Source organism: Lactuca saligna, chromosome 3 (assembly GCF_052625555.1).
Source record: "Lactuca saligna cultivar CGN05327 chromosome 3, ASM5262555v1, whole genome shotgun sequence".
NCBI classification, from domain to species: Eukaryota; Viridiplantae; Streptophyta; class Magnoliopsida; order Asterales; family Asteraceae; genus Lactuca; species Lactuca saligna.
The window spans coordinates 145,554,967-145,627,055 of record NC_136419.1 but is presented as its reverse complement, the minus strand read 5'-3'; the positions used below and the strand labels follow the sequence as shown (position 1 = coordinate 145,627,055).

The 72,089-nt window shown below is 39.2% G+C and overlaps 2 non-coding genes across 2 annotated transcripts; both read left to right on the top strand.

The window, feature by feature from the left end:
- The first annotated feature begins 13,900 nt into the window (after positions 1–13,900).
- On the top strand, positions 13,901–14,007 carry LOC145038211 (small nucleolar RNA R71). The gene has a single exon (XR_013679275.1). It is a non-coding gene; the product is annotated as a small nucleolar RNA R71 (small nucleolar RNA).
- Positions 14,008–36,807: 22,800 nt separating this feature from the next.
- On the top strand, positions 36,808–36,926 carry LOC145038064 (5S ribosomal RNA). The gene has a single exon (XR_013679152.1). It is a non-coding gene; the product is annotated as a 5S ribosomal RNA (ribosomal RNA).
- The last annotated feature ends 35,163 nt before the right edge of the window (positions 36,927–72,089 follow it).

Genomic DNA, 72,089 nt, shown 5'->3' with positions numbered 1-72,089 from the left:
GCAGCTTCTCTTCCAATGTCCTATCTTGTGGTAGTGGTGGCACTCTGCCTCCTTCGGGTTAGAGCAGGGCTTAGAGGGATCAACTTTTGTCCCACTAGAAGAGAAACCATCTCGGGCTTTCACCTTTCGATAGTTATTTGAAGAAGCTTTCCTCTTCTTTCCCTTCCCTTGACCAATTGCCAAGATAGGAGCAGCAGACGGATTGGGAGTTGGTGCAACAGACTTGTCCTTGAAATTGCTCTCAGCAACCCTCAAGAGACCTTGGAGCTTACTTAGAGTGACCTCCTCTTTGTTCATGTGGTAGGTCATCCTAAATTGATTATACATCGGAGGCAAAGAGTGAAGCACCATGTCGATCGCCAAGTCTTCGCCGAAGTCAACGTTTAACTTGCGAAGGCGGTCGACATACCTTTGCATCTTTTGCAAGTGCACGGTAAGAGATTCTCCATGACCCATCTTAGCGGAAATCATGTTGGTGAAGATCTCATAATGCTCTTGTCTCGCGTTTTGGTGGTACCTCTCCAACAAGTCTTGATGCATCTCGTATGGATACATGTCCTCGTAGGACTTTTGGAACTCGGAGTTCATGGTGGCGATCATGATGCAATGTACTTTCGTCGCATCTCGCTCATGGGTTTCAAAGGCGGTGATTTCAGCGGGAGTAGCAATTTCGGGGTTGATTTTCTGGAGCTTCTCGTCGAGGACATACTCTTTATCCTCATAGCGAGCAATGGTGCGAATGTATCTTATCCATTCGCCAAAGTTCGTTCCATCGAAGGTGACCTTTTGGCAAAGGCTCATCAACGTGAAAGAACTAGCAGCAGCGTTGTTTGCGTTTGACATCTATAGAAAGGACAAAGATAGATTAGAACAAGAATCCCTAATTATCACCCAATAAGAAAAATTAGGGCTAGGATCCAACAATAACATTTACATACTAGAAAAGGGATGCCGTAATCCAACATGCAAATAAATTGAAGGTAAGTGAATGACGATTCACTAATTCTCCATCACAAAACTTAAACTTTTGGTCCTAAGTGTTTTTGAGAATTCCTAGGTTCGGATGAGATTCATTGAACTATTCAATGGCATGTTTAAATCTCGATATGCCCCTCTTGTTTGTGACTGGGATGCCGAGGATCACAAAGCGGGTGTGAATTACCATGCAAATTTACATGGTGCCTTCATTGTTACGATCACCTATTCGATGTGCCGGTAAACCACACACGCTCCATCGAACTATGATAAACAATGAATCACCCTTCGCCACCTTCGCTTAGAACCAATTAGTGTGCCGGTAAACCACACACGCTCCACTAACATCTTAGCAAGGTGCAAAGTGTAATTTCATGGAATTGCATCAATTCACTTTTCCTAAAGTAACTAAGATTGGGAAATCTGGAAAAAGATTTAGTTACTTCGTATTTCTTATTATACTTTTAATGAGAGGATGAGGTTGCCCTATCCTACCCGTTCGGCTAACGACCCTCCACCAATCAAGCAAGCGGTGGGTGTGAGTGTACACCCATTAAGCGCCATTTTATAGGCCGCAACCTTATACCCACCTTGTAGATCGGCTTCGTGAATGAGGCCTACTAGCGGTAAGACTAGCATTTAGTTATACATATATATATTATTCTAATAATATCATATAAGTGTAGGGTTGTATTTTAAACTTTTCAAAATCTAGGGTTTGAAATTTAAGTTGTCTAAATTAAAGCTTTTAATCACAAATATAAATTTCAAAACTATAGGGTAGGTTTTAAACATTTAAAAAACATGGAGGATCAAATAACAAATAATTCCAATTAACAATTTAATATTCTAATTATCTTTATTTGATTTAACTTGATTTCTTTGAAGATAATTACCAAAAATAATTAATTATTATCATATAAGTAAATTAAATATTTTAATTAGTTGATAATTACCTTTAACTAGATCAAGATAACACTTATATTTATCAAGAAATCAGATTCATATTGATCTAATTAGTTTATGGAAAGTTTGGATAAGATAAACACAAAGAAATCCCGAATCTGGCCCTTCCTGACGCTTGGACTCGCCGAGTGCACAAGGGGACTCGACGAGTCAGGCCTACTCGACGAGTCCACCATGGAACTCGACGAGTCAGTGACTCAAAACCAAAAAAAATCGAATTTTGCAGGTTTGTTTCAGTTATTCAAGCAACAATTTGTAGAAAACCAATCTAGGCTCTGATACCACTGTTGGGTTTTAGCCATAAGAACTTTCCTATGTGTGCATGCAAAACCCTATTGCTTGGATCTAGGCTTTCTAATAAACATGCTTTTGAAACCAAGACTTCTAATGGCTAATTAGGTTAAACAACAACATTAATACAGATCTAGAATCATACCTTTGAGTTCCTTGTTGATCTTCTTGTCTTGGAGCTTCTAGAGTCACAATTGTCACTCCTCTAATGGCTTACAAACACCAATAGCAAGCAAGATGATTTAGGAGAGAGGAGAGGGGATGGAATTCGGCCAGAGGTTCCTTGCTTTAGGTTCTGAAAGGTTGTACACGAATTCCACACCCCAAGGGCCTATTTATACCTTTAGAATCCTTAAGGGTTTCACCCTAAACCCTAATTGGATAATCTTCACTTAAGGCTATCCAAATCCATTCCATAGATATCCTTATGGACTATTTTGAGCTATCCTAAAGCTCTTAGAAACCGTCCAAAGTCCATCCTAATGGATTTATAGTCCAAAGTCTAACTATCAAACAATTGACAGTTTATACCCTCTTATTTAATTAATCTCTTTAAGTCACCAAATTAATACCAATTAATTTATGACTTATATTAATCAAATAGCTAAATATTATTCCTTATAATATTTACTCTCTCTTAACAAATCATCCTTCAAGTTTCTATGGTGAAGGCAACCCAAAAGGACCATGCACCACCGAATATAGTTATAGCCTTAGACACTATTCCAACACTTATTGGGTTCATGCTTCAGTTAGGGTCACTTTTATGGAAGTAGAATGCCATTTTTGGAGTTTGGGTTTGTTTGGGGCATGCCAAGTCACCAAGTCAGTGACTTTATGGGTTTAGACGTGAAGTATAGCTCAGATTTATGATTTAGACTTGTTGGATCAAGTATTAAGCACTTAATGGATGTTGTTCATGAGCTATTTGTATGCTGGGCGTACAATCCATTTGCTCAGTACGCTAAGCGTACAGAATAGGTACGTTGGGCGTACTCTCTTAGGAGGACTTGGGACTTAGTGAACGTCGGACCTTTGGGTCCTATTGGTCTTGGGCTTGGACTTGCAGTTTGTTGGATCTGAATGTATCTTTGGACAATATTGGAATAGTTGGGCCTATTGGGCCTTGTGTCCCAATATAGAAATGGATTTCATAAATATGGGCCTCAGTTTGGGCCAATTCTTTGAATAGATTGTTGTGGGCCTTCGTGGGCCAATTGGGCCATGATTATTGACTAAGGAGAATATTGAGCATTATTATAAGGTCCATTAGAAAGGTTCGGGCCCAATTTGGACAATTAGGCCATTGATGGTTTTATGGACCTTATAATGTTGAGCTTTTGTTTTGGGTTTGGGCCTTAGTTTTGGATCATATTGGGGAAAGGGTAAAATGGTCATTTTATCCCATGCATGGATTAAGGATTATGGTATGGGACCCAATTTCTAATTGGTTATATTGCTTGGTAGTGACAGCTCGGGTAGCTGACATGGCAGTAGCTAAGGAATTCATGTAGGAAGCTTCTGTACTGCGAGGTGAGTCTTCTCACCATAACCATGGGTCTAAGGCACTAAGGTCGGCCCATTATGTGATTACGGTATATGTGTTAGTCATTCTGTGATTTGATATGCTATGTGATTGTGTGTTATTGCATGGAAGATCCTGGGGGGAGCCCATGGCATTGGATGTAAGACCATGTGGGGTAGCCCATGGCATTCATAGGTAAAGACCATGTGGGGTATCCCATCTCACAATGGTGTAAGACCCTGGAAGGAGCCCACAACATCCTTACAGGTATATTTGTGTTATGTGTAGATATTTCTGTGATATATGATATGTTTATGTGATATGTGTTATGCTAGTTGTCTTTGTGATACTTGCATGGAAGACCCAAGGGGGAGCCCGTGGCAATTAGATATAATACCATGTGGGGTAGCCCATGACATTCTCAGGTTAAGACCATGTGGGATAGTCCATGGCATAATGGTGTAAGACCCATGGGGGGAACCCATGGCATCCTTACAGGTTTTGGCATACATGGCTTAAGTGTTATATGTAGCTTCTATATCTAGCAGGAAGTGTGATACAGGTATATTTTATAGCAACAGGATATGTGATGTGTGGTTTGTGTGTATGGTATGCTCTGGGAAATTCACTAAGCTTCGTGCTTACAGGTTTTGTTTATGGTTTCAGGTATCATCGTTTTGGAAAGGAAGGGCTCGGATTGATCGCAGTGCACACACCTATTACTTCTGTAATGAATGATTTTGGGATGAACTCTAACAAATATTTTATTTAATGATGATTTGTATTGTTTAGAATAAATGGTATCAATGTTTTAGCTATATTAAAAATGAAATTTTACCGTTGATTTTTGGGTCGTTACAAAGTTGCCTGTCACTAAGATTGGAGTTTATACTTTATTGCTTAGTAGTGGGTTAAATTTAGATCTGGACAATTGTTGCTACTTGTCTGATATGGCGAGAAATAGTATTTCCTTTTATAGTTTGTATAAACAAGTTTTTACCTTTTGTTTTAATAATGAAATTGGTAGTGTTAATGCTTATTATAATGGTACATTTTAATTATAAACATTACCTTGTAATGGTATATATGAAACTGTGATGGTTGTAGATAACTTAGGAAATAATGTGTTGATTCGTCCAATGTTTTAGATAAAGCAAGATTATGGCATTGTTTTCTTGTACATGTTAACAAGAAGTGCATAGCCCAAATCCAAAAGGATGGAGTGATGTAGTCATTTGACTTAAAGTCGGATGGCACTTGTGAATCTTGTTTGCTTGGAAATATGACCAAGTCACCCTTCACTGGTACTTGTGAAAGGGGTGAGGGTTTGTTGGATCTTATACACACTGATGTGTGTGGACCCTTCAGATCCGCCACAAGGGATGCTAACGGCTTCTATGTAACTTTTACTGATGATTACAGCAGATATGTCTATATCTACTTAATCAAGCATAAGTCAAAAACCTTTGAAAAATTCAAAAAGTTTAAGCAAGAAGTGGAGAATTAGTTTGGCAGGAAGATAAAGATGCTTCGATCTGATCGACGAGGAGAGTATCTTAGTATCGAGTTCCAAGACTATCATAAGGAGTGTGGAATCGTTTCACAATTGGTGCTACCTAGGACACCACAGTTTAATGGTGTGGCTGAGAGGCAAAATCGAAGCTTGTTAGACATGGTTCGTTCCATGATGAGTCTCTCTTCGTTACCTATCTCATTCTGAGGGTATGACTTAGACACTGCCACCCATATCTTTAATCTAGTCCCAACTAAAAAGGTTCCAAAACACCTTACGAGATGTGGATTGGGAAGCTTCCCTCATTAACACACATAAAGGTTTGGATTTGCGAGGCTTTTGTGAGATAAGAAACTCACGACAAGCTTTGGATATCTCTTCTATAGACCGAGTGACAATTTTGTCTTCGTTGCGAGGAGAAGAGTCTTTCAAGAGAGATAACTCATATGCCAAGAGGACAGTGGGAGGCAAATTGACCTTGAAGATCTTCAAGAGTTAAGTGATGAAGGAATCTCAAACATTAGCGCTCAACCCGATTATAGCCTAGTCCATTCGGGTTGTAACATTTTGGAACAATTTGATAGGATGGATACTTTGAGGAAGAGGTTATTGTGATTTATTAATATATTATAAGTATAATATATTAATTGAGAAATCACATTATTTAATTAGTATTGATCAAAAATTAATTTGATATTAATTTAGTGATCAAAAGAAACTAATTAAAGATACAGGGACGGATTAGGTAAATTAGTAATACTTCTTGTTGGACTCATGATTCATGTTGATGAGAGTTGGACTAAACCTCTATGAAAGTCCAAGAAGGTTTAGCCCAATAGACTATGAAATATGAAGAGTCATTAAGGTTTGCATGGTTGTAATCCTAAGTTATAAAACAAGTCCCTAACCCTAAAATCGGCACCCATGCACACTATAGTGGTAGCTAGTAGATTTTAATCTCCCAAACCTCTCTCTCAAATCCATTCTCTTGTTCTTGGTTTGTTATAGGACATTTGATGCATCACACTTGAGGTTCTAGGCTCATAATCATCCAAGATAAGCAAGCTACTACACAAGGTAATCTTCTAACTGTTTTTATGATTTAAATGTTACCTTGCATGCTAGTTTAGGTTTTATGATTTAGAAAACAATGTTGCATGTATAATTAGAGAAAAATTAGATCCAAAGCATTTAGGGTTGTATGTGCACCATAGGAATGTTAAAGTACATAAAACCCATCATACAAAGGCAGTGTACCTATCAATTGTGGAATAGTTCAAGCAAGTAGGGTATCGAACAAAGGGAACGGCAATTAAAAATAAAAACTAATTCTATCTAAATTAATTAATAAGTAGAGGGTTTTCTCTAGTTTTACAAGACTAGAAACTTACTAACTATTACTTAATCTAAAAACTAGAAAAACAAAGAATTAACTAGATTCAATAATACGAAGGAACTTCTGTTTAGTTCAACTCAATTGATCCTATGGTTGATTTCAAGGTAATAGTGCAATGGATTAATTCTTTTGTTGGTTACCGATTCAAGTGACTAGGTTCGCGTTCACTACACTAGTCCTTAGTAAATAAACTAACTTAAACAGTGATCAGTTGTCTAATTCAATTTAGTTCACTAGATTAATTATTCGGATTACTTTAGACTCACAATAGTTAATCAATTTGGTTTTTAATTAACATCTTGTTGATGGTCATCACACAAGCTTGCACATGAATTTACTTAATTTTCTTATTAACTCTAGTTTCATGTTCATTAATCCTAGACATATAAAAAATTATTCACCAAGTATATGAGGTTGATAATCAAACGATGTTCATGCTATTTAATTACCTTCCTATTAACAGAAAATTAATTATCATTCACACACAAGGTTCTTTAGCAAGCTAAAATAACAAATAAATCACCAACATTGAATTAATCCTACCAATAATCAAACCATAGTCTCAATTTTGTATCCCCAAACAGAAGTTAAGAGTTTTAGCTCATGATTGAAGTAAATAACAACATAAAAACGAATTCTAATTGTCTAACCATAGTGGAAAACAAAAGATTAAGTATAATGATGAAATTTGCCTCAAATCTCCTTTGGGATTGAATTGTAGCTTCTATCTTCGTCTTCTAGGGTTTCTCTGGCCTTTGAATCGTAGCTAATTACTCCAGAATTGTCCCAGAAGTTTTTTTCCTTGATTTGAGAAGTTATCTATATATTTGCGTATCGACTCGTCAAGTCAGGTAGCGACTCGTCGAGTCCGTCTCACAATCTCCGTATGCGATAAGCATCTGGGTTCCCGAGTCATTATCCTCACTTGGACTCGCTGAGTAGTCGACCCTACTCGCCGAGTAGGTGCTATTTTTGGTGTTTTTCTTCTTTATCCAATTCCCGAGCTCCTAACCGCTTCTCATGCTTCCTTTTGCTTCTGTGCTTCATTTTTGGACTGAAAATACAATTCAAACACTTTTAAGTACCTTTTGTCCATGAAATGCAATAATTTAGCTAATAAATGAATAAAAATCTATACTTAATACAAACTAAATATATATGCACATATCAAAATACCCCACACTTGACTTTTGCTTGCCCCCAAGCAAAACTGAATTTTAAGACATTAGAATTATGTATGACAACTCCAATCTAACCCAGCCATTATGCTAAGACCGCAACACATGCATTTGTGTCTAAATTTTTTCCTAAGGACCCCCATACTCCAAATACTCACAATCCTCATAAACATTCGCCCACTCACCCCGAACTATGCTCATTTTATGCAACCCTCCGAATCCATCCTCAGAAAACCTCTTACCCTCAAGGTATTTTTAATTGAGCAACCCAAGCATACATAATCTAGAATTACAACTTTTCGATACCACTATGGAGCTCTTTTGAATTCTTCACTTCTTTGATAATTTAATCTTTGATCTCTTTGAATTCACCACCTTGTATTGATTGATTCTTGGTATCTTCAACTTTTTGGATTTCTTGGAATTTTGATCTTTAGATCTTCACTTTATTTGCTCCAAAATTCTTACAACTTTTCTTGTAATTCTCTCTTTTTTTTTTATATGTATTCCTCACTTTTTTTCACTCAAATCCCTACATGCTTAAGCAGGGGCGCTCAATCTCAACCTTTATTGGCTAACGATAACAATTTTCCTGGATACATTTCAGGTTTAGGCTGCTAAACGTATTGCATCCCTCAGGCTGAGCAAGGTCGTGTTTTTGTCTCATGATTTCACTGGAATAAGGAATCCACAAATGCACTAGAACGTATATAGGCTCAACTAAACATTTGGGTTTTCATGCAATTATCAACATAATTCTAACATGGAATCCTAATTGCTTTACCAAAATTTTCTAAATTAAATCCCTAAGTCATATTTTTGGTATGCAACAATTTTTTAAAATTAGCCTAAATTAAGATTCTAAATTTTCTAATATGTGACTAACCCCCTACCCCACACTTATTTTATGCAATGCCGTCATTGCATATTATGCAAAAATAAAAATGCAAATATAGAGAGAATTGGAACAAACTCCTCTTGGGTAGCAGTCGATAGGTTGACACTCTTCTTTCAAGCTCCAACTTCAATTGACTTTAGCCATGAAAACAACGCATCCATGACTTGGGCATCAAAATCTCATGTGGTAACTCCAAATATGCATGTAAAACAGTGTAAACTCTTCAAGAATCGATATGGAAGAATAAGTGATCAAGTGGTACACTTAGCAGCATCAAATCAGCAGTCCTTTTGGTATAAAAATGATTGACTCGTCGAGTCATATATGGGACTCGTCGAGTACCAGCGCGGCCATCTCAGAATGTGCGAAAATACAAGGCGACTCGTCGAGTTAGTTTAGTGCACTCGACGAGTAGGCTCCTAGACGAAAAAACATTATATTTTGCAATTGTTCCAGCCTCTAATAACTCTTCTAAACTCCTCCTCACTTCTAGAATCAATTGCTCATATCCCTAGGGACCGGACTCGACACTTTGACTTTAACGCTTCACTTCCTTGACTCTCTTTCACTCGTTATAACACCCTTTCTCTATAACTTGAAACCCTTCCTATGTAAGCATTCCTAATCCAATCCTGAAAATGACTAATGCAAACAATCATTAAGCAAAATAATAAAAGTGTTAACAACTTCATACACACCAAATAAAAATAAAAATGAAAATTGTTTGATAAAAACACAAATAAATTAATCTTCCTCCTCCTCATCATCCGCGACTGCTCCACTTCCACCTGCACCACTCTTTCTTGCACTAATCACGTCATCCCACGACGGAATATATGGATAATTGCCACCATCAATATGTGGGATGTTGAAGTGGTCGAATAATTGGATGTCGGATTGAATGCTGAAGTTGATCCCACGCGCCATTTGATCCTGTAGCCGCCTCATCTCCACATTGTACCAATCCATTGGTACTTCTTCATTATCAACCGGAATCACCAGTGGCTCTTCCTCCACATCCCGTTCCCATCTCGATCGAACCCTCCTTCCCGGTGCTTCGGGACCAACAACGGGATCATCATGCGGGATAGCATAATGACCACCACCATAGTCTTCAATAATCCTGGCCCATCGGAAAAGAATTGGATTGAATGGAGGTGTAGGAATCATCGTCATAAAGTTACATGCACCACGGGTCATCAACCCAAATGAGTTGGCTAGCCGGGTGACAAACATACCACCATTAATACGAGAAGTTTTGCGATCCTTAACCGCACCCTCCGATAGATATGAAGCCAAACACCAAGGAATGTTGCCAAAAATGTCGGGTATAATAATGCTCCATAGATAGAAGACATCAAGGTTAGAAACCTTGTCATCATCCTTTCTTTGATTAATAGTGGATGAAATGAGACGATGTATAAGGCGGTGGGTAGGCGATCTAATGCTCCCTTCTTGTGCCAACTTCGGAATATAAACTTTGTTGCCAATTGTGTTCCACCAACTCGTGCTAGTTACTCCGTCGAGAAAGACCATGTGGATTTGCTCCAAAAAGGCCCGAAAGATAGCTGTTGAGACCAAGGGCTGGTCATAAATCCCCAATCGACAAGCAAGGTCGAGTACAAAACAGTGATGAAATTCACCCCCAAGGCAAAAACTAAAACTTGCTGGGTGATAACAATCCATTCCCCCTGTGAAAGACACCGAGGAGAAGAACTCTAAGCATAGCTCCAAATACACCGGCTCTTGAATTCGAAAGACCCAGCTCCACCCGTCACAAATCATCGTTTCACCTTCATGGGTAAACTCCTTCAAAAGATAAGGAGCTAACTCCTCTTCATGGCGAACACTTTGTAACCACTCCCAATCTATCCTGTTAGGCACGTACACGTCTTTTTTTTCTTATGTCAGCCAACTTCTTCTTCCACTTCCGCATCGTTGAAGCGGACTCGATTCGTGGGAAGTTCAACCAAGGAAAGTCCTCTTGGTTTGCACTAGAACTCTTCCTCCTGTTAAACATACTTCTACAAAACAAAGATACAAAAACCTAGAAACATAGATTATACTTAAAAACAGTCATGCACACGTTCCCCCGACTCGACTCGTCGAGTCCATGTATGACTCGGCGAGTCGCATGAACTGCACGAGTCAGTCAGCGGGTTGACTGAAATTGGACCATGAAATCTGCAAATCACTTCAAGGGTTTTGTCTAGGCACATGTATATAAGGTATTAGGCAAGAATAAGCAGGCAAAACATCATAATCCACGAAGAATAAAAACCCTAGAATTTACTATTTTTCAAAATCGGGTTTTTCTATGCAATGTCCATCATAGATGCTCTTAAAATCATACTTTTAACAGAAAAGAAGAAGAAATTAGTTACCTTTCTTTGATGAAACTTGAAAAATGTTGAAGAACAATGAAGAGAAAGATGAAAGCTTGAGAGAGAATGGAGAAAGAGGTACACGGCGAGTGGGTGGTGTTGTAAAAGTAAACTTATTATTATTTTTTTCTGTGAATAATACCGACTCGTCGAGTCGGGGTCAGACTCGGCGAGTCTGGTCGCGATGCATGTGTTTTTTTTTCTGAAATCTATACGGACTCGTCGAGTCACAGTTAGACTCGGCGAGTCTCTTGCAAAAAATCCAAAAATTTTAACACTTCTTGTAATTTCTTTAGAATGTTTTTTTTTTCACCCCACACTTAGTCCATACGCACTCTCAAGCAGACGTATCCGATGAATTGGAAGATTAAAATTCTAAAAACGAAAAAAATGCAAACAAAACTAAAGGTAAAAGAAAGCAAACTCTAAATAACGGGTTGCCTCCCGCCAAGCGCTTCTTTTTAAGGAGTCGTTAGCTGGACTCCTTCGCGTCTACGTCTCATCATCTTCTAGCATCGGGAATTCACACCTTATCTTTTGTGGTTTGTACTTTGTCTTGTAAGCGTGAACCTTCTTTTTATAAGCCCGTTTTAACTCCTCTCTCTTCTTTATTACAACATCATCCTCGGCTGCTTGGGCTTCTTTTCTCCTCTTTTTCTTCTTCACCCCATTCTTTTTCTCCATCTCTTTGACCTCCTTTTTAGTAAACTTAAGTACTTCATATTCTGTGAAAGTTCATGCTCTAGGTTTGGTATTGAATGGTTGATCAGCCTCCACTCTCCTATCCATTGCCTTTTCTTCTTTTTTCTACGTTTAACCCATCTACAAGTGGAAGTGCGTCAAGAATTGCTATATGGGCGTGTTGGACTTTCGTATCCGTCTCACCTTCTGCTGTTTGTTCTTCTAAAGAATCATGAAAAATATCATCGCCCCGAAGATGCAGAGAATTAGCAACAAGCAGATTGAAGTTGTCTGAGTTGTTATCAAATTGGACTGGACTCGTCGAGTCCAATAGAGTGACTCGGCGAGTCTGGTCGTATTCCATCTTTTCTTGAGTGTTTTCTGAATCGGCTCCTTCCAGTAGCTTTTCTAACTCCTCCAAATCCTTTTTAACATCTCCATCCTCTCCAGAATGTAGCAGAAACTTGCTTGGGTCTTCTTTTTTCAAAAGTTCAAGTTCTTTTTGTAGTATCTCATCATCTAAATCGATAAATGAGATCTCTTCTCTCCCTTTCACTTCTTGCATGACTTCTGGTATAGCTTTGAATACCGCTGACTCATCTCCTACCCTTAATGTAAGTGTAGACTTACATACATCAATTAAAGCACACACGATGTGTAAAAATGGCCTCCCCAAAATAATTGGAACTTCGGGGTCTTCTTCCATATCTAGAACCACAAAGTCTACTGGAAAGATGAACTTGTCAACTTTAATGAGAAGATCCTCGTAAACTCCTCTTGGATGAATTGTCATCTTGTCAACCAAATGGATCTTCATGTTTACCGGTCTTGGCTCTGGTAAGTTCAGTTTCTTGAAGAAAGAAAGAGGCATCAGGTTGATGCTTGCACCGGAATCGGTCAACGCTTGAGTGACAAATGTGTTTCCAAATTGACACGGAATTATGATACTTCCCGAACTTCTTTTCGGGTAACTCACTCAACATTATTTCTGCGACCTCAGCCAAGTCTTTCCTAGCAGCAAAGAGACCTTTTAGTAAGTTGAAGTACTTGGGTGTTGTAAGCATCGTCTCTACAATGGCACATTGACTTGGAGGTCTTTAACATGCTTCATAAAGGCTTTATAAGCTTCCACTTTTTCCACAGGTATGGCTTTGATTGGGAATGGTAGAGGGGGATTGTATGGCTTTAAGTGGATGGTAGTTATGTCTTGTACGCATGGACTCGGCGAGTCCATTTGAGGGACTCGGCGAGTCGGGTTGGGTTTAGCTGGAACCGACTCTTCTGTCTTCTCTATCTTGCTATTAGAGACCCTCTGTGCCTGTGTGAAATTTTTTTCACAGCTGGAAGTTACCATACTCACATTTTCCATTCTTGGATTATTCTCGGTGTTGCTTGGAAGTTGGCCCGGTCTTCTTTCATTCACTTGATGTGCAAGCTGTCCCAGCTGTTTCTCAATGTTGAGAATGGATGCCTGCTGATTCCTTAACATATTTATGGTCTCTTGCATTGCTACATCATGATCATTGTGTCTTTTTTCGGACGCGGTTATGAATCTAGTAAGCATTTCTTCTAAATTGGCTTTCTTTTCCATCAACGGCTCTTCCTTTTGATAGAATTCCTTCTCCTACTGCTTGTATTTCTCCTCCTTAGCCTTTTTATATTCTTCGTATGGGAGCCATTCCTTCTTCGGTTTCCTCCAATCTTCGTCGTATCTATCGCCACTAGAGTAAAACACTTGAGCCTTCTTATTTCCATTTTCATCTAGATCACAATCCTTGGTGAGGTGGGGCCCTCTACAATTCTCACATCCAACTCGAATAGCATGGATTGTTTGATCCATTTTTGTCATCCTTCTATCTAGACTATCGAGCTTAGCTATTACCGCCGCCATGCTATCATTCACCGAGTTCACTGCTCCCCGACTTACTTCATTTCTCGGATTGTGGTATTCTCTAGAATGCTTAGAGAATTCCTCAATTAACTCCTTGATTTTCGGAGGCAGCTTTCTGGTGAGCGGGCCTTGTGAATCGAGCAATTGCCTTGTGGTGACATTGACTCCATCATAAAAAATGGAGACCTCTTGTTGGCTATTAAGGTCATGGTGTGGGCAATTTCTAAGCAAACCTTTGTATCTTTCCCAAGCTTCATAAAGAGATTCACCGGGTTGTTGCTCGAAGTTGGCGATGGCTTTCTTCAACTTAGCTATCTTGGAAGGTGGGCCAAAGTGGTCTATGAATTCCTCTTTCATCTTGGCCCATGTGGTGATCGATCCGGGAGGAAGTCACTTGAGCCAATCCTTCACAGCACCTTTAAACGTGACTGGGAGCATACGAAGTAGATGGGTCTCGCGAGGCACATTTGGTACATTGAAGTAGTCAGCCACATCATTTACTTCATCCAAGTTCTTGTAGGCGTCTTCGTGATCTTTCCCATAAAAAGGGATCTCCTTGAGTTGAGCGAGAATATGGCCTTTTAGCTTGAAAGTAATGGTTGCGGGAATTGCGGGTTGCACAAGTCCCAGGCTGGTGTCATCACGCATCCTCTTCTTCCATTCCCCCATGGGGATTTCATCGATATGAGCCATAGCGGTAGCTAAATCGTCTTCAAACTCGGATCCGTGCTCGTATGTGGGTTCGTCCTCTTCCTCGGTCTCGTACTCGGTGTCTTTTTGAATTGGATCTTCAATTGTCAAAGAGGCACTGGATGCACCTGATTTGTTGCTCCTTTTCTTGCTGAAAACAGACTTGAGGTTTTTGAGTGGTGAGTTCTTTAAAGAAGCGGATTCTCCAACGGTTTTTCCTTTGCTCCTTCTTAGTGCGGTTTCCAAATCTTCAAGAGGGGGGACCAGAGGTGTATCAGATCCTCGGGTCATGAAACAACTGCAAACAAAACAGAAAACGCGTAAAAAGAACAAAAAAATAAAATAAAAATTAGAGCTGATTCAGCGATGTACTCGCCGAGTCTGCGCGAATGCACTCGGCGAGTCCAAGGTAAAATCAGATTTTTTTTTATTTTTTTTATACTACCTACTAAATTAAACAGTAATTAACTTTGTCTAAGATAAATCTCACACAAAGGATCGATTGAATTAGAATTTAATGCTAATTTTAGAACCGTTCCCCGACAACGGCGCCAAAAACTTGATGTGCGTAAACTCACTTAGTTTTAATCCTACTTTTAGTTGTAAAATAAACACACAAAGGCAGTGTACCTATCAATTGTGGAATAGTTCAAGCAAGTAGGGTATCGAACACAGGAAACGGCAAATTAAAAATAAAAACTAATTCTATCTAAATTAATTAATAAGTAGAGGGTTTTCTCTAGTTTTACAAGACTAGAAACTTACTAACTATTACTTAATCTAAAAACTAGAAAAACAAATAATTAACTAGATTCAATAATACGAAGGAACTTCTGTTTAGTTCAACTCAATTGATCCTATGGTTGATTTCAATGTAATAGTGCAATGGATTAATTCTTTTGTTGGTTACCGATTCAAGTGACTAGGTTCGCGTTCACTACACTAGTCCTTAGTAAATAAACTAACTTAAACAGTGATCAGTTGTCTAATTCAATTTAGTTCACTAGATTAATTATTCGGATTACTTTAGACTCACAATAGTTAATCAATTCGGTTTTTAATTAACTTCTTGTTGATGGTCATCACACAAGCTTGCACATGAATTTACTTAATTTCTTATTAACTCTAGTTTCATGTTCATTAATCCTAGACATATAACAAAGTAGTCACCAGGTATATGAGGTTGATAATCAAACGATGTTCATGCTATTTAATTACCTTCCTATTAACAGAAAATTAATTATCATTCACACACATGGTTCTTTAGCAAGCTAAAATAACAAATAAATCACCAACATTGAATTAATCCTACCAATAATCAAACCATAGTCTCAATTTTGTATCCCCAAACAGAAGTTAAGAGTTTTAGCTCATGATTGAAGTAAATAACAACATAAAAACGAATTCTAATTGTCTAACCATAATGGAAAACAAAAGATTAAGTATAATGATGAAATTTGCCTCAAATCTCCTTCGGGATTGAATTGTAGCTTCTATCTTCGTCTTCTAGGGTTTCTCTGGCCTCTGAATCGCAGCTAATTACTTTAGAATTGTCCCAGAAGTTTTTTTTCCTCGATCTTAGAAGTTAATAACATATTTGCGTATCGACTCATCGAGTCAGGTAGCGACTCGTCGAGTCCGTCTCACAATCTCCATATGCGATAAGCATCTGGGTTCCCGAGTCATTATCCTCACTTGGACTCACCGAGTAGTCGACCCTACTTGCCGAGTAGGTGCTATTTATGGTGTTTTTCTTATTTATCCAATTCCCGAGCTCCTAACCGCTTCTCCTGCTTCCTTTTGCTTCCGAGCTTCATTTTTGGACTGAAAATACAATTCAAACACTTTTAAGTACCCTTTGTCCATGAAATGCAATAATTTAGCTAATAAACGAATAAAAATCTATACTTAATACAAACTAAATATGCACATATCACTTATCATCCACAAACCGACGACCAGAGTTAGCGGATGATACAAACCCTTGAGGATATGTTGCAAGCCTATGTTATCGATTTCGGTGGGAGCTAGGACTCCTACCTACCTCTTGTGGAGTTTTTCTACAATAAAAATTATCACTCCAACATTGGTGCTACACATTCGAGCTCTTTTATGGGCGAAGATGTCGTACCACAATTTGTTCGGGCGAGGTTGGTCATAGGGTGATGGGGCGGTCCGAAGTGGTCCCTCAGACCATAGAGCTGATTCAACCGATTAAAAAGAGATTGTAAAACACACAGAGTTGGCAGAAGAGGTATGTTGACCGCCGCCAATCTGAGTTACAGTTTCAGGTCGGGAACATGGCATTACTGAAGGTCTCACCTTGGAAGGGTGTAATACTCTTCAGGAAGAGGTCAAAGTTGGAGCCCGAGTATATTGGGACTTTTCTAGTGATTTCCAGAATTGGCAAGGTTGCTTACATATTGGATCTTCACGAGGAACTCAGTCAGTTTCGGAATACTTTCTATTTTTCGTAGCTGTGAATGTGTGTATTTGATTAGCATGCAATGATTTCCTTGGATGATATTTAGGTCGATGAGTGTCTGAACTATTTTGAGAGGTTGATGGCTATCATGGAAAGGAAGGTGAACGTTTGCATAGCAAGGAAGTACCTTTGGAAAATGTACAGTGGCAGCACCGGAGAGGCTCCCAGTGGACCTGAGAACCGGAGAATGAGATGCGGGAGCATTATCCAAATTTCTTCAGCACAACAGACTTCATGGACGAAGTGCACTTCAAGTGGGGGAGAATTGTAACATCCTGATGTTGAAGTATTTATAAATTTATTCGTTTAAGTTTATTATATGAAATTTTGGACCTTAAGTCTAAGAGAGTGTGCCTTGAAACCCTATTGGCATTCTTGTAATTTAGGCAGGAGAAGTACGCTAAGTGTACATGTGTGTACGCTGAGCGTACTTAGGCGTGCCCTAGTACGTTGGGCGTACACTAATGTACGTGTGGCGTACGAAAGAAAGATGGAAACCCTAATTTTTAGGGTTTGGGTGGTATTTAAGCATCTTTATGGCCTCATTTCTCTTCGCCTAATCAGCCTCTTCCCTCTCTTCATGGTTTGAAACCCTAGAAGCACCTTGTGAGGACATTTAAAGCATTAAAGAGTGTGTTTGTGTGATTTGAAGAGGAAGGAAGAAGATCAAGCTCAATTTAGAGAAAGAAGCACCTTAGATATGGGATTTATCTTTCATTTGCAAGACTTTCAAGGTATAAAGCTTGCACCTTTGTCTCTTAATCTTGTAGATTTAGTTATGGGGGTTTCATGTCATCCTTTTGGTCCCAAAAGTATCATCTTGAACATGGCATGTTTTGGACATTTTGAGTTGTCCTTTCAGACCCTAGGAAGGGTCCTTAGCCATAAAAATGAATTCCTTTTGGTTAGTTTCGCTCCATGCATCTTATAGGGGGTCCTAATGGATTAAGACCTTACGGTATGGTCTTATTAGGCGTGTAAAGTCATAAAGTTGGAAGCTTTATGACTCTAGGATGTGTTTTAGTCGTGGGTCTGAAATATGGGATTGAGTGATTAAGCCATTAAGCACTTAATGAAGATTTGGGGTTGCGAGGTTACGCCCTGAATACTCGGTCCCGATGGTGGTCAATGCAAGGCTTCACGTACTTCCGGTGTACACCCAATTACTCGCATGGGTCAGCTTTACGAGTGACTCGGTTGAGTGGACTAGAACGGTTTGACAAATTTGGTTTATTGGCTTTGACCAGTGCACTTTGAATTTGACCAAGTTTAACCTTGAGGGTATTTTGGGATTTTGATGGACTTTGTCATTTGATGGAATTAGGTATCAGTTAGAGAGATGAGACTCAGAGTTGGACCTTATCAGTTCTATTCAGCTTGCGAGGTGAGTTTTTCTCACTGTACTTACGGGTCGAAGGCACTAAGGTCAGCCCCTAGGATTGTTATCTTGGTTTATCATATGATCATGTACTGTAGTGATTTATTAGATTTATATCCTAATAGATAGGATGATGTTGAGTGAAAGAAACTTGACACACACTTGAACAAACTTTAGAATAAGTATAGTTGCAAAACTAGTTAATCTCAAAGGATCTAAAAGCTCAACAATAATAAGTTAATATGTTAGATAGTTAGATAGTTAGTTGTCGTAAAGTATGGAAACATAAATGACAGCAGGTAATATATCAAGTAAACACATAAGTTGATTCATAACATGGAATGCATTCAAACCAAGTTAGTGAGTGAGATCAATCTTAGTGATAAATCACAAATGATTTGCTTCGAAGAGAAGTATTAATCGGTTATGTTCGAGAGGATTTTAGAGAGTAAGAAAGATATGAGATGTGTAAGGAAAACTTGAAGATAACTCAGATTTAGAGATTAGTAAAGAGAGATCTGTATTGATTGATAAAGCGCGAGCTCTATTTATTGAGACTCAAGAAATACAAGTGATTCACTCTTTAAGAGTGGCCATGCAAGGCATACTGGACAATAGAGAGTATTACAGGAAGGCAGATAAAAGTAAACTAAGTACAGAAAGATGACCGTTGTCGTCTAGAAGACTTCGGATGTGGTTGCTGATGGAGGCTTAACTACAAATGCTTGTAGACTGCGGTAGGCAAAATTAAAAGGGTCACTTCATGTATCAACAATTTCCCCATTAAGTGACCTCTAATTTTCTTTACTTATCAAGTTTAAGAAACTTGATCAGGATCCACCAAAACTTCCTGACATTTTCCAACCAAGTGATCCTCCTTAAAATCTCGAACTTGACTTCGGCAGTTGTATGTTTCGATTTTTCAGCTACGGTTCGACAGATTTCAAGTTGTTTCTTTGTGAGTCGGTTCATGGAGACCGTTGGAATGAAATATTTGACTTGACCGGTCTTCCTTTTGAAGATGAATCCTAGTTCAGGGAAGTTTGTAGCACCTAAGGATCTTTCTTCATAACCTTCGGTTGGCATCGGTGCGGGATCAAGTGGAGCTAGATCAAACTTTTTGGCAATGACTGGGTGGATATCATCATCGATCTTTGCAAAGTCACAAAAAATTTCTTTCAGATAAGTACTTGCCCTTTCAAGTGCTATCTTCATCTTCGGATGCTCTTCACACTTGTTATGGAACACCTTTGCCATCAGGAAAACATCTTCTGGATTCATACAGGGGAAGTCAGCTTGGGTGCGCACATAGTCCTGATTCCTTCGAGTGAGTGTGTATTGCACAAAGTCAGCCTTCAAGAATTTGCGAGATTTGAAGTTCTTGATTGCTGATGGTCTGTCGTTAGACTAGATCTTATCAATAGGAGAGGCATGCTTTGCATAGAATCAGTTTAGTCTCTCGAATTCCATTGGCAGTCTTTTTTTATCAGGATGGCTACGGTCAAATTGCTCAAACACTGTGAAGTATTTAGCATTTGGGGAGATAGGAACATACCAGTAGCCATCAGGGGGAGGTTCATCATATGTGAGGTATGGTATGTAGTCGTCATCCAACAGTCTGCGGTGGGTATTGACCCAAGAGTTTATCAAGGATTCATCCATAATAGTGTCAAAACCGCATTCTCTCCATATGAGCTTAGCAAATTTAGCTAATTTCCAGTTAGCTTTCTTCTGTTTAGTGAAGGGGGAGTCATTTGAGCTTCGAGATGACATATACTTAACAAGATTCTTGAAATGAGGTGGAGTTTCAGGTCGTTCAGGGGAAGGAACGATTTTTTTGTTGCGGTGGAGGAGATTGATGGCTTGGACTCTTGTGATGAGATGGTTGTGGTGAGGCTTGCGGTGAAGGGATTTTATGAGAAGCACTGTTGGATTGACGTTCTTCTTCATGGTGTTCTTCTTCTCTATGGACTTCTTCATTTCCCCCTATTGAGGATTTCAGACCCAGAGCCTCCTGAAGCCATTGTTTAAGTCCATCGACTTTGGCACAAACTTCTTGGAATTGGGATTTGAGAACATCAGCCAGTTGCTGATTGTCAGGGATGGAGATGTTAAAGAGTAGCTGATGAATCTCCTTGGTCAGTTGAAGAATTTCAGGGCCATGGAAGTTGGAGGATAAAGATCATTGGAGTCCGTTGATGGTTGCATGGAGGACTGAAGTAGTGGACTCATATGCAGTGTAAGTCTCAGCTATCAGTTTCTGAGACGGAGTAGATTGGTCCACAATGGCTGTCAGCAAGTTGTCTTTGATTGTTATCCGTAGCATCCATGAATTCTTTGTGATCCGCTTGATGATTGTTATCAAGGGACCGAATTCCTATTTCCACCTTGAGAGATATTCTCCCAGCAGCTAGTCGTTCCCTTGTTTCCAGTCGTTCAATCCTTTCGATCAAGGACTGCGGCACAAGATTGATTTCAGATTACGGGTGAGTAGACTTGACTACGGCCAGAATTTGGTCAACCTTGGATTGAAGATTTAGGAATTCTTTTCTTGAGACGACTATCTTTTTCTTCTTCTTCTACTTCTCTTTAGGCTTAGAGGTAGAGTGATGTAAACCACTTGATTCCTCTTCTTCAATGTACATCATGAGGTCATCATCCGAAGGGCTGGGTTGATTGACCTCTTGTAGATCAACATCGTCAAAACCGAAGGTGGGAGTAGAGCTCACTTTGATTTCTGTGCCTGCATCTTGTGAGTCTCTGGCATTTAGAGATGGAGGAGGCTTTGAAGGAGTCTGATCAATAGTTTCCTCTTGAGCCTTGCGGATGGTATCAACCGTGTTATCTATTAGGGCTTGAACTTTGCAAATAGTAGCTATGGTATTGACATTGTTGATTGCATTTGCCCAATACTTTGCTACGATGTGGATTTCTTGTTGTTTCTGCTAAAGCTGCTTTGTTTGTTTTGCCTTTCTTGCTTGGAATTCCCTACAAAAAGCGGCATATTTATTGGCTTTAACTTCATTTGATGGTTGATACTGACCTCATGAGTCATTCAAATCTATATCGTCAAATCCTTGGTATCGCACGGAGGTGTCCCTCGGGTTCACGGATCCTTGCACATTTGTGCTCACCGTGCCTAAACCACCTATTACTGATGTAAGAAGAGTAGGATTTCCTGATCTTCCTCGGTCTCCTTGACCTAGGGTCAAGTATGGCCTCGTATCAGTTCTAGCAAAGGCTGAAGAATCGCCTTGCGGTGGGGAAGGTGTTTGGAGTGTTTAGGTAACAAAAAAAAGAATGGAGCACAACTCCTCCAGGGAAAAGAAATGAAGACGGGAAGCCCTGGATAACTTAGGGTAGGAGCCAGATCTATCCTCTTGGGATTGACCTAGGGGGAGTCTCCACGTTGCGGTGAAACAGACTCACTTTCTGAGTTTCAGTGGAATTCGATGGTGGTGTCGAATGGGTGTGCGGGCACCCCAAGGACTACCGGAGCCTGTTGAGAGGCTGAGGTATCAGTCTAGTCACACATTTGGTGTGTGGGATTGGTTTTTCTTTTCTTAAGGATTGCAATGGATTGATCATCCTCAATAGAATCACTGCTAGAGGAAGAGGGAGCCTGATGTTTTCTTGGTTCAACATTTGTTATCACTGGTGGAGTGATTTTTCTTTTCTTTCACTGATTGGCTTGTTTTGGAGCATCCTTTTTCTTAAGAGTGACTTGTTTCTTGGTGTTGCGGGGGCCTTGACGGGGTGAGGATAGCTGTTTGTGTCTTTGAGACACTTACAGGTTGGAGAGAGTTGTGGATGATGGGACTGCGGTACTACTTGGGTCAATGATTGCGGATGGGGTTTTAAGATTCAGGGTAGGAAGGTATGGGGCAATACCTTTCATAGCCTCAATGTGATTTGAGACATCAGCAGTCTCAAGACCAAGGGTAGAAAGAATGTGGGTTGGTAGTGTTCTAATTGGTCCAGAAACAATCTGATCAGATGAGGGATAGTACCTTTTAAGATCCTTGGTGACAAAGAAGTTGATATCGTTGCCCATGCTAATTCCTGCATCCTTATGGAGGTTTGAGATGCAGAGAGACCAAAACCCTGCAAAAGTGAGTTCGGTAGTGTTTTCTCTTGGGCTTTCTTTTGGAATGTATTGCAGAAAATCATCCCAAAGAATCTGACCGTAGTTGACATCATGGCCTGTGAAAATGCTCCATACGAGTTCTACGAGCTTTAGTCCCATGTTGTTTGTGCCTTTGGTTATGCAGGATAGATTGTGGATAATGAAATGACAAACAAATTGCCAGACCGTAGGCAATTGGTTTTTCTTGAATTCCCCAATTCCTTTGATTTTCTTCTGATAAACCATTTGGTAGAGCATAGAAAGTATGTCCATCATCAATGGAGTAATGATCTTGATGGATGGATGAATAAGAAGGTTAATGGCTGTGAGAAGTTTCTCTTTGGTCAAAATGACCAAATAATCGTTGACTAGGTTAAGATGCACTTCTTGAAGATTCTCGAGTGGTCGATAGGATGAAAAAGCACACTTGAAGAGGGATGAAAGAGGAAAAACGTATGTGAACGAATTGAAGGGTCCAAACAGTGGGTGATCGGATAGGAACTTGATCATCATTTTTATAGCGGCATTGTATGAGGAATGTTCTTTGAACACAGCCCTGAAGTTGCTTGATGCAATTGTCGGTGTAATTCTTGAGGTAAAGTCTGAACCAATAGGGTTTACTGATCCAGAGGATTTGGAGTGTTTCTTGGATGCACCGGATTTCACCATTGTTGATGTTTGAGGAAGCTTTGAAGAAAGGAAACAGAGTGCAAGAGAAAGGTTTATGGTTTAGAGAGCATAAACTTTTTCTTTGGGAAGAAGAAAGGGGATTTATAATGGCTTAAGGGAGCAGGAAAAGATTTTACCCTAAGTGAATTTGGGTAAAACATAGTGAATTTGGGTAAAACGTTTGGGTGTTTATTTCGAATTAAGAGCGTTAATCTCAGCCACAGATTAAGATAAAGATTCAATCTGTATTTTTAGATTTACCAAAAAGAGGTTTGCATTTAATGAAATTCAGATTTATGATCACGTATGGAGAACGTGTGGTGAGGGTGAGATCAATCCGTTGGGTAAAGGGGAAGTTGTAACGGATTTGATGTTTTATGGTAATAGGAAGAGTCAGATTAAAAGATATGTTTTTTGGAAAATCTTTCTTTTTGTCATCATACCTAAAATAGGCCTGGCACTAGGTTGATTAAAAAAGAATGAGACAGATGCACAAAGAATGTTTTTTTGTTTTTTTTTTTGAGAAAAGTTTTTCTCTATTAAATGAAGGATCATTAAATAGCACACCATATTTTTATTTTAAAAAATAACAGTTTTGAAAATTATTTATGGTGACTGCGGATTGAAACTTCATTGCGGATGGATCATATGCCGTTGGATGACTGCGGTAGAAGAACTAAGAGGAACACTTGAATAAGGATTAGTAATAACAAACAATAAAGACAATTGAAGTATAAGTATGATATATGGTTGCGGTACATAGGATATAACAAAACCATCTATCATAATTAACTTCAAATAGAACTGCAACGGAGACCAAGGATGGTCTGCGGTACCTATTAATTCAAAAAGAATTGTGGGTCCGGGTTCATCATTCCTAACATTTGTAAGAAACTGTTGAGTTTAGTCGAGTCAAGTACCTTTGTAAATACATCAGAAATCTCTTCATGAGTATGGACAAAAATTAGTTCAATGTTACCTTTCATGATGTGGTCTTTGATGAAGTGATACCGTAGTTCAATATGCTTGGTCTTGGAGTGCTGAATAGGATTGTGAGAAATCGCTATAGCACTTTCAGAGTCACAATAGATTGGTATCTACAACATTCTATATCCGTAGTCCAATAGTTGTGTTTTCATCCATAAGACTTGAGAACAACAGCTGGCTGCAGCCACATATTCAGCTTCTGCGGTAGACAATGACACACAATTTTGCTTCCTTGAGGACCAGCTGACTAGTCTTCCACCTAGAAATTGACATCCACCTGAGGTTCTCTTGCGATCAAGTTTGCATCCGGCATGATCCGCATCTGTGAATGCTTGAAGACTGGAATCATTTCCTGTGGGGTACCATAATCCCAGAGTTTGCTTCCCTTTAAGTACCATAGGATTTGTTTGGCTGCGGTCATGTGAGACACTTTAGGGTCATCCTGGTACCTTGCGCATACACCCGTTGCAAAGATTATATCAGGACGGCTGGTGGTGAGATACATCAATGAGCCAATAATACCTCTATAGGTCTTGTGATCAATGGATTTGCTTGAGGGATCTGCAGAAATCTTGTATCCGAAGGCCATGGGGACCTTAGCCGAAGAGCAGTTATCCATAGAATATTTCTTTAACAGTTAATGAATATCCCTTGAGAGACTTGTTTCACTTGAAGTCCTAGAAAGAAGTTGATCTCTCTATTCATGCTCATTTGAAACTTGTTAGTCATGAGCATAGCAAATTCATCCACCATCTTTTGATCAGTTGAGCCGAATATGATATTGTCCACGTATATTTGTACAAGGATAAGGTGATCACCATTTGCTTTTCTAAATAAAGTGGGGTCAATCACTCCTCATTTGTTACCAGACGAGACAAGGAATTCAGAAAGGGTCTCGTACCATGCTCTTGGGGCTTGTTTTAGACCGTAAACTGCTTTTTCAAGCTTGTAGCAATGGTCTGGGAATTCAACACTTTCGAAGCCCGGAGGTTGTTGAAGATAAACTTCTTCCTTCAATTCGCCGTTGAGAAAAGTACTTTTGACATCCATTTGATGAACCTTGATGTTTTTGTGTGACAATCGTCAAATTCTAGTCAAGCCAAAGTCAAGCAAAGTCAACAACTCAATCCGATCAACTAATTTAACCATTGTGTACTAGGGTTTACATTACGTAATTACTAAACAACTAACTTTTTTAATGAGAAAACATCAATTGGTTGACCACCGCCAGGATGGGTGACCCCCTAGGGAGTCCTCGTGTTGCAGACCTCGACAAGACTCCATTAGAAATCATGACCTTCTGCCTTGCATAGATGAATCGGTTGACCAACCGCCAGGAACAATGTACCTTTCAGAAAGGGACTTAAGATCCAAATATCACCAGTTACAAATGTTAGTAAAGGATGTCCCGAGGAGAATCTTCCAAACTCGATGCGGATGCTACGAGTCCGTAGTGATACCCCTCGGATAGGACCAATATGCCCATAGTATTCATGAACTTAATGAATAGGGTACGCCATTCTTACTCGGATCAGTGCTTCATTGTCCTTGTAAATGACTTACTTATCTAGTCTCGCAGTAAGAAGGAAATCATAAAGAGAATCTATGATAAACCATGGAAACATTATGATCAGCAAAGCTCTACGCGAACTTCTCTAAATACGAGTTTTGGAATTGAAGTGTCAAATTCGAAAGACACACTATTAGTGATGTGGGAATTCTTGAGGACCCTTCCGAAAAATCAAAACCGTTGAGAAATTGTTAGCACCGAAGACACTTACGGAGATCCGCCTAATTCTAGGTGTCGCTGACCTACTGTTGAAAGTTCATTCAGAACTCCTCGCGAATTACGGAACCTCTTACGACTTTGACCTAGAAGGGAGTGGCCCTTGATTGGGAAGAGAAGCTAGAGGAAGAAGCCATTGGAATTCCAAGGGAGAGGCCAAATTCTTATGGAAATATCACCCTGGGAAGGCTTGCTACGCTTCGGAGAGCGTAGAAAGCTAAATCCAAGATAGTTAGAACCTCCAAGATTCTTGCCAGAATCGGCGCCGTAACTCACAAGTCCAACCTACCCCACAAACTCAGTAACGTACATTTTACCCTCCACGTCTTGATCATGAAAATGTACCTTTCCGTTAGGACTCTTATAATCCCATTCGATGAGATCGAGATCAACAAGAACCTCTCCTTCATGAAAGGACGATTGTGACCATAGACCGAGAGGTCAGGCGAACGAAGCCAAGTCGCTTCCCATTAGTGAAGGTTCACTAAAACATCAACCGAGGAACCACGTTCACTTGGGAGCGCGAGAATCAATCGATTAAGAAGTATCCCCACTTCTTGGCTCGATTAATCATACCTACTTCCTTACCTAAATTCAAATTTCGGGATAAAATTCCTTCTAATGGGGGGATGATGTGACAACCGTCAAATTCTAGTCAAGCAAAGTCAACAAGTCGAAGCGGTCAACTCAGTTAACCCTTGTGTACTAGGGTTTACGTTACGTAATTACTAAACAACTCGCTATTTTAATGAGAAAACATCAATTGGAAAATCCGTATGTTTGAATTTCCATAGCCGTGAAAATGCTAAACATCGAACCAAAGCGATAAAACACTATTGCACACTCATTGGGAGTGTGTAGGACCTTAAAACCTGTCTTAACGGGGTTTACGAACCTTGCATTTGCGAAGCCGGACACTCAAAAAGGTCACAAACGAAACCTCTCTCAATCGTTTTCAGTCTATTTATTTCTATTTGAAATCTCTCCCAAATATCATTCAAAAGTTCTCGTAACTTGTTGAAGTCATTTGGGTCATTCCAACCCTTAACCGGGTAAAAAATCGTTTAAAACGAGGTTAGAACGGGTAAAATACCCCAAATGATCCGGAATCTCCCCCTAGGACCAAAGCCTCTTAGAGGCCGAACCCTCTTGGGCTGGAACCGCAACAGGCGAGCCGCGACCAGCTTGCCGCCGCCCCGACCGCAGCTAGCGAACTGCAACTTCTCTTTTTTTGCTCAGACCACAACATCTCTTCTTCCCCTGGATCCGCACCTTCTGTTTCGATTCTTGGCTGCTGAGGCTGAAATGTCGCCCAGAATTCCGAAAATTCTTCTTTTTCACCAGGTTTTCGACCACGACTCCGTTTTAAGCCGGTTTTTCATCGTTTTAAAGCGGGATTTTCACCCAAATTCATATTTTGGCATATAAGGACCCATATATTCATAAATTCAACATATTTTTAAGGAAATCTTTATTAAAGAATAAAATCTATTAAATAAGATCTTGTGGTGGAGTGTTGACTTTAACTTTAGTGTGTAACATAAGCAATCCCTCCCATACCCACTCCATGACCAGCTATTGTCCCCCACCAAACCTGGTCATTTAAGGGTACTTTCCCCACCATTTGACCAACCATACTCTTAGTCAAAGGCTGAAAACTCACCCTCTCTCCTTATTCTTACTCATTTCTTTCATTTCCACCAAAGATCAAACACATATTTTCTCTCAAATTCTCTCATATAATTTCGAGATTTCCAAGTCATTTTTCAAGCTTTCCATCTTCATTTGATTCTCAAATATTCAAGTGATCCTTCAAGTGTTCTTGAGTTGAACACTTCATTTCTTTAACATTCACCCACTGAAATCACATAAGGTGAGTTCATACCCCTATATTTTCATTTTTTCTTAAGTTTTAAGAGGGGGGGGGGGGGGGGAATACAAGTTAAAACACCAAGAACACAACAAAACTCATTTAACAACCTTCATCAGAAAAGTTCAACTCCATTCACGGACTGTTTTGGGCAAATTAACATTTTAGTTTTTAAAACTGTTTTAGGTGCATGTAGTTTCAGTTCTTAGCTTTAAAATGACTGATTGCACATCTATACACGATTTTTCTACGATTTATGGTGATTTTTACAAAACTGCCTATCATTTTAGAAACAAATTCGGACCAGTCTGTGAATATGAACATTTTAACACTAGTTAAATACTTCTAAAAATCACAATAAAAGTTATGAATAAACTAGACACATTTTGTGAACTTCTAGAATTTACAGAACTAGTTTTCGACTTCGTATGATTTTTCTAAAACAGTGTAGAAAAGCAAAAATCTAGATAACAGTTTATGACTTTCATCGCACTTTGTAACTTGTTGAGCAAAGTGTTAATATTGAAGATTTCATATTTTACATGTGTTTCTTGATGTGGTATAATTGCATAACAGATAAATACTCACTGAAATGTAATAATCCTCCTCCATTACCATTAGTACAAAACAAGAATGATAAACATAGTTATATTTTGCCATACATTCTACTTACATAGAAAAGGGTTCTTATACACCAAAAACAAACATACCACTCTATACTAGGTATAGTTAGGTCGCATATACATTACAAAAATTTTGATAAGCTATAATAGGTATAGTTTATGTTCATATACATTACAAAAGGTTTTCATATAAATGGGGTACGAATACAAAGTACCGGGTTTATACCAAAGGGGTACATCACAAAGTATCGGGTCTTCATATAAATGGGGTACGAATACAAAGTACCGGGTTTATACAAAAGGGGTACATCACAAAGTATCGGGTCTTCATATAAATGGGGTACGAATACAAAGTAGCAGGTTCATACAAAAGGGGTACATCACAAAGTACTGGGTCTTCATATAAATGGGGTATGAATACAAAGTACCGGGTTTATAAAAATAGGGGTACATTACAAAGTGTTGGTTAATAGTAATATAGTTATAGTGACCCACATAGGGAGTTAACAAAACTTAAAGCATACGGGATTTTATAAATCAAAAAGGGTTTTCATGTTGATCTAAAACCACTTTTAATAACAATAGGTACGGATTTTACTTGTACGCTTTTGGTCTCAGTATCTGAGATCACATAACACAAAACTCACACGCACATCCAGTCTTGGGTTTTAAGACTACATATCGTTTTATAAGGAAAATATTAGATTTTCTTGGTAATATACAACTCATTGCAAAGAGAGACTTTTAAACTCTTACTTTCAAAATCTTATGAACTCACCAACTTAATTGTTGACACTTTTTCAAAACTACCTGTATTCTCAGGAAATCAATGAAACAGGAAAACCAACAACATTTTGAGGATGGGACGTTAAATCGTCAAACAGTTCATTTTGTCATCATAATGTAATTGAGTGAAACATGTAAACATGTACTTTGGTGTAAGTTTTTCAATTATATTTATGATGGTTGTAATTACTTTGAACATTATTATTGTGACAACCCAAGTTTGTTCCGTTACATTACCCCGTTACCGTTAATGGAATATTCCACTGTATAAAGGTTCCGTTAATTAGAGATCGCCAATTAAATAAATATTTCATTTATTTATGTCGTTAAGTCGTGATAAGAGAAATAAAAACTCATAATACACATTTCCATTTAGTTGGAAAAGCTAGTTTTTATTATTACGACCACTAAATCGGGTGCGACCAAAAGCCCCGTTAAACAACAGTATCGGGTAGAATATCACTGAGCTACAACTACCACCCATATATAAGGGGGAGTAAACTCCATTTGAGCCTTTTCCACCCTCTCTCTCTCTATACTCGTTTTTGACCCGAATTCGCAACCAAACGCTTCCAAATCGTAAGTCCACTTACCCTAGCTTGTTCTAAACATTATGACTTGTGATTATACCCCAAAATTCGACCATATAAGCTGTCAAAGAGGAGTTTATGGCCCAGGAACACTCTAGGGCCGTAAACCCCTTAAATGTGGTCAAAATGACCCGAACTTGTCCCATTGAGCCTAGGAATCAATTAAGGAATTTGTCTAGGAGTGTTTAATCATCAAAACATAGGATTTTAGGGCATAAAAGAGAGTTTACATCCCAAGCACATGCTTAGGCCGTAAACACCTCTAAACCTTGTCAAAATTCCCCAAACACACTCCCAAACCACCCTTAGGCTTAATACATGAATTAGGGGCTTGCTATTTTGGGTTTAGATCATTTAAACATAAGGATTTAAGGGGTAAAAGGAGTTTACGGCCCAGACATGTGTGAAGGCCGTAAACACCCTTAAACATGCCAAAACATTGAGTTTTGTTCCCCAAATGGCCTTAGACTATTACCATAAAATGCTAGGAGTGAATTAAGGGCTTAAAACTTCATTAAATCCATGATATAGGAGTTCACAGCCGTGAACTCCCTTAGGGGTGGTTCATGGGCCATGACCTCCATAATGGAGCCCTTAAAGACCTTAAACCCACTCATACCTTATAGTTTTGGACCTAGAATAATTCCATGAACAAGTTAAAAGCCTTAAAACACACTAGAACCCCACACCATGAGTTTACGGCCGTAAACTCATGGTGAGATGTCCCTGGGCCGTAAACTAAGTGTAGAGAGTTTACTCTCGGAAAGCAAACTCCATTCCTAAGCCATTTGAGCCCTTAGTTGTTACGCGGGACACCCCAAACACTTAACCAAAGTGTTTTTCCGCTCCTTAGAGTGCGTATACTTGTTTAATTGGTATATAATATACTAATTGTATGTGAACATATGTTATCATATGTTAAATAGGTCATTGAGTGTGTTCGAGTCTTCATGTGACACCGAACACCCAACCGGCACCTCCGTCGGACCTACTTACACAAGGTGAGTTCATACCCCTGAATGAACCTTTTAATGTTTTTACATGTTTTATAGGGGGGAATACAAGTTAAAATTGTCAGTTATCACATCAATCATATGTGATTGATAACCCGCATGCATAAGATTTTACCACACTGTAAACTGTTTTACCGAGTAGGATACTATAATGGTTTTCAAAACGGTTTCAATTGTTTCAAAACTCTTACTTGTACTGTTATATCTAAAATCATTTCAAACTGGTTTATAAAGGTTCCAAAGATTTCTACAGGTTTTCAAACTTATTTTACCAAAGAATGCCAAAATGCAATTTTTCCTAAGTATAAAGGTTTTCCAAGGTTTTCGTCAAATTTCTCTTTCACGTCGTATACTTATACTTGTTAGTTACCGCTGATTCGCTTTCACTTATTGTAAACTCCTACTTGATAACGCTTTCACTTCTTGATACGCTTATACCTGATATTGCCTCTATTTCGCTTATACTTGTAGTCACTTATACTTGTTAGACGCTTCTACTTCATCAGTTGTCGTTTCCACTTCGTGATACACTTATACTTGGTGCACTTATACTTCACGATTCGATTATCCCACACTGTTTGTTTACACTGTATGATTCAGTTATTCCACACTATTCGCTCACACTGTACGTTATACATTATGATTCAGTTATTCCACACTATTCGCTCACGCTGTATGATTCAGTTATTCCACACTATTCGCTCACACTGTAGGATTCAATTATTCCACACTATTCGCTCACACTGTACGTTATACATCACAATTCGGTTATTCCACACTATACGTTTACACACCACGACCCAGTTTTACATCACGATGCGTTTCCACTTGTTACACACTCAATCGTAATTAGATGTATGTCTGTACTTGTATAGGTGCATATAAATAATGATTGAAGGACTTAGGAAGGTTTGTCCGCCCTATTTCCTTTTCTTCATTGAGATGTGGTCTGGTGGGATCGGATGGTCGTCCGAAGGTCGTTTGGTTCATTTGTTGTATGTTATGTATACGAGTATCGACATATAGGTTTACATTAGTCAGTCCAGTTATGAGTCTCTATCTCTAGTTCAGCACTTACATATGAAACCCACTACCCACTATTTGGGATGTATCTTCGGGATACGGCCTTCTCCGTTGTGTAGTTGGTAACCAGAGTCTCCTGTAGAGAGAGCGGACATTGTGTGTATAGATCTATACGAGATTGACATCCCCGCACCCTGACTGCTAGCTATAGTCCACGGCCCACCAAGCCAAGGGGTGACAAATGTCATAATTTATAGAAGCTTGTAGGGCGTCAGGTACTCTAGTGTCGGTTAGTACGGTTACGAGTATCCCAGGTTGCCTTATAATTCATGGCCTTAAGGTAACGGTATTTCACCGACAATTTACACTGTATGCTGGTAACTCATTTTCAGAGTCACACTGTTTTGACCTTGCAAGATGTATCTTTCAATTGATACCGTCTGCGGTCTGCATTCTCTGTTTTGACCTTGCAAGATGTATCTTTCATTTGATACCGTCTGCGGTCTGTATTCTCTGTTTTGACCTTGCAAGATGTATCTTTCATTTGATACCGTCTGCGGTCTGTATTCACTGTTTTAGACCTTACCAGTTGTACCTTTCATTTGGTACCTTCTGGGGTCTGTGTCTCCAATTGTTAGATGGAACCAGGCGTGTCGTTCGTTCGATACTCTCCTGGAATCTATGATTCCTTTGCCTTAGTCAGCAGTCCTCACTGCTGAGGCATATGTTATTTCGCTGACTGCTCTTGCTTCTTTTAATAATCAAATTCAGTATTTTGATAATGATAGCGATTAAGGGAAAACTACTTTTTACCACATAACTCCGTCCAGTCTTGGTAGAAGACTGCTTTTATTAAAGAAAATATATGATTTTCTGGAAAGAACTCTAATACACTGTAAACTCTTAAACTACTACATTATAAAGTTATTTGAATAAAATCTCACTAATTACTTATGAACTCACCATCATTTGTAAAAATGTTGATACTAACTTTTCAAATAACTTGTAATCTCAGGTCAGCATTAGACAGGTACATCCCCAGAGCTGTTGATGAAGATAGCTTAGTACCATGTTGTTCTTATTACATTTACTTGTATTACTTCGATATATTGTAATGTGAACCATGTAAAATTATTACTATTAATGCAATGTTTTGTTGCACTTTGATTACTATAATGCATGTGTTGTGATACTTGACATGACGTCATCCACCCCAGAACGTTTTCGCCGTTCCGGTTTTGGGGTGTGACAATTATACATGTTGTGATACTATACAGGAAGTCCTCAAATCTCGAACATTTCTGCCATCCTTGGTTTGGGGGTGTCACAGATTGGTATCAGAGCATTATTTATAGTGAATTGAGTATATCAAGCCATAAAAGATATACAGACTATAAATACAATGGGATTAAAAATACTTTGACCAAGAGTTTATACTTTTAAATAATAAAATATTTAACTAAGTATACATACCTACATTCATACTAGAATACGTGTCACAATGACAAGAACAATAGTATTACGATTGTTGGATATCACAGGTAAGCTCGGGGATGTATGGTCAATCTTGGGAGTTGCATAGCCTGATCAACTATGCTGGTCCGATGAGTGATTAGCACATGCCCAAGAATGGTTGTGATATGGCGACAAGACTAAAAACTTACCAACGCTACCACAATGAGAACATTAGAACAGAGCATGAGTTTAAAATACTATGGGAGTATTTTGTGTTACTATAAGTATTTAGATGAGAACTAAACAGGTCTCTATCAAGTAGGTCAATAGTTGTTAAGTGGATACGCTAAGGTTATATCAAATTTAGGTGTTATAGACTCAGAATCCGTGACCTATGCTTTACTTCCTGTTCTCGTTGGATTGTGGATTTGGAGTTAGGGTCACCTATTCGAAGGAATATCCTGCCTTGATTTCATATAACTGGTATACACTACCAAAGTATTAACATAAATGATAAAGATCATCTAATAATTATCTAGATAGTTCATCTAATAATTATTTTCTTACACCGATTCTCGCGTAGATAACATGGTTGGACTCCATCCCGACGACAATCCGTACCTTCCGAACGAAGGCAATGCTGGATGGTTTGGAGAAGAACCCGAGAATGATCATCCAATCCCTTTAAATGATCACCATGCCGAAGACCTTTCGGATGATGATAACTCCGAACCCGAGGTTGAGAACCTACCCCCGGTAGTTCCCATTCCAAATCCTAACCCTCGTTCAGCTTTTCATGGCCCGACGCCTCCTTGGGTGGAATGCTTGGAAACATGGAGCGAAGAGCAAGATCAACTTATGCCGTTTAATGAAGACCGAAGCTTCTACAACGTAAACGAAGGGAGCTCAACAGACAGAGTTCTACAAATCCTGATCCCTAGAGTTGCCCGAAACGAAATACAGCGAAGGACGACTCTCCATCATATCGAAGAGGTTAATGCCAATGCAAGAATGCATACCATCCACACCAATCACCTTGAACACCCACGTGAGAGATCTAAGAGGAACCATGAGACCCTGCTGCAAGCCTTAGCTGAAACTCGAGCTAAAGTCATAGAGCTCCGAGTACGCCAGAGGGTGTATGAAAGACACCTGCTTGATATGGAATATCAACTAGCCGAACTAAGGGTTCACCATAGGGGTAACCATCATCAATAGAAAATGCTTTACTTTCCTTCTTTGTTTTGAAGAACCGTATACATGTCGGTGTTCTGTGTAGCACGTTTCTATGTGACTACCTTGTACTGTAAGTACTTTTGGTTAGGCCTTTATACTGTCAAGGACTTTTCTACTCCGGATATGATGTAAGACCTACTAAAAGGTCAATATTCCCAGACTTATTACATCGTAAACATAAATGATATCGATAGTCGGCTAACTTCCGTGTCACTCTTTGTCCAATCACTTTCATCATACTATCGTTGGAGTCTATCTGAAATCCACCCTAGTCAAGTCATTGGACTAGGGTAGTTTAACTCAGGGATCATTCCCAATGCTCTTTCAAAGGATGGATCATGTTATCCACCAACCAATGGTACCCCGTGTTGGACAACAAACATTTTGAGACCATTCTATGAACATACTTCTACTCCGTACTAGGACTGCATCATAGGGATGTAGGTCAAACCTTCTAGAACATACTCCTACCCTTTAGTTGAACGATTAAAATATGTCTAGGGTCAATGGTAGCCCTTACTAGGAATTCTAGTTCATTAAAAAGGATTCATAAGAAGGTTATTATTATGACTTTCCTCGCTTATACGTTCCTGAGTATAAACTAAGTTTTCATGTATAATAACTCATCTCTCAGTTAGAATCAAATAATATAGGTTCAACAGTAATAGCTCACCAACTCCTTTTCTTTCGTATTACAGAATCATGTTGTCATCCAGAAATAGCCCACTGAGCAACGAAACCCCTATTCTTCATATAGACGCTGCCACATTACAAGCCGCGGTAACAGCTGCTGTGACAGCTTTCCTTGCATACATCAACTCTGGCAATGCGAACAAGACTGGCAAAGGAGTCAACAATTCCAATTGTTGTACTGGTCTGGGAAGCCAACAAATGGCAATAGTCACGGACTTGCAAAGCCGTAAAATCGAGAAGAACAAACGAAAACGCCAAGCACGAAAGGAGCGCAAGCAATCCAAGAGACTTGTTATACAACAACAACAAGTAGCAACTTCCGCCATCCCAACATCGACCAGACCATACGAGGGAAAACTTCCGAAGTGTAACAAGTGTAGCTTTCATCATAACGAGGTATGTCATCAAATGCAATGCTATAATTGCTACAAAGTAGAGCACCATGCCCATGGCTGTGGAGCACCGACACGACCTATTTCTCAAGTCTCTGACATAGGGATAAACCCTACACACGATGGTAGTGGTAAAACCGAACCCCATAAAAGGAAAGTTTCAAAGTGGATGAACAAAGAAAACATCCGTGTCCACGTAACTCTGACTCGACACCTCACTTCCACCGCCAATGCTAGTACAAGCCAGATATGTCACCAATGTGGCGAGACTGGACACCTTAAAAAGGATTGCCTAATAACAAAGAACTCCGGCGCAGATGGGAAGATACTAAGAATCACTACCGCAGGAGAAACTACTCCAGAGCCACACTAATATATTTAAGGCGTTTCGTTGTAACAAACCCATAAAACATGTTTTAAACTAGTACCACTTGAGTTTTATCTTTTGCGAGATCCCGACAGTTAAGGGACTCTCGTGCTGTGGATACTTGACTTTTGTAATATACCTTGTCGCAACAATAGCATGGTAGTAAATCTAAAAGTACTGTAACCCTGTTAATAGTTGCACTGTTGTGTTCTGTCTGTAACGCCCTTATGTTCAAATCCAATGTCTTTACTTCCAAGTATGTCCGATATTACCATACAACTTGAGTGAACTCGATCCGCACAATACTAGTTTCATACGCACACATCTCTCTCTCTCTCTCTCTCTCTTTCCAAAATCGCCTTTCTAAGGAAACCGTCATTTCAGAATTCCGAAGTACTCATTCATAGAGTAGCACATGTTTCTTATCCTTCCAAAGAGACCTCAGAAAACCTCCCCAAAGTACCACTCGTACAATACGTCAAGTTCAATCCAAAGACCCATACGGTTTGTCTATCGCTGAAGAAGGTATACATAAGGGTGGCATATAATCAAGGTTCTACAGGTTTAGAATTGATGATTCCACTTTAACCTCTTTTCCTCGTTGGGATGTGAGCTTAAAGAAGAATCATTTATTCGACTACCCTTTCAATCTTAATTATATACGACTCGTATACACGAGACTGTGATTGATGAACCATATATGACTTCTAATGTGAGCTTCAAGATGGAGACTGCCCAAGACTACGAGTAATCGTGTCATCATGCGAACAAACTTAGAAACCAATACGACTTCTGTAACCAGATCGCCCTACAGTCTCACACCGATGGAGACACAAGAACCGTCCGGACAACTTAATGACTACTCAACAATGGAATGATAAGACGAAGCTCCTCACCTTTGAGAGCTCCGGTCTTATTCTTCGAGAAGATAGACTTTAGTGGGTGCAATCATACCAACACAAATGCACCAGATCCCATCAGAAGTCCGCAGTTAAGCGTGCTTGGGCGAGAGTAGTACTAGGATGGGTGACCCCCTGGGAAGTCCTCGTGTAGCAGACCTTGACAAGACTCCATTAGAAATCATTACTTTCTGCCTTGCATAGATGAATTGGTTGACCAACTACCAGGAACAATGCACCTTTCAGAAAGGGACTTAAGATCCGAATATCACCAGTTACGAATGTCAGTAAAGGATGTCCCGAGGAGAATCTTCCAAACTCAATGTGGATGCTACGAGTCTGTAGTGATACCCCTCGGATAGGACCAATACGCCCGTAGTATTCATGAACTTAATGAATAGGGTACGCCATTCTTACTCGGATCAGTTCGTCATTATCCTTGTAAATGACTTACTTATCTACTCTCGTAGTAAGAAGGAAATCATAAAGAGCATCTACGATAAACCATGGAAACATTACGATCAGCAAAGCTCTACGCGAACTTCTCTAAATACGAATTTTGGAATTAAAATGTTGAATTCCTAAGACACACTATTAGTGATGTGGGAATTCTTGAGGACCCTTCCGAAAAATCAAAACCGTTGAGAAATTGTCAGCACCGAAGACACTTACGGAGATCCGCCTAATTCTAGGTGTCGCTGACCTACTATCGAAAGTTCATTCAGAACTCCTCATGAATTACGGGACCTCTTACGAATTTGACCCAGAAGGGAGCGTCCCTTGACTGGGAAGAGAAACTAGAGGAAGAAGCCTTTGAAATTCAAAGGGAAAGGCCAAATTCTTTCGGAAATCTCACCCTGGTAAGGCTTGCTATGCTTCGGAAAGCGTAGAAAGCTAAATCCAAGATAGTTAGAACCTCCGAGATTCTTGCCAGAATCGGCCCCGTAACTCACAAGTCCAACCTACCCCGCGAACTCAATAACGTACATTTTACCCTCCACATCTGAATCATGGAAACGTACCTTTCGTGAAAGAACCATTGTGACCATAGACCGAGAGGTCAAGCGAACGAATCCAAGCCGCTTCCCATTAGTGAAGGTTCGTTGGAATGTCAACTGAGGAACCGCGTTCACTTGGGAGCACGTGAATCAATCGATTAAGAAGTATCCCCACTTCTTGGCTCGATTAATCATACCTACTTCCTTACCTAAATTCTAATTTCGGGATAAAATTCCTTCTAACGGGGGGATGATATGACAACCGTCAAATTCTGGTCAAGCCAAAGTCAAGCAAAGTCAACAAGTCAAACCGGTCAACTCAGTTAACCCTTGTGTACTAGCGTTTGCGTTACATAATTACTAAACAACTCGCTATTTTAATGAGAAAACATCAATTGGAAAATTCGTATGTTCGAATTTCCATAGCCGTGAAAATGCTAAACATCGAACCAAAGTGATAAAACACTATTGCACACTCATCGGGAGTGTGTAGGACCTTAAAATATGGCTTAACGGGGTTTACGGACCTTGCATTGCGAAGCCGCACACTCACAAAGGTCACAAGCGAAACCTCTCTCAATCGTTTTCACTCTATCTATTTCTATTTGAAATCTCTCGCAAATCTCTCTCAAAAGTTCCCGTAACTTGTTGAAGTCATTCGGGTCTTTCCGACCCCTAACTGGGTCAAAAATCGTTTAAAACGAGGTTAGAACGGGTAAAATACCCCAAAGGATCCGGAACCTCCCCCTAGGGTCGAAGCCTCTTAGAGGCCGGACCCTCTTGGGCTGGAACCACAGCATGCGAGCCGCAACTAGCGAGCCGCAGCCCCGACCGCAGCAAGCGAGCCGCAGCCAGCAAGCCGCAGCTTCTCTTTTTCTCCTCGTACCGTAACGTATCTTCTTCCCCCGGATCTGCACCTGTTGTTTCCGTTCTTGGCTGCTGAGGCCGAGACCTCGCCCAGAATTCCGGAAATGTCTCTTTTTCACTCGGTTTTTTACCACGACTCCGTTTTAAGCTAGTTTTTCATCGTTTTAAAGCGGGATTTTCACCCAAATTCATATTTTGGCATATAAGGACCCATATATTCATAAATTCAACATAGTTTTAAGGAAATCTTTATTAAAGAATAAAATCTATTAAATAAGATCTTGTGGTGGAGTGTTGACTTCAACTTAGGTGTTGTTTGATTTTTTGAAGCAAAAATTCATTAAGTCTGCAGACCACCTCTGCAGCCCTTTGCAGTAGAAGAGATGGACCAAACAGTTGCAGACTGTAATAAGAAGCGTATTTGCTTTTTTAACATCTGCATACTGCTGTAGATATTAAAAAATCAAAATAAACTAATTTTATAAATCAAAAATAGTTTTTTAATACGGAAAATTTAATAACGTATAACATTTCGACAAGAATTAATGATAATTCAATAAAAAATAATGATATTTCAACAAAAAAATAAAGATATTTAGTAAAAAAATAATGATATTTCATAAAAAAATTATCATTATTCAATATAAAAAAACGAAAAAAAAAATTTCAACAAGAATAAACAAAAAAAAACGAAAAAAAAAATGAAATAAAATTTCAACAATATATAATAAAAAATTCAGCAAGAAAAAAAGAAGAAGAAGAAGAGGCTAGATGAGGCAGTTCAAGTGTTGCGCCAAACATAGTACACACACATGTTTTTGACTCTGAAGACTTCTAAAAAACAAACAGCTGCGAGATGAAAAGTGATGCGCGTGTGCTGCGCCGCGCAGCAATAAGAGGTCTGGAAAGGTTTTTTTCCAAAAAACAAACAACACCTTAGTGTGTAACATAAGCAACCCCTCCCATACCCACTTCATGACCAACTATTGTCCCCCACCATACCTGGTCATTCAAGGGTACTTTCCCCACCATTTGACCAACCATACTCTTTGTCAAAGGCAGAAAACTCACCATCTCTCCTCATGCTTACTCATTTCTTTCATTTCCACCAAAGATCAAACACATATTTTCTCTCAAATTCTCTCATATAATTTTGAGATTTCCAAGTCATTTTTCAAGCTTTCCATCTTCATTTGATTCTCAAATCTTCAAGTGATCCTTCAAGTGTTCTTGAGTTGAACATTTTATTTCTTCAACATTCACCCACTGAAATCACATAAGGTGAGTTCATACCCCTATCTTTTCATGTTTTTCTTAAGTTTTAAGGGGGGGGGGGGGGGGGTAGGGGGAATACAAGTTAAAACACCAAGAACACAACAAAACTCATTTAACAGCCTTCATCAGAAAAGTTCAACTCCATTCACGGACTGTTTTGTGCAACTTAAACATTTTAGTTTTTAAAACTATCTTAGTTGCAAGTAGTTTCAATTCTTAGCTTTAAAATGACTACTTGCACATCTCCACACGATGTTTCTACGATTTATGGTAATTTTACAAAACTGCCTATCATTTCAGAAACAAATTCGGACCAGTCTGTGAATATGAACATTTTAACACTAGTTAAAGACTTCTAAAAATCATAATGAAATTTATGAATAAACTAGACACATTTTGTGAACTTCTAGAATTTACGGAATCAGTTTTCGACTTCGTATGATTTTTATAGGATTTTTATAAAACAATGTAGAAAAGTAAAAATCTAGATAACAGTTTATAATTTTCATCGCTCTTTGTAACTTGTTGAGCAAAGTGTTAAAATATTGAAGATTTCATATTTTATATGTGTTTCTTGATGTGGTATAATTACATAACAGATAAATACTCATTGAAGTGTAAGAATCCTCCTCCATTACCATTAGTACAAAACATGAATGATAAACATAGTTATATTTTGCCATACATTCGACTTACATAGAAAAGGGTTCTTATACACCAAAAACAGACATACTAATCTATACTAGGTATAGTTAGGTTGCATATACATTACAAACATGTTGATAAGCTATAATAGGTATAGTTTATGTTCATATATATTACAACAGGTTTTCATATAAATGGGGTACGAATACAAAGTACTGGGTTTATACAAAAGGGGTACATCACAAAGTATCGGGTCTTCATATAAATGGGGTATGAATACAAAGTACCGGGTTTATACAAAATGGGTACATCACAAAGTACCGGGTCTTCATATAAATGGGGTACGAATACAAAGTACCGGGTTCATACAAAATGGGTACATCACAAAGTACTGGGTCTTCATATAAATGGGGTACGAATACAAAGTACCAGGTTTATACAAATAGGGGTACATTACAAAGTGTTGGTTAATAGTAGTATAGTTATAGTGACCCACATAGGGAGTTAACAAAACTTAAAGCATACGAGATTTTATAAATCACAAAGGGTTTTCATGTTGATCTAAAACCACTTTTAATAACAATAGGTACGGATTTTACTTGTACGCTTTTGGTCTCAGTATCTGAGATCACATAACACAAAACTCACACGCACATCCAGTCTTGGGTTTTAAGACTACATATCGTTTTATAAGGAAAATATTAGATTTTCTTGGTAATATACAACTCATTGAAAAGAGCAACTTTTAAACTCTTACTTTCAAAATCTTATGAACTCACCAACTTAATTGTTGACACTTTTTCAAAACTACCTGTATTCTCAGGAAATAAGTGAAACAGGAAAACCAACAACATTTTGAGGATGGGATGTTAAATCGTCAAATATTTCATTTTGTCATCATAATGTAATAGAGTGAGACATGTCAACATGTACTTTGGTGTAACTTTTTCAATTATATTTATGATGGTTGTATTTACTTTGAACACTATTATACACGTTGTTGTGATACTATACATGAAGTCCTCCACCCCCGGACGTTTCCGCCATCCTTGGTTTGGGGGTGTGACAATTTTTGTGTTGCGTATGCTAAGAAGATCCATATGGATTCCATTCATGCTACCAGAGCATACGTTTCTGTTGGAATAGTGTCTAAGGCTGCAACTATATTAAGCAAGTATTTGACCCGATTAAGCATGGTCCTTTTAGGTTGCCTTCACCATAGCAACTTGATAGGATGATTTACAATGAGGGTTGAAATATTATAAGGAATAATAATATTGTTATTTGATTAGTATAAGTCATAAATTAAATAGGAATTAATTTGGTGTCTTAAAGAGATTAAGTAAATAGAAGGGCATAAACTGTCAAGTGTATGATAGTTAAACTTTAGGCTATAATTCCTTATGGATAATGTGGTGGACGATTTTAGGGCTTAGGATAGACCTAAAACCCATCCAAGGTTATCATGAAATGGATTAGGATTGCTTAGGGCTTAAGTTATCCAATTAGGGTTTAAAGGTGAAACCCTAGGAGCCTTACAAGTATAAATAGACCCTTGGGGTCATGGAAATCGGCACCCTTGTCTCTAAGGAAACCCTGGCCGATTTCTAAGTCCCTCCCCACTCTATCAAATCATCCTCTTGCTAGTTGGTGTTTGTAAGCCATTAGAGGAGTGACAATTGTGACTCTAAAGCTCTAAGAACAAGAAGATCAAACAAGTGATTCAAGGTAAACTTATAACTCTGATTTCTCTTTGTTATTATGATAAAATGATCATTAGAAGTCTTGGATTCATGCATGTTCAATTAGAGAAACCTAGATCCAAGAATTAGGGTTTGTATGTGCACATAGGAATGTTCATATGGCTAAAAACCCATCAGTGGTATTAGAGCCTAGATTGATTTCTATTGAATTGATGCATTGGTTGCTTGTTTGATGCTTGCAAAATTCGAGTTTTTTGTTTCTGCCTGATGAAATCGGCGATTCCCATAGTGGACTCGACGAGTAGGCCTCAACTCGACGAGTCCATTGCGGTACTCGGCGAGTTCGAGCGTCAGAAAGAGCTAATTTCAGGATTTCTTGTTGTTTATCCTTTTGATACTTACCTTAATCATATTAGGTCAATATAAATCCGATTTTTAGATATATTTGAGTATATCCTTGACCTAATTGAAGATATTTATCAATGAATTGAATATTAGTTTCCTTATGTGATAATTGATTAATTATTTTAATTAAATTGGTAAATTGTTTTGCAAAAAATAATTAAATAAATCAAATATGGATAATTATGTGATTAAATGTTAATTTAGATTATGTTATTTGATCATCTATGTTTTGATAAGTTTAAAACCTGCCCTCAAGTTTTGAAATTTATGTTTTGTGATTAAAAGTTTAATTTAGAGAATTTAAATTTCAAACCCTAGAATTTTACAAGTTTAAAATTCAACCCTATACTAATATAATATTACAAGATTAATATATATATATATATATATATATATATATATATATATATATATATATATATATATATATATATATATATATGATTAAAATGCTAGTCTTACCGTTAGTAGGCCTTATTCACGAAGCCGGTCTATAAGGTGGGTATAAGGTTGCCGCCTATAAAATGACACTTAATGGGTGTACACTCACACCCACCGCTTGCTTGATCGGTGGAGGGTTGTTAGCCGAACGGGTAGGATAGGGCAACCTCATCTCCTCGTTAAAAGTATAATATGAAATACAAGTAACTACATGTTTTTCAAAAATTCCCAATCCTAGTTACTTTAGGAAAAGTGAATTGATGCAATCCCATGAAATTACACTTTGCACCCTTACCAAGAAGTTAGTGGAGTGTGTGTGGTTTACCGCCACACTAATTGGTTCTAAGCAAAGGTGGCAAAGGGTGATTCATTGTTTATCATAGTTCGATGGAGTGTGTGTGGTTTACTGGCACATCGAATAGCTGATTGTTACAATGAAGGCACCATGTGAATTTGCATGGTAATTCACACCCACTTTGTGATCCTCGGTATCGCAGTCACAAACGAGAGGGGCATATCGAGATTTAAACATGCCATTGAAAAGTTTCAATGAATCTCATCCAAACCTAGGAATTCTCAATACATTTAGAAATTAAAGTTATGTTTTCATGGTGCAGAATTAGTGAATCGTCATTCACTTACCTTCAAATTGTTTGCATGTTAGATTACGACATCCCTTTTCTAATATGTAAATATTGTTGTTGGATCCTAGCCCTAATTTTCTTATTGGGTGATAATTAGGGATCCAAATTCTAATCTATCTTTGTCCTTTCTATTTGTAGATATCGAACGCAAACAACGCTGCTGCTAGCTCATTCACATTGATGAGCCTTTGCCAAAAGGTGACTTTCGATGGAACGAATTTTAGCGAATGGATAAGATACATTCTCACGATTGCTCGCTACGAGGACAAGGAGTATGTCCTCGATGAAAAACTCGAGAGGATCAATCCTGAAATCGCTACTCCGGCTGAAATCACCGCTTTTGAAACTCATGAGCATGATGCAACGAAGGTTCATTGCATCATGATAGCCACTATGAACTCTGAATTCCAAAAGTCCTACGAGGACATGTATCCGTACGAAATGCACCAAGACTTGTTGGAGAGATACCACCAAAACGCGAGGCAAGAACGTTACGAGATTTTCACTAACATGATCTCCGCTAAGATGGGTCATGGTGAATCTCTAACCGTGCACCTGCAAAAGATGCAAAGGTATGTCGATCGTCTTCGCAATTTAAATGTTGACTTTGGGGAAGACTTGGCAATCGACATGGTGCTTCACTCATTGCCTCCATGTTACAACCAATTTAGGATGACCTACCACATGAACAAAGAAGAGGTCACCCTAAGTAAGCTCCAAGGTCTCCTTAGGGTTGCTGAGAGCAATCTCAAGGACAAGTTCGTTGCACCCACTCCCAATCCACTCGCTGCTCCTGTTTTGGCCATTGGGCAAGGAAGAGGAAAGAAGAGGAAAGCTCCGTCTAAGAGCCACCGCAAGGGAAAGTCCCGAGATGGTTCCTCTTCTAGTGGGAAAAAAGTTGATCCCGCTAAGCCTACTTCTAATCCAAAGGAGGCAGAGTGCCACCATTACCACAAAATAGGGCATTGGAAGAGAAGCTGCCCAGAGTACCTACAAGCTATCAAGGAACGAATGATCAAGCCATCTTTCGCAGGTATATATACAATTAAATCTAATGATTCATCTCATGCTATTTCCTGGGTCCTCGATACCGGGTGTGGTTACCATATTTGTTCTGAATTGCAGGGACTAAGAAGAAATAGGGATGTGGAGCATGGAAGAATAAATCTAATCATGGGGAACAGAAGATCGTCACATGTGACCAAGATTGGAGTCTATTCTCTAGTGCTTAGGAATGGTTTATGTTTAGATTTGAACAATTGTTGCTATTTGCCAGAAATGGAAAGAAAGATCATTTCATTTCATGGTTTGTTTAGACAAGGATTTAGATTTTCTTTTAATAATGAGAATGGTTCTATTTGTGCTTATCTAAATGGTGTCTTATATTTTGAAGCAATACCATGTAATGGAATTTATGAAACTGTTATGATTTTAGATAACCTAGGAAATGATGTTTTATGCATGGATTCTTCCAATAGTATGGATAGAGCATCCTTGTGGCATTGTCGTCTTGGACATGTCAACAAGAAGCGCATAGCCCAACTCCAAAAGGATGGAGTGTTGGAGTCATTCGACCTTTGGGAAGATGACATGTGCGAATCTTGTTTACTTAGAAAGATGACTAAGTCACCCTTCACTAGCACATGTGAAAGGGGTGAGGGTTTATTGGACCTAATACATACCAATGTATGTGGACCATTTAGATCAACCACAAAGGATGGAAATCGCTTCTATGTGACTTTTACCGATGACTATAGTAGATATGGGTATATCTACTTAATCAAGCAAAAGTCAGAAACATTTGAAAAGTTCCAAGAGTTCAAGAATGAAGTGGAGAATCAATTGGGCAGGAAAATCAAGATGCTTCGATCCGATCGAGGAGGAGACTACCTAAGTCTTGAATTCCACGACTATCTAAAAGAGTGTGGAATAGTTTCACAATTGACGCCACCTAGGACACCACAATTGAATGGTGTGGCAGAAAGGCGTAATCGAACCTTGTTGGACATGGTTTGCTCTATGATGAGTCGTGCTTCACTATCTATCTCATTCTGGCGGTATGCCTTAGAGACTGCCGTCCATATCCTTAACCGAGTCCCTACTAAGAAGGTTACCAAAACACCTCACGAGATGTGGACAGGGAAAGCTCCCTCGTTAGCTCATATCAATTTTTGGGGTTGCGAGGCTTTCGTAAGACGAGACACTCACGACAAACTCGAACCTCGTAGTGAGCGATGTATTTTCATTGGCTACCCGCAGAAATCCTTTGGATATCTCTTCTATAGACCGAAGGACAATGTTGTCTTTGTTGCGAGTAGAGGAGTTTTCCGAGAGAGATAACTCATAAGCCAAGGAGATAGTGGGAGGCAAATCGAGCTTGAAGAGATTCAAGAGTCGATAGATAAAGGAACCTCTACCGCTGGCCATCAACCTGAGGAGGAAACTCCGATTGAACCGATTGACGAGTCCTTACCTCTTAGACATTCCGAAAGAGTTAGAGTTCAACCCCAGTTATATGGTTTTCATATTACTACCGAAGGGGACACGTATATTAGTGATTGTACACTAATAAATCTAGATGAACCTAATAGCTATAAGGAAGCCATGGCAGGCCCGGAGTCTGCGAAGTGGAAAGAGGCAATGGACAATGAGATCCAGTCCATGTATGACAACCAAGTTTGGAATTTGGTTGATAACATGCCCGGACGTAAGACCGTTGGGTGCAAATGGATCTTCAAGAAGAAGACCGACGTGGATGGAAATGTACACACATATAAGGCGCGATTGGTTGCGAAGGGTTTCACTCAAACTCCCGGAGCTGACTATGATGAGACCTTCTCACCAGTTGTGAAGATAAAATCTATTAGAGTGATGCTAGCAATTGCCGCATTTCATGATTATGAGATTTGGCAAATGGATGTCAAAACCGCTTTCCTTAATGGGAAATTGGATGAGGATGTTTACATGGCTTAGCCAGAGGGTTTTGTCGATCCGAAGCATCCAAATAGAGTGTGTAAGCTTGAGAAGTCCATTTATGGACTTAAGCAAGCGTCTCGCAGATGGAACCTTTGCTTTGAGGAGAAAGTCAAAGAGTTTGGATTTGTACGAAGTGAAGATGAATCATGTGGATATGTCAAATCCAGTGGGAGTGTAGTTAGCTTTCCCGTTTTGTATGTGGATGACATACTGCTAATAGGAAACAACATCCCGACACTGCAGGAGATTAAGTCCTGGCTCGGGAAATGTTTCGCTATGAAGGACGTCGGAGAGGCTTCCTATATTCTGGGAATAAGGATAGTGAGAGAACGAAGTAAAAGACTAATAGGACTTAGTCAGAAAACTTACTTAGATAAAGTACTAAAACGTTTTAGTATGGAAAACTAGAAGAAGGGAGAATTACCGATATAATATAATGCCAAGTTGAGTAATACTCAAAGTCCGAGTACCGAAGCCGAAATAGCAGAAATGAGCCGAGTACCATACGCTTCCGCAGTTGGCTCAATCATGCATGCTATGACTTGTACTCGCCCTGATGTAGCCTTTGCTTTGAGCATGGTTAGTAGATATCAAGGGAACCCTGGTAGAGCCAATTAGATTGCGGTGAAGAATATCCTTAAGTACCTTCGGAGGACCAAGGAATGGTTTTTAGTCCTCGGAGGGAGTGATGACTTGAAGGTGAGAGGGTATAGTGACGCCATCTTTCAGACCGACAGAGACAATTACCGTTCGCAGTCGGGCTGGGTCTTTACCCTGAATGGAAGAGCAGTAACTTGGAAAAGTTCCAAACAAGAAATCGTAGCTGATTCAACGTGCGAATCAGAGTACATCTTAGCGAGCGAAGCGTCGAAAGAGGCAATATGGTTAAAGAACCTCATTGGTGATCTTGGAGTTGTACCTACCATAAAGGAGCCCATGGAGATTTTCTGTGATAATGAAGGAGCGATTGCCTTGACCAAGGAACCAAGGGATCATGGTAGATCTCAACATATCGACAGAAAATATCATTTTATAAGACATCGTGTAGAAGAAGGACAACTCTTGGTGAAGAGGATATCATTAGAAGATAACCCAACAGATCTGCTTACGAAGGGACTGAGTAGGGTTAAGCACTTGCAGCATGCTAGGAGCATTGGGCTGAAGGATGATATTAGTATAGATTAGATAATGTTAGAAACGCGTGATAGATAAATGTAATTGACATTTGATGATTAAATAAAAGAGTATTATTTATGAGTAATGTTACTGTCTTATGTTAATTGTTTAACTATTGTTTCACTTTGCATGTTTTGACTTCCAGAATAATTGAGTTTATTAAGAATAATCGAATTATTCAAATTGTCCACAATCGTTGATATGTTGGAAGTAGGTATGAATGAAGATTGTCATGAATTAGTGTGTAGATTGTCTAAATGATATTAGACATAGCAAAAGTTTGCTGCAACGTTCATGAGTGCTTATGAACTAGTTTTGAGCATTGGAACAAACCCGCGCTTGCTGGAATCACCTTATGGAATATGACAAAAAGGGTGATCGCAAGACGATAATATCATATGGTCTTAAAACCTAGATATATGGTTTGTTATTTGTTAATTCGTTGTACATTGATGGTGTGAAACCGCATCAGTAAGTTGATGTTATAAAACACATTGTTGTGTATAGTTGATTAATGAATAAGTAAATGCATATAAGTCGAAGTTTATCAGTTACTTTTATCCTGAGAAGGTAAAAGCGATATCTCGGCCGCTCGATGATTTGATTTGACTTATGTGTCGGGCCCGGTCAGAACTGAATTGATGTGTTCGATTAAGTTCTATGTCAAATAAATCTGAAATCGAGAAACCAAATGCTACACAAGTAGTTCCATTTGATTATCTGCATGATATCTATATAGAGGACTATACGATCCCTTATCTAAATGACAAGATTGATTAGATCAGAGTTTGACAGCATCTTTGAGAGCTACAATTGCTAATCAGTATATATAGTTACTAGACTTATCCAAGTGGGAGACTGTTGGAATAGTGTCTAAGGCTGCAACTATATTAAGCAAGTATTTGACCCGATTGAGCATGGTCCTTTTGGGTTACCTTCACCATAGCAACTTGATAGGATGATTTACAATGAGAGTTGAAATATTATAAGGAATAATAATATTGTTATTTGATTAGTATAAGTCATAAATTAATTAGGAATTAATTTGGTGACTTAAAGAGATTAATTAAATAGAATGGCATAAACTGTCAAGTGTATGATAGTTATACTTTAGGCTATAATTCCTTATGGATAATGTGGTGGACGATTTTAGGGCTTAGGATAGACCTAAAACCCATCCAAGGTTATCATGAAATGGATTAGGATTGCTTAGGGCTTAAGTTATCCAATTAGGGTTTAAAGGTGAAACCCTAGGAGCCTTACAAGTATAAATAAACCCTTGGGGTCATGGAAATCGGCACCCTTGTCTCTAAGGAAACCCTGGCCAATTTCTAAGTCCCTCCCCACTCTCTCAAATCATCCTCTTGCTAGTTGGTGTTTGTAAGCCATTAGAGGAGTGGCAATTGAGACTCTAAAGCTCTAAGAACAAGAAGATCAAACAAGTGATTCAAGGTAAACTTATAACTCTGATTTCTCTTTGTTATTATGATAGAATGATCATTAGAAGTCTTGGATTCATGCATGTTCAATTAGAGAAACCTAGATCCAAGCATTAGGGTTTGTATGTGCACATAGGAATGTTCATATGGCTAAAACCCATCAGTTTCATCATAGTCAATGCCTTAAAGTTGACTATAGCCTTTGGCAACTAGTCTTGCCTTGTTCATGTCAACCACACCAGATTTATCCAACTTATTCTTGTACACCCATCTAGTGCCAACTATGGTGTGGCCCTGCAGTTTTGGAACGAGCTGTGATAACTTATTTCTTTTAAATTCTTCTAGCTCTTCTTGCATTGCGGATATATAGTCTGGTTCAAGTAGAGCTTCTTTGATCGTTTGTAGCTCGACCGAGGATAGAAATGCTGTGTAGTGACAATGATCAGATAAGTCATTAGAAGATCGAGTCTGGATTCTTGAGGATGGGTTGCCGATAATTTGACCTGGTGGGTGATGTCTTGTCCATACGTGTAGACGGGGTTGAAGATGATCAACAGCTGTGGTGGAGGTAATGTCTTCAATGTTAGAAGACTCTGCGGTTGGAGACAACAGTTCCCCTAGATTTGAGAGCATCCTGCTGAATTATCTTGAACTGGGAAGGCGGGATCAGAGTTATATTGGGCAGATGGCGAAGGTTCCCCCTGGAGTGTAGAAGGGAGTTCGCCCTGGATTGCGGATCGGTGGGTAAAAATCCTTGAATCTTTTCTTGTATCAATGTTCTCTATGTTTTCGTCATCCAAATCCGAAGAAACGTTTAATGGTTGAAACTCTCTGCGGATTGGAGCTGCATCTTCTAGTAATGGAATCTCTATGGTTGTTGTTTGGTCCGGAGTTGAATTTTCCCTCTCAACCAGTGAGGTGGAAGTATTTAGCGATACTTCTTCGGACGCGGTTAGACCAGATACATCTACATGTTGTTGCTGAGCTTCTAGAGACACGAGAACATCAGATGGCTTGGCTATATCTGCCAGATCAAAGAGATCGTCATAGTTCACTTCAACTAGATTTAATGGACCAGAAGAGGTAGGAATATCACTTTCTAGAATTGTTGTGGTTTCAGTTGATGGAGTTGAGTTACGGATGTGATGGTCATCAAACTTCACATCGAAGCTTTCAATTATCAACCTTGTACGTCTAATGAGAACTCGCTAAGCAACCTTGTTAGTGGAGTAGCCAAGGAAAATACCTTCATCAGACTTCATTGAGAATTTATTAATGTGATCCCTGTTGTTGATTACGAAGCATCTACAACTAAAAATATGAAAGAATCGAACATTTGGCTTGTGGTTGTTAAGGCCTTCATAAGGTGTTTTGTTGAGACGTTCGCACACAATGCTTCGATTTTGTACAAAACAAGTTGTAGCCATTGCTTTGGCCCATAAGTAGAGAGGAAGGTGTGCAAAATTAAGAATAGATCTGGCAGATTCTACTAGCGTGTGGTTCCTTCGTTCTACTACGCCATTTTGTTGTGGTGTGTAAGGAGAGGAGAAGTTGTGTGTAATCCCTTTGGAAACCAAGAAACTATTGAGAAGATGGTTAGTAAACTCGGTTCCATTATCACTTTGGATACGTCTGACTGGTAATTTGATCTGAAGTTCGATTTCCTTAATGAAGTTGATTAACACTTGCAGTGTTTTTGACTTGAGTCGAAGAAAGAAGACCCATGTGAAACGTGTGAAGTCATCCACAATAACCAGTATATATTTTTTGTGATGAAGACTGGCTACGGTATATGGACCGTAGAGATCAATGTGGAAGAGTTCCAATGGTTTGGAAATTGAGGAATCAATCACCGTGGGGTGACTTGCCTTGAATTGCTTTCCACACTCACATGCAGGACAGAGAGTATCATTGCTAAACTTTAGGATTGGAAGACATCTGACTAGTTCTCCGGTGACCAAGTTGTTGATGTATCTGAAGTTAAGATGAGCGAGTTTACGGTGCCATAGCCAACTAACTTCGGATACAGCTTTGTATAGAAAGCATAACTGCGGTTTCCAGAGGGTACATAGTACCTTCGGATCTGGACTTGATCAGACAAGTGCTTCTATCTCATGTCACTACATAGCAAAATTGGTCATCGAATTCAACACGATGTCCTGCTTTACATAGTTGACCAACACTGATGAGATTGTGTTTAAGGCCTTCCACATAAGCAACCTTTTGATTAGAGAAGTTTCCCGTAATTATAACACCGTAGCCTCGGGTTATCCCATTAGCATTGTTCCAAAAGTGGCATTTACACCGTTGCAAGTTGGCCTAAAATCTCGAAGGTATCCTAAGCTTCCCGTCATGTGCAAGGAGCAGGAACTATCAATTAACCATTCTTCTTCTTGTTCCTCCTTGCACAAGGCTTGAAAATTACACGGTTAGTTTAGGCATCCAAACTGGTTTGGAGCATAGGACAATAGATGAGTTTCTGATTGATGCATGAAAAGAGGTTGCAGGGACTGGTTTCATGTCAACTTTTAATCCTAGTCCTGGGTGTGTGTGAGTTTTTGGAGCGTAGTGCCTTTTTGAAAAGTTACGAGGTTTCTGAAGATGATCAGTTTTGACATGAGAAAAATTTTCTGACAATTACATTGACAATGACATTTTGAAATTTTGTCTTTTGTTTTGACACTTTGTTTGGTCAGCGGTCGGAAGGGTCTGGTTGATTTGTGATTGGTCCGAGGTTGGTAAGATTTGACACGCGAGCTGTTGGATTTAGAAAAAGTTTGTCTCGAAGAGGATGTTGCACGTGTAGATACCTTGGACCTTTTCTTGGGATTTGGTAAAATGCCTTTCCATTTTTTGAAATTTTGATGTGAGTTTAAAAGTGTTGGAGTGGATAAAATACCCTTCCATTTTGGATCATCCGAGGAATAGATTTGAAAACCATTGTTTTGAAAAGACCTTTCTTTCTTTTGGGTTTTTTCAGATGAGTTAGGAATGGATGTTGAAACTGCACATTCCATTTTGCATGGTTTCTTGATGGGAGAGTTTTTCAAAAAATAGTGAGCAAAAACAAACTTTTCTGGACTCTTAGATTTTGGAAATCTGGTATGTCTTTTGTTTTTAGAAAATATTTGTCGATTTGTGCCTTGAGATTGAATATCCTCTTTGAAAGCCTTTTTTGCTAAGGTTTTTGGAGATCCGCAGTCATTAGTGTTCAACTGCGGTTTCCTGAAAGCCTTTGAAATATTTTGTCACCGAGGGCTTGATTCACCAGAACTTGAAAATTCAGGGTTTTAAGAACATTGTCCTACTTCAAAGTTTTCTATGGGTAGCTCATGGTGAATTGGTAGAAGAGTCATGGAACTTTTGATTTTGTAAATAGGTAAGGAAGAGTTAGCTGCCGTAGCGTAAGTCTGAGTTATGACAGAAATGGATTTTTTCTGAAAATCATGGCTGTGGTGAGAGGCAATGTGGTCTGAGGACAAGGGTGGAAAGTCTTGTGAGACTTCGGGACTTTCTATGAAAATTTCTTCATCAACAACAGATGAGGTCTGAGAATTTGTATTGAGTGTGCCATAGATAAGAGGCTGATCACATGTGTGATCCGAAACCTCAGGAACAATTTCCTCAATGACACAATTATTACTTAGATTATGGAGTCTACCGAATTGTTTTCTGATATCTTCGAGAAAAGTCTTGTCATTGACTGGAAAATGAAATTCTCGGGCCGGAGGGACATAAAGTCGATCTTTGTTAAACCGCGGTGAGGAATCCGCTGCAGTAGGATAACCATTGGACCAACCCCAATTGTATGTATTGTCCACTGTTCCATTATTAACTAAATTTTCAATAGCTTCACTTTTATTGAACAAATTTTCTATTAAAAGATTTAAACGTACAATCTCACTCTGAGCTAAATCTATTTGGTTCAAAGCTATTTCTAGTTGTGTTTCACTCAACATTCTTGCATCTTTTTCTAACTCTAAATCTCTTTCTAACATAGCCATTTTGAGTCTTTTGTTGTCCAATCGTCCTCTCACATGAAACATCTCTTGGGACACTATATTCTTCTCATCTAAGGCTTTGTTGTAGTCTGAAAGGATGGCAGCACATTAGTCATTAAGATTTTCTATGAAAGGTTGACAGTCATGCATGTTATAGTTTAGAGTTCGGATCATGAGCTTTACCTATTCGACGATGCTTAGAGTTCCATCCTTTGCCATGTAGCAGTAGTTCCTTTCCAGATTTGTAGACCCATCATCATCAGCAGTTGCTAGCATGCAGATCTTGCCTTTCCCTTTGATGTTGCTGATGTTTTCTTCTTCATCTCCGGATGACCAAACTTGATGGTCTCTTTTGACATGAGCCACATATGCCCTAGCCTTTTCCTTTTCTTCCAGTTCTTGAACCATTCTAAGGTAGAATGCTCTGTCTTTCACTACGTTAGCTTTGCAATCCTTTGCAAATTGATTCTCTTCGTTGCACTTGTGGCATATTACAACATCACTTTCGTCTACTGAAGTGGTACCGGAGTCAGGGGTTTGAATGGACTGCGGTGCCTCCTTTGGTTGAGTGTTTTGAGATTGCGGTTGTGGGTGTGAACTTTTAGGATAATGAGAGTTATTGTTTTTTGGATTGAAACAACAATTGAAATGAGGTTTGTTGAATTGTTGATTTTTGCGAAAGGAGTGAGGTGGTAGTCGGTTGAACTGTTTACTAACTAGATCAATAGCCTTCTGAAATTCTTCTTCATCATCATACTCTGAGTCAGCTTCGTATAACTGAGGTATAGTATCCAACGAGGGAGAGTAAGACTGGTTGTGAGGAGCTTGTGCTACAAGAGCCAGTGGCCTCCGAAGTTAGCACAATCTTTGAGTACGGTGGATTCTTGTGCTTGCAGTTCTCCATATAACTTATAGAGAGATAGGGAATACATTTTTCTGTCTCCTTGAACTATCATCTTGGTAGTAGTCCAATGTCTTTCTAACCCGTTGTTGGGTCAAAATATGGTTTATACTTTGCTTTTCTAGGAAATTGTATTTGAATGTAATATCATATTTGTGTTTCCGGTCAGGATGTGTTTACGGCCGTAAACCCTGTTTACGGTCCAATGGGTGTTTACGGCCGTAAACCCATTTACGACCATAAACCTATTCGGCCAATGTTTCTCATGTGTATATATAGGGGGTGAGGGTGTGAGGAATACGAGGGATGAACACATAGAATAGACATAACTAGGGAGCTTAAGTGTGTACATTCTAAGGTGTGAGAAAAAGTTAGAGAGAAGAGTGTGTGTGTGTGCATGAATCTATGCGTAAGGAGCTTCATTCCAACATTGAATACATCATAGATTCAAGTTACTCTTCTTCCCTTCTCTTCTATTTGATATGACATCATCCAATTGATTGGGATTCCACACCATCAATTGGATCGGATTGATACACAAGCAGATTTGGAGACTTACAAGTGGTATCAGAGCTTGGTTGTATCAATCATTTTTTTTTTCAGATCTGGAGCTTATTTGATCTTATTTTGAAGAGATTTTTGCGTTTTTGGATAGATCTCACAAAAATAAGGGGGGTTTGTTATTCACGTTTTTCCTAAAAACGAGTTTTTGATTGAGTTTTGGAGCAAAAAAGGTGAAAAAAAAAAACGTTGTTTTTCGTCAAGATATGTTGTTTGTGATTATATGTATATTGTATGTATGGGTATTTTGGGGGAACTCACTAAGCTTTGGGCTTACAGTTTTAGTTTTTGTTTCAGGTATATTTAATGATCACGGGAAGGCAAATACGTGATCGTACAGCTCCCCACATTTATGACTTTGTTTCTGGGATACTTTGATATTATACTAATTTCAAAACAAGTTTTGTAATGTTTAATGGTTTTGAAATGTTTTTAAAAAGTTTAAATTTGGCATGATTTTATGGATGTTACAATCTACACGAAATTGAGGCTCCTCGGGGAAGGAGGCAGTCAAATATGGTAGTGGTGGGAGGTTCAAACCGATGCTTAGGCGGAGGTTCGTCCGACGATTGTAGGCAACACAAGTGGCGATGAAGGGGGACAGTTGCGATGTCGTTTCTACCTCCATCGGAACCACAAGATCTGGACTTTGCCACTAAATTGCCACCATCATAAACTTCCTTATGCCCCGATTTGAAATCACCGAGCCTCTTCTTGTCATAGGAGTTAGTGTAACGGAGTCGTCGTACGTGTATCTTGCTTTACACTGCCGAAGAGAGAGAGAGAGAGAGAGAGAGATAGAGAGAGACAGAGGAGAGACAGAGAGAGAGAGAGAGAAGAGAAACAGGGTTAGTGGGTTAGTGGGAGGTAGAGTGTGATAGTTCTTTTTTTTTTAATTAAAATAGTAAGAAAATAATTAAAAGAATTTAAAAAAAAAATATTAGTAAAGACATATTCTTCATTTCAGGTAGGGTATAAACCAAAATCACAAAAAAAAGATATCCAAAATTGAACAATTGATGTACGACCAAACTTTTTTGAACAAAAATCACATATTTATATTTTTTTACAATTTTGATTTTACTTGATTATAAATGTGATTTATTTGTTGATATATATATATTCTTGGCACCGTCAAACAAGCATATTAGTTGCTACAAGCATACGCAAGTTTTCTTTAAAGATTTTGTTTTTTGTAATCTAAATAAAATCACAAATATATATATATATATATATATATATATATATATATATATATATATATATATATATATATATATATATATATATATATATATAGGCGGTGCTCTGACCGATTGAACTACAATCCCAGGTTGGAACCTTAACCTCTTACGGTTGTCGAGAGATCTCAATCTACTACATCTACTCTAAAGGCAATGCAAAGAGTTCACGCCGGATCGAAGGCATGCTCTTAGTTAGCTTATGAGCGAAGGGTACGAGAGTTGTTCGAAAGTATTGGAGCGAAGGTTTGAAGACGCTCGACCAACGGGAGAGGAAGGAAGAAAGGCGAGGTTCGACCGTAACGTAATAAGGGAGGGTGCCTCCTTTCAGAGTGTGATTCGTCGTTTCCAATGCGGTAAGATCAAATAAGAAGGAAATTTTTGGTAGGAAGGTAAGAAGTTTCTTTTCTACATATATTTTTCGCGAACAAACAAAATGAATCATTAGATGATTCATTTGTAAGATGATTCACAAGAAAAAAATTCTCAAAAAAACATCTCGATGATTTATTTATATAATGATTTTGTTGTTATTCACTAAAATTGTCATAAAAGTGGATTTTTTCTTAATTTACTTAAAAATGAATCATATAGATGTTTTTTTGAGAATTTTTTCTTGTGAATCATCTTACAAATGAATCATCTAGTGATTCATTTTTTTTGTTCGTCAAAAAAATATATCGAAAAAAAACTTCTTGCCTTCCTACCAAAAAAATTTTCTTACCGGATCTATATCATATATATATATATACATATATATATATATATATATATATATATATATATATATATATATATATATATATATATATATATATATTTATATGTTCAAGTTCTTTTTAAACCATTCTAATTTTGTGAAACCATAATATCAAATCTAAAAATAATTTTAAAAAAAATCCAAAAATTCTTTTTTTAAATATTGTTTTCGGAACTTGAATTAACAAAAAATAAATATATAAATAAATAAAAAATAAAATAAAAAAAATTCCTTTTTTTTTTTTAAAAATAAGTGAAATATTTTAATAGAATATTACACTGATATATTCTAAAAAATAATTTTAAAATGCAGAATAAATGGAAAAATCTAAAAATTCTTTTTTTTTTAAATATTATCCTTACAAACTTTAAATATTACCTCTATATCCTTATAAATTTTAAAATTACGTATATGTCCGCCTTAAATTATAAAACTCACATCTATATCCAAGCTCATAATTTAATTAGGTTTAAATCAATTTAATATTAAAAACTAAAAATTTCATATGATTATACTAAAATACCCTTTCCAAAATAAAGATTAATATTTTAATTAAGTTTAACTGTTATCGTAATTTACATGATGAAAAACTTCTATTAAAGGTTTAAACTCGATTAAAATATTGCAGATGGCAATGATGGTGGTGGAACTTGATATGCGATCTCAGTAACAAGTTGAATGAGTTTTATATGTTTTTAATTCATTCCTAATGATTATTAATTCTTCCTTTTTGTTCTTCAATTGTTACATGCTTCAATGATTATTAATTCTTCCTTTTTGTTCTTCAATCCGTTACATGCTTCAAAAGAGATAAGGCCTTAAACCAACAATGCAGACATCAACTTCTTCTTTTTCATGTTTCCCTAAACTATAAATCCTAATAATAATAAAAACCAAACCAAGCTTAAAACTTTATCTGGTTTAGAAATTACATAACCAAAATCCATCAACCCTTTTAGCTACTTCAATTCAAGCTCCCACAAGCCCTTGTTTTTGCTTTTCCTCTTTCTTTGTATTCCTGATACTGCACCCTTCATTTTGACATGTAATTCTTGGATTTTTTTTCACTTCCATGTCGCATAAAATGATTTCAAGTTGTGGATTTCGTATCAGAGATGAAACTCTGGTTCTTCGTGTCCAAGAACAATTGATAGATGTAAAATCTGAATTTAATGGTGAGGAAAATTGAGAAATAATAAGTTTTTTTGTTGTATTAGAGATTAATTCTCCGTTTTGTAGAAATCGGGAGGTGTTATATGAGTTTTATTGAAGATTTGGTAAGCAACCAGTAAGAAAAAAAAGATCGAAGAAATGTTGAGTCTCATCTGTCAGTGTATCGGCATGAATGTGGAGGTTGATATTTTTTTTTCTTATTCTTGACCGATGTTCCATTTAGTTGTTGATTCGATTTAATCAGGTTGGAATCTGGTTCCTTCTGAGGAAAGGGTTGGGTTTGGTCACAACAATTGCCGACATTGCTGGTTAACGAAGACGAAGGGGATGGGAGAACTCATCAGCGAAGGGTATTTCATATTTGGGTATAATTCTAATTAAAATAAACTTTAATTTAGAATGCAAGGGTATTTCGGTATAATCGTATGAAATATTGATTTTTTTAATATGTTCTATAATATTAAATTGATTTGAACCTAATTAAATATTAACGTGGATATAAATGTGAATTCCAAAGTTTGAGAAGGATATATATGTAATTTTAAAATTTATAAGGATATATAAGTAATATTTAAAGTTTGCAAGCATATAAATGAAATTTTCCCTATTTTGAAAACTTGAATTAACTAAAAAAAATAAAAATAAATTCCATTTTTTTGAAAAAACGTGAAATATTCTAATACAATATTACACTGACATATTCTAAAAAATAATTTTAAAATGCAGAATAAATGGAAAAATCTAAAAATTCTTTTTTTAAATATTATTTTCGGAACTTGAATTAACTAAAAAAAAATAAAAAATAAATGAAAATAAATTCCATTTTTTTTTGAAAAAACGTGAAATATATTCTAATAGAATATTACACTGACATATTCTAAAAAATAATTTTAAAATGCAAAATAAATGGAAAAATCCAAAAAAAAAACAATTTAAATATTATTTCGGAATTTGAATTAACTAAAAAAAAATTAAAAAAATAAAATAAAATAAAAAAATAAAAATAAAATGTGTCTCACAGTCTCACATGAACCTAACCCTATATATATATATATATATATATATATATATATATATATATATATATATATATATATATATATATATATATATATATATATATATATATATATTTGATGTTCTAACATGGATTGATTGTACATATAAGTAAAAAAAAGTCTTAACAATTCGTATACATCAATAAAAAGCAAGTTAACTTACATGAACATCACAATAAATGCCAAAACAATCACAAGAACCAATAACACATAAAATGCTACTGAAAAACAACTTGTATCGGTTTTCTTAGAAAACCATCTCTCCAACTTTAAATCTTTTAATGTCAACCAAACTCCAGGATCAGTCATATATAATCGGCTTCCAATCATTATAGAATTATTTAACCCCTGAATATTATTATTTACATAGATATTAACACCACAACTATCATTCATCTCACCTGATAACAACCCCGAGCCACCACGGTGAATGATCATTGAGGCCCCAACATTTGTTCCTTCAAGATTTGGGTTTCTGAGATAAGGTGGTTGGAAGGCGACACCACCATAGTCTCTTCGGCTGCTCTCCGATGACATGATCTTTGTAATGAAAGTGGATAGATTGATGGTGGCTTCAGTTTGTTCTTTGTGGTGGTTCATGGTGGCCACTTTTTGTTTCTAGTTTACAATCCAAGAAAGAACCATTACTTTACTTACACAAGGAATACTACTACTATAGTTGATACTTCTCTTTACCCACAAGCCAAAATAATAATTGGTATTTAAAAATAAAGTTATACTGATTTTTTTTATTAAAATATTAAATTTGAAAGTCGATTAGATTATAGCTGGGTATATTGATTTTTGATGAATGCTATTCTTTTAATGCTATTTGATAAATGGCTGGAATTTCTAAAATGCAGTAATAATAAGACTAAGATTACTCGTGAATTTTTCCATCCCAAGTATAATAATAGTAATAATAATAATAATAAACAAAAAAACAAATACTAAAACGAAAAAAATACATAATAATAATAATAATAATAATAATAAAACGAAAAAAATACCAACATAACAATATGAATCGGTCACGAGGCCACAATTGGATTGGTTTGGTCAACCAGTATTGATATTTTTATATTTTTATTTAGTTATTACAAAATGCTAATATATATATATATATATATATATATATATATATATATATATATATATATATATATATATATATTATGATCTTAATAATAATAAATTGATTATAAATAATAACAAATCACCTTAAAAGTTCAATGTCCCAATATATCACTGCTATACGCCTATAATGTATATTTTAGCAAAAAAACATTTACCTACCTGTATTCTTCCGCTGCCTAGCAACTTGCTAGGTTAGTTTATTATTTAGTTATTTTTTTACAAAATACATTAAAAAAATGTTAATAAGATGAGTATGGGTTTTATAAAATTTTCAAACTAAATTGTAACCGAACGCTAAAAATATGTGATTAAGTGGTCCCTCGTATATACAAATTTAATTAATAAACCAACCCAACAGGCCAACAATAGTAGAGACGACTTATTGGTGTGTTGTTGGGCGTAGGCCCAAATTGTGACCGGAGAAGGAGTTTATGACATGTAAAACGGTTTAGAAACCCAAAGTGGTAATTCCCATTATTGTCAGCATAACTCATCTAAGTTTTTATTTTGTTTTAAAAGTCAATAAATTTGTTTTTGTGTCTAAGTTATTGATATCGTAAATAACTTGTTAATAAAAAGCATGTTACCGGTTACCAGGTAAGTTTGTTGATAATGTGGCCTATATTACGACATGTACTAACTAAAAATTTAACTGTTAACTGAAAATCAGTAAGAACCGATCCAAAGATATAGTAAGCCCAGGGCAAAAAGAAAAAATTAATCCCTCAAAATCCTAAATATGCATAACATTATAAAATTCATTATTAATATTAAAAAAATAAGAATATGATCACAAGATTACAAAATGAACTATTTAAAGAAAAATACTATTAACTTTTATATATATATATATATATATATATATATATATATATATATATAGACACACACTCGAAGTTGGGCCCCTTAAAGACATGACCTTGGGCGAACGTTCGGGTTACCTACCGTCTACGTCGGGCCTGAAGTCAGCTGATAGCTGAAAAACTAGTTGTTAGCTAAAAAGTCATCTGATTGCTTAAAAGTTAGTTGGTAAAAAATAATGTTTGATAAAAGTAACTGATAAGCTAGCTGAAAGTTATGAAATAACATACAGGGGCATTAAAAAAAAAAGGTTTTCTATAATAATTAAGGGGTGTATTTGGAAAATTTAAAAAAAGCTCATGAAAAGCAAATCTAAGTAGTTTTTTTTTAAACGCTAGCTTATAAAAGCTACCTTTTGGCTTGTTAACTATGGCAATTTAAAAAAGCTCGATAAATAAGCTAACTTATCAACTAATTGTGACGCGCCAAACATGGCTTATGTCCATATATATGCTACAATTGGACGCTGATATGACATTACATTGATGATGTCGCCTTCTGCTACCATGACCCCCCCCCCCCCCCCATCCATTTGCCTCCATGTCATTTAAACCACCAAACTACGTCTCCCACCACCACCACCATCCGCCTCTCATCACCATCGGCCTCCATGACTTCAAAACCACTGGTACTTGTCTCCTACCACCATTGGCACAGGCTAAACATTTTGGGAGCCTAAATTGGTACTCTACTAGGTAGCTCACCAAAAAGGAAGTTTCAAGTGAGCATGAAGCTTGAAATATTGAATAATGTCCAAAATGCTTTGTGGAAATTCACTCGTGAAACGATTGTTGGAGAAAGAAACCATTACAAACAAAGTACCTCCACTAGAGGGATCTCGGACTTTCTCCAATGAGATTGTTAGAGAAAGCAACCACTGCGAACAAAGTACCTCCACTGTATAACTTCTTAGTGTAACGACCCAATTTTTCAAGTCCAAAAATTTCATTTTCAATTAAACACTTTGTAAAACATTTGCAAATAAACAACATTCGACCATAACATTTCTTAAAACATATTTCATGTCTACAAACCCAAAACATAAGTCATAATAATGTCAGAGTACAAATCACAGAATATCTCGTGATGCGGAGTACGGGAGTGTTTGTATGATGTGTCGCTACCGCGCCAGCTCCTTCCCCTTCGCTGAAGAGGTACCTGAAACCAAAACTGTAAAATGTAAGCACAAAGCTTAGTGAGTTCCCCCATCGTACCACATACCATACAATCACATAGCATACATACTGTCGGGCAATTCTGGGGTGCCCGACGTTCCCGATACGGCCATTCTGGGGTGCCGACCTACCCATGCGGCCATTCTGGGGTATCGTACTACCCGTGTCAAGCCATTCTGGGGTGCTGACCTACCCATGTCATGCTATTCTGGGGTGCTGACCTACTTGTCGGTCCTAACAACCGTACTTGGGGACTATTCCCCTCCTACTACCCCTATCACATATAACATATCACGCCGGCGTACAATCATACCATGACATATTGTCAGAAATATCTAGGGTGCCTAACCTACCCTTCGATCCTAACAACCGAAATCTACTACTATCACATATAACATATCATGTAGTAGCAAACCTAGATGATATCACAAAGACAATCATCTAACATACAACTCCTACTGGTGGGCTGACATTGTGGTCGTAGAGCCACCACTATTGGAAGGTAACTCACCTCTAAAAGTAGCTGCTAAAAGTCTGCTTGCTAGATGACTGACTGCTACACCGGCAATCCTCCGACTATAAATCCATAAACATAGATTAGTCACTCCTAAATACCCTTAGGTCAAATGACTGACCTACCCCTGGTCCAAGGTCAACTCCTTGGTCAAAGTCAACTTCCAGTTGACTGGACTCGCCGAGTCATGGCACAGACTCGTCGAGTCCCTCTTCTACTCGCTTCCAAATCCTCACCAGAGCCTCCATCTTGAGGATTTGGGTTTCTGGGACTATTGCTACACATTAAATTGCTCATCCCGCGTGCAACTAGGACTACACTTAAACCCTTCATAACTCAGTAACAGCTCATATGACTCGCCGAGTTTGAAGAACAACTCGTCGAGTTCCGGGCAAACTTCAAAGGACTCGCCGAGTTGTTCATCCAACTCGTCGAGTCTAAGACCATCTTCATAGAAGTCGTCGAGTCCACTTTGGAACTCGCTGAGTCCCTACAACCCTCCACTCATATAGACCAAATATGAGACATGCAACGGTTCCAAACCATAGATCTAAGCTCCTAGGGTATGCTTATCACGTAAAGTTGCAAACTTTACGTGCATGCATGGTCCTATGAGCTCCAAAAGGCAATTCCAAGCTCTTTATGAGGTCATACACTCATTAGGGACCTCAATCACTTCAACCATAGAGACTTTACACTACTAAGGTGTCCATAAGCTCCAGATCTGAAGTCCTTTCGGGACATAGAGCATAACTACATGGGGTTTAAGGTTTTACGGCTTGAAAACCATCAATTAGGGGCAAAAGGGGGATCTAATGAACTAATGATCAAGGTAGGAACTTTTCTACCTGAATGGAAGCTTCTCACAGTGTAGACTTCGGATCTACTTCCCCTCCTTGCACTCTTCAACCTCCTCCTCCTTCTTCTAAGCTCCAAACTTCCTTCACCAAGCAAAAATCACTCACAAGAACAATATGGGGGCTAGGGTTTCGCTCTATAGCTCTCTGGAAGAGTTAGGGACAAGGGTGTAACAGCCCGGATTTCCAGGTATCTTTTATTCGCATATTTTTTTTAGTGTTTTGTGAGGGAACTCGGCGAGTTGGAGCTCGAACTCGCCGAGTAGGGTCGTGGTTCTGGACGCGGGTTCGCGCCTGGACTCGGCGAGTCCGCGCTGTTTGGTGAAATCCTAATTTCCCGGTCCTAAGCTCTATTTAAAGGACCATATGGCCCTTCATTGCGGCCACCTTGATCCTTGAGAGCACCAAAGTAGCTAAGGGTTCCTGTGAGTGAGATAAGAGGCTATTGTTCACCAAATTTATGTGTATTTGCAAGAAAGGAAGGGGAAAGTCAAGCTAGAAGAGTTAGGAGCTTGGATCTACTTCCATTTCGCCAAGGGAAGCTTCTTGAGGTATCTTTCAGAGCTTATTTCTGTGTTTTTGTTGATATGGTCAAATATAGGGTTTCTTCTTGCCTTATTTGCCTTGTAATTGAAGTGTGAGAGGTCCTATGGAGATATGGTACCTAGATCTGGACCTTAGCAGGTCCAGAAAGTCCCAAATACTATGCTTTATGTCCTTCCTTTTGGGTTGCAGACTAGGGTTGCCATATTAGAGGTCATTTCTCCAAAAAGAGACTTGTAAGTGTTGCATGGTAGCTAAGACTGTGACTTTACGTGATGAATGAGCTTAGGCGGGCCAGATCTATGAGTGTATGGAGCGGATCTGACCTCAGAAGCAAGATTGAGTTGATGCATGGCATGGACTCGCCGAGTCTGAAGAACAAACTCGGCGAGTAGCATGAAGATTGTCCTTAACCACTCAGTGAGTGATCCTGCCGAGTTATGGTTGACTCAGTGAGTCACGGAGAGTTAGAGAGGGATTGACAGGTGGACTGAGTCGAGCTGGAACTCGCCGAGTTGTCCTTGCCACTCGGCAAGTTGAGTCGCGGTGGCCCTGCGATTCATGACCAGGTGGAACTCGTCGAGTCAGGGGAGTACTCGACGTGTCAAAGGAGAATCCTAGCGAGTTGGTGAAAACCCTTAGACTCGCCGAGTCGCTCTAGTGCACTCGCCGAGTCCGGTCAAATTGACCGTTGACTGTTGACCAGAGTTGACCAGTGTTGACTTGAAAGGGATAGTCAACCTTAGTGGTAAAAGTATTAATTAGAGATATATGATGTTATAGGAGGATTATAGCTCGGGGGTTCGAGCACGAGTGATTTCCAGGGTTCGCGAGTTATCGAGATATACGAGGTGAGTCTTTTCACTATACTGTACCCGGAAGGGTTTGACTGTGTGACCGGAAGGTCGAATATGATATAAGATATATGGATTATGTGTGATAAGTTAATCGTTATATGTGCCATGTATGATATGCTTGATATGGGCCGGAAGGCGAATATGTTACGGGCCGGAAGGCGTTGTAATGTGGACCGTAAGGTTGACATGGGTAGGACCGGAAGGTTTACCCGGTCGGGACGGAAGTCCCCTGAGACACATGGACCGGAAGGTCAGGGCCTGGAAAGGCGTATGTGCGTAGGTTGTATTTTGGGGAACTCACTAAGCATTTATGCTTACAGTTGTGTGTTATGTGTTTCAGGTACTAGCGAGGACCATAGGAAGGCGCCGGTGTGATCGTACACATACTCGGGGAAAAACTATTTTTATGATCTTTGTGATGTAATCGGTCGTGACAATATTGTTTACATTGGAATTTAAATTATTACTCGATGTTTTGACGTTTGTAAAAATGAAAAATTGGTTTTAAAATTTACGTCATTACAAGTTGGTATCAGAGCCTTGGTTTGAGGGATTCGGGTACACCTTCGGGCGTAACTGAACTTGAACCGGGGATTTGAGAAATTTTAATTAATAAATCAATAAAAGTTGATAAGTGATTTTTGAAACAACCAAAGAAGAAGGAGTGTGTACGGTCAGCCAACGCCCGAACGGTAAAATCCCCTAAAATACTCTTACAATATGAGCTATGAGATATGATATGATATGATACACATGCTAGTAGGCTAGGTATTCATATTAGGACTAGAGTGGCCTGATTTGTGGTGCCTTAGCCTAGGGAAACCTGCTTCTATGAGGTGCTTTGAGAGCGAGTGAGTAGCTAGTGCATGGAAAGAATAGAGTACTCAGGATCCGGGGTTTAGAGAGGAGGACTTGGGGTGAATGCTGATGCGGTGTAGTTGGTAGTATTGGGCCCATACTACTGAAGACACCGGGTCAGTGGGCAACCCAAGTAAGAATCCCTGGGTATCGGAGACTGAGTAGGGCTGCGTTATCGAGTGCGATTATGCTCGATAGAGTCTCTGATATTTTTATGTTGTATTTCAGAGACATCATGGTTGGACCACGCCACAGACCTGGTACGAGTAGTGTGACTGATGAGAAGCTTCGTCAGATGATTCATGAGGAGGTGGCTGCAGCGATTCGGGCTGAGATTCCGGAGATGTTTGGGTCTTTTAAGACCACACTGATGGAGACATTTGATGAGCGGTACGCCGCGTCGACTGAGGCTGCAGCCGCTGCAACTACCGCAGCTGTGGCCGCTGCCAGACCACAAGGAGGTGACTCGTTGCTGTTCCGGGAGTTCAGCAACACGAAGCCACCTGAGTTTGACGGGACGCAGGATCCGCTTGCTGCGATGAGATGGATTGATGATATCAAGGGATGCTTTTACACTTGTTCATGTCTGGAGCATCTGAGGGTATGGTTCGCCTTGAACCAGCTCCGCCTGGGAGCAAAGGATTGGTGGAAGTTCGTGACGGCGAACTTCACTCTGGCAGAGGTTTCAACTGTGACTTGGGAGAGGTTTACTACTATGTTCAGAGACGAGTACGTTCCCCCGGTAGAGAGGGAACGGTTGGTTCAGGAGTTCTTGACCCTCAAGTAGGGTAATTATTCTGTCACGGTGATCACGCGGAAGTTTCATGAGAGGGCGATGTTCTGCCCCGAGCAGGTGTCCATGGAGCAGGCTCGGATGAGTTGGTATTTGGGAGTGCTGAGGAGGGATATCCAGGAGTTCGTATTGAACTCATCATATCAGACTTTTGCTGAGCTTCAGGCGAATGCTAGGAAGCGTGAGATTGAGTTGGAGACCCAGGCCAGGGAGGAAGCTGAGTCTCAAAGGGTGGATCGGCGGCCGGCTCAGTCTTGGCCGGCAGCCAAGCGGACCAAGTCCGCCGATTCGAGATCCGGAGGTCAGAAGGGCCGCACTTTCGGAAAGTGCGGCAAGAGTCACGAGGGGGCATGTCGATCGGGTGCTTGCTACAAGTGTGGAAAGGAGGGGCACATTGTTAGGCATTGCCCCAAGGGATTCATGGTTTGCTTTCATTGCAACCAGACAGGACATCGGAAGGCCGAGTGCCCCCAGCTTCGCCAGGGATCTACGCCTACTGCCAGGGTTACCGAGACTCGGCCAGTGAAGGCCGAGGCTCCGAAGGCTTGTGGGAGAGCTTTCCAGTTGACTGCGGAGAAGGTTCGCGCGGCGCCTGATGTCGTAGCCGGTATGTATTCTTTCATGTATTTACTTTTATGCTGAGATATTGTGCTTATATTATGATATGCGTAGGTACTTTTCTTGTGAATTTTGTACTTGCTTTGGTATTATTTGACTCGGGTGCGAGTCGGTCTTTTGTATCGTTGGCTTTTAGCCAGCACATCGGTATTGATCGGGAGGTGATGAGTCGACCTCTACGAGTTTCTATAGCAGATGAAAAAGCGGTATACGCCACTGATGTGATTCGAGGATGCGTGCTCGAGATTTTTGGGGTCGAGTTCCCTATAGACTTGGTTCCTATAGCTATGGGGGATGTCTGCGTTATCGTGGGCATGGACTGGTTGAGTAAATTTGGGGCAGTTATTGACTGAGAGAGACAGCTGGTAACGATTCGAGACCCTAGTGGGGGAGTGCTTACGGTTTATGGCGAGGGGACCCGGTGTGGGTCGACATTTTGTTCGGCTGCCAGGGCAAGGCAGAGTTTGCAGCAGGGCTGCAATGGATTCATAGCCTACGTGGTGGATACTCGAGTGGCCGCGGGGAGGCCCAATTCGATTGATGACGTTCCTGTTGTATGCGAGTTTTCGGATGTGTTCCCCGAAGAGTTGTCGGGTGTGCCTCCGGAAAGGCAAGTGGAGTTCCGTATCGATTTGGTTTCGGGAGCGGCGCCCATCGCCAAGGCGCCTTATCGTCTCGCTCCACTGAAAATGCAGGAGTTATCCTCGCAGCTTTAGGAGCTGTTGGGAAAGGGGTTTATTCGACCAAGTAGCTCACCTTGGGGAGCGCCGATTTTGTTCGTCAAGAAAAAGGATGGTTCACACCAGATGTGTATCGATTACCGGGAGTTGAACAAGTTGACGGTTAAGAACCGGTATCCGTTACCTAGGATCAACGAACTGTTCGATCAGTTGCAGGGGGCATCTTGGTTCTCCAAGATAGACTTGAGGTCGGGTTATCATCAGATGAGGGTTCGGGATGAAGATATCCAGAAGACTGCTTTCAGAACTCGTTATGGACATTATGAGTTTGTGGTGATGCCTTTTGGGCTCACCAAAGCCCCGGCTGCGTTCATGGATCTTATGAACCGGGTGTGCCGGCTGATGCTGGATCAGTCGGTGATCGTATTCATTGATGATATTTTGGTGTATTCGAGGTCTAGGGATCAGCATGAGGAACATTTGAGGGAAATTCTTGGGGTATTGAGATCAGAGAGGCTGTATGCCAAATTCTCCAAGTGTGATTTCTGGTTACGAGAGCTCCAGTTCCTCGGGCATCTTGTTAACCAGAAAGGGATATTGGTCGACCCAACCAAGATTGAGGCGGTATTAAGGTGGGAGGTGCCGAGATCGCCCACTGAGATCAGGAGTTTTTTGGGTTTGGCTGGATATTATCGCAGGTTTATCAAAGATTTCTCCAAGATTGCTGTGCACTTACTAGGATGACCCGGAAGGGTGCTGTGTTTTCATGTGGACCGGAGCAGCAGTCATCATTCAAGACGCTTCGTCAGAAATTGTGCGAGGCTCCGGTGCTCGCACTCCCGGAAGGGATGGAGGATTTTGTGGTGTACTTTGATGCATCTATATCGGGTTTGGGGGCGGTGCTTATGCAGAGGGGTCATGTGATATCGTATGCTTCGAGGCAGTTGCAGCCTCATGAGTCGAGATATCCCACCCACGACCTGGAATTGGGGGCTGTGGTGTTTTCCCTCAAGATCTGGTGGCATTATCTTTATGGGGCTCGGTGTACCATCTACACGGACCACAAGAGCCTGAAGTACTTGATGGATTAGCCAAATCTGAATATGCGACAGAGGAGGTGGTTGGATGTGGTGAAGGATTACGATTGTGAGATCCTGTACCACCCAGGCAAGGCTAATGTGGTAGCCGATGCGTTGAGCTGTAGGGCGGAAAGCGCCCCGATCCGAGATATTTGTATGAGGTTGACGGTAATGACCCCGATTTTGGATACTATTCGAGGAGCTCAGGCTGAGGCTGCAAAACCAGAAAACCAGAAGAAGGAGCGGGATGTAGGTCAGGTATCAGGATTCGTCACGGATGGTCGAGGGCTTATGACTTTTTAGGGTCGAATTTGGGTACCGTTTGTGGGCGGTGCACGTGCTATTTTGATGGAGGAAGCGCATCGATCGAAATTCTCGATTCATCCCGGGGCTACGAAAATGTATTTGGACCTAAGGAAGGAGTATTGGTGGCCCTGTATGAAATGGGATGTTGCATGGTTTGTTGAGAGATGCTTGACTTGTCGGCAGGTCAAGGCTGAGCACCAGCGACCGCACGGTAAATTGCGGCCGCTAGATATTCCCGAATGGAAGTGGGAACAGATTACCATGGATTTTATCACCAAATTGCTGCGGACTGCGAGGGGAGTCGATGCGATTTGGGTGATCGTAGATAGATTGACGAACAATGCTCATTTTCTAGCCATCAGCGAGAGCTCTTCTGCGGAGAAGTTGGCGGAATTATATGTGAGGGAGGTAGTATCGCGGCATGGGGTGCCGATCTCGATTGTTTCTGATCGTGATGTGCGTTTCACTTCCAGGTTCTGGAAGAAGTTCCATGAGGAGTTGGGTACTAGACTGCATTTTAGTACCGCATATCATCCCCAGACAGACGGTCAGAGTGAGCGGACGATTCAGACGCTTGAGGATATGCTCCGAGCATGTGTTTTGGATTTTGGAGGGAGCTGGGACACCTATCTACCTTTAGCAGAGTTTTCGTATAACAACAGCCATCATTTGAGCATTGGTATGCCAACCTTTGAGCTGTTGTATGGGCGGAGGTGTCGCACCCCCATCTGCTGGGGTGAGGTGGGGCAGCGGGTGATGGGTAGCACGGAGATTGTACTCCAGACGACCGAGCAGATTCAGTAGGTCAGGCAGAGGTTGTTGACCGCTTAGAGCCGACAGAAGAGTTATGCAGACAGACGTCAGTTCGAGCTCGAGTTTCAGGTCGGCGATCTTGTACTCCTGAAGGTCTCTCCTTGGAAAGGAGTGATTCGATTCAGGAAGAGGGGCAAGTTGGGGCCCCGATATATTGGTCCTTTTCGTGTGATCGCAAGGGTAGGCCGGGTAGCCTACCGTTTGGATTTTCCAGCAGAGTTGGGGCAAATTCACGACACTTTTCATGTGTCGCAGCTGAGGAAGTGTATAGCCGACGAATCGTCAGTGGTTCCATTAGAGGATATTCAGGTAGATGCGAGCCTGAATTATGCCGAGAGACCTGTGGCCATCAGAGATCGGAAGATCAAGGTTTTGAGGAACAAGGAGGTACCCCTGGTGTTGGTTCAGTGGCAGCATCAGAAGGGATCAGAGATGACCTAGGAGCCGGAGCGTGAGATGTGTGAGCAGCATCCGGAGCTATTTGCAGAGCGAGACTTCGAGGGCGAAGTCTAGTTCTAGTGGGGGAGAATTGTAACAGCCCGGATTTCCAGGTATCTTTTATTCGCATATTTTTTTTGGTGTTTTGTGAGGGAACTCGGCGAGTTGGAGCTCGAACTCGCCGAGTAGGGTCGCGGTTCTAGACGCGGGTTCGCGCTTGGACTCGGCGAGTCCAAGGGATGGACTCGGCGAGTCCGCGCTGTTTGGTGAAACCCTAATTTCCCGGTCCTAAGCTCTATTTAAAGGGCCTTATGGCCCTTCATTGTGGCCACCTTGATCCTTGAGAGCACAAAAGTAGCTAAGGGTTCCTGTGAGTGAAATAAGAGGCTATTGTTCACCAAATTTGTGTGTATTTGCAAGAAAGGAAGGGGGAAAGTCAAGCTAGAAGAGTTGGGAGCTTGGATCTACTTCCATTTCGCCAAGGGAAGCTTCTTGAGGTATCTTTCAGAGCTTATTTCCGTGTTTTTGTTGATATGGTCAAATCTAGGGTTTCTTCTTGCCTTATTTGCCTTGTAATTGAAGTGTGAGAGGTCCTATGGAGATATGGTACCTAGATCTGGACCTTAGCAGGTCCAGAAAGTCCCAAATGCTATGCTTTATGTCCTTCCTTTTGGGTTGGAGACTAGGGTTGCTGTCACACCCCAAAACCGATAACGGCGGAATACGTTTCGGGGTAGATGACGTAGTGTACGGTATTATCACAATTGCATAATAGTAAAAGCAAGAAACATACAACCATTTCATTTACATAGTAAGTGTATTTACAAGTGTGTTTTGTAATGTTTGACAAACACCAAAAGTAAAAAAAAAATAAGAGATGGGTCTTGCATGCTCCATCTTCTCCAAAATGCTGCAATTGTACATGTCTATCATTGACCTGAAGATACAAGTTATTTTGAAAAGAATATCAGCATAAATCTGGTGAGTTCATAAGAGTTTAGCGTGAGTTATTATATAAAAAGCATTAGGATCATTAGTATGAAAGCTAAAGTTTATAGTCATAAGTAGTGGTAAAACCTAGAAAATCCTATATTTTCCAGAAATGTATAGTAAGTGAAAACCTTTAAGAATTATGATATTTCCCATCTTTGAAAACCATTTATCGTAGAAGTATAATAGTGACTCACCAATAAGTAAAGGAGTATGGTAATATATACTTGAAGTAAATAATAGTGGTGCAGCCTCCTTTAGTATTAGATACTTGTTTACTTCGGGATATTAACTATATCTTTTGATTAGCGTTTTAGGACGGTTATAGTGTATTTCTTGTATGTTGCCAATAGTGTGAGTAATAGTGGACCCCCATGACCTTCCCGGTCATGTATAGTGTAGTGGAGTAAAGGCATCCCTGGACCTGTGCGGCTCGGACTGAAGTTATCAGTCGGGATGTAATAGCGTCTGCCCCGTATAGATCTATACACATAGTGTCGTCTTCCTATCGGAAAACTTCGGGAGTAGTGTGTAGCGAAT